The sequence below is a fragment of the Python bivittatus genome, unplaced genomic scaffold (assembly GCF_059951505.1).
Source record: "Python bivittatus isolate LINGU-HERP-01145 unplaced genomic scaffold, Pbiv_v1 ctg000700_np1212, whole genome shotgun sequence".
NCBI classification, from domain to species: domain Eukaryota; kingdom Metazoa; phylum Chordata; class Lepidosauria; order Squamata; family Pythonidae; genus Python; species Python bivittatus.
The window spans coordinates 42,442,414-42,514,502 of NW_028277098.1; the positions used below are offsets into that span (position 1 = coordinate 42,442,414).

General features: G+C 38.6%; 1 long non-coding RNA gene across 1 annotated transcript; it reads right to left on the reverse strand.

Moving 5' to 3' along the window:
* Positions 1–27,784: 27,784 nt before the first annotated feature.
* On the reverse strand, positions 27,785–50,435 carry LOC148214182 (uncharacterized). Its single transcript, XR_015798381.1, has 3 exons — positions 50,338–50,435; positions 34,792–34,866; positions 27,785–28,015 (listed from the first exon to the last, which is right to left on the reverse strand). It is a non-coding gene; the product is annotated as an uncharacterized LOC148214182 (long non-coding RNA).
* Positions 50,436–72,089: the final 21,654 nt, after the last annotated feature.

Consider the following 72,089-nt stretch of genomic DNA (forward strand, 5'->3'; position numbering starts at 1 on the left):
GTACCAGACCACCTTACCTGTCTCCTGAGAAATCTGTATGCGGGCCAAGAAGCAACAGTCAGAACTGGTCATGGAACAACCGATTGGTTCAAAATAGGGAAAGGTGTACGACAAGGCTGTATACTGTCACCCTGCTTATTTAACCTATATGCAGAGTACATCATGAGAAATGCCAGGCTGGAAGAATCACAAGCCGGAATTAAGATTGCAGGGAGAATCATCAACAACCTCAGATATGCGGACGATACCACCCTAATGGCAGAAAGTGAAGAAGAACTAAAGAGCCTCTTGATGAGGGTGAAAGAGGAGAGTGCAAAAGCTGGCTTGAAACTCAACATTAAAAAAACTAAGATCATGGCGTCTGGACCCATCAATTCCTGGCAAATAGAAGGGGTAGAAATGGAAGCAGTAACAGACTTCATTTATTTGGGCTCCAAGATCACCGCAGACGGAGACTGCAGCCATGAAATTAAAAGACGCTTGCTCCTTGGGAGGAAAGCTATGGCAAGCCTAGATAGCATATTAAAAAGCAGAGACGTCACCTTGCCGACAAAGATCCGCATAGTCAAAGCTATGGTTTTTCCAGTAGTAATGTATGGCTGTGAGAGCTGGACCATAAAAAAGGCCGAGCGCCGAAGAATTGATGCCTTTGAACTGTGATGCTGGAGAAGACTCTTGAGAGTCCCCTGGACTGCTAGGTCAAACCAGTCAATCTTAAAGGAAATCAACCCTGATTGCTCATTGGAAGGATCGATAATGAAGCTCAAGCTCAGATATTTTGGTCACCTAATGCGAAGAGAGATCTCTTTGGAGAAGACCCTGATGCTGGGAAAGATTGAAGGCAAAAGGAGAAGAGGACGGCAGAGGATGAGATGGTTAGATAGCATCACTGAAGCAATGAGCATGAAACTGAGCAAACTCAGGGAGGCAGTGAAGGACAGGAAGGCCTGGCGCAATATGGTTCATGGGGTCACGAAGAGTCGGACACGACTTAACGACTAAACAACAACAACATGCAAGAAGTTGTGTTAAAACATGCAATCATTTCCATCAGTCATACCTCAAGAGAGTCTGCATAAAATTGTGAAAGAATCAGTGGAATAACTTCTACCCTTATTCTGCCTCCCCAGAAAATGAAAGTTTCTCCAGCTAGCCACCTCTATTGTCTCTTAGAAGTTTGTATTTCACTACTGTAGTCCAGCAAGATTACTTCTGAACCCATCTTAACTTTGCTTTCACTTAGACAGAGGTCTTATTTTTCTAGATCTAGTAAAAGCTTTTTAAAATACAGTAATACCTCGGTTCACGAACGCTTCTGTTCATGAATAATTCGGTTCACGAACAGCACCATTCGCAAAATTTTGCTTCCGTTCGCGAACTCCGCATCGGGTGACGAACATGACCCGTGGCCATTTTCCCTGCCGTGACACGTGGTCGTGGCTTCCTGTAGGGAGGGGGACTTTCCCTCCAAACAATAACCACCTCCCCACCTGCCTTCCTGTCCTCCACACCAGAAGTCCCCTCAAGCAAGGTTAGTGTTCTCTCTCTTCATGCTGTACTGTACTGTACTTTGTTTCATATTTTTGTGGTTTTTAAAAAAAATACATATGGTTCAGAACGGATTAACCTTATTTACACTGAACCTTATGGGAAAATCTGATTCAGTTCGCGACCAATTCAGTTCACGACCAGAGTCGTGGAACGAATTAAGTTCGTGAACCGAGGTACCACTGTACTAAAATATTACACAGAGAAGCATATGTGAATCAATCATCTTCCTTCTTTTATAGAGTTTGCAGAAATTCTGCAGGTAGAAATATACAAGCATTCTTAGAGAAGCGCATTTCCCAAATTTGCTCAAATTATCCTCCCTAAAGAGTTAATTAACCTTCTTGTTTTATATTTTAGAATCTAGAAAATACATCCAGAAGAGTCAGCTTTCAGATGCAACAGAGAGTACATTCCAATTTCAGCTATGGACAATCCTCCAATTGTTGCTTTAATATATCATAATCAGCCCTAGAATTTCACACTATATGTTTTTCAAGAAAGTTGTTGCTGTCATAAAGGAGGAAAATAAAGTTCTGTGCAGTGAGACCTTGGTTGTCTTGACTTCCATTTCATGGACTTCAGATGTAATGGACAAAAATTTACTTTGGATTTCAACCACAAACAACAGACAAATCTGTTATCTCTGAGGCAAACCTGACAATTAACGTAATTGACATAATGTCCATCAATTTTCATCATTTATGTAATTACCTAATTGGCCTTTTTATATCATTTGCATCCATTTATGTCATTGGCAAAGGATAGACAAAACTGATAAACGTCAGGCTTTTGAATGTCACTTCCACTTCAGAATCTGGGCAAAGATCCAAATCAAGGAGCCCTCCCAACAGTTCAACCTTCTTGACTAAGGTCAGACTTATATCCTTTAATGACATGTTTTTAATTCATCTTTGGGGGTGAGGGAGGTGAGGGAGCATAATCCTACTTGGTAACTTAAAAAGCTCAATAATACTGCTCTATTTTTAGAAGTTTGTTTGAGTTATCAGGAGAAATGGTTGGGCACATTAACCATTTCCATTTTACTAACAGCACATAGGACTTTGCAGGCTCATCTGTGAAAGTGGGACCGACCCTGGGACAGTGAGATGGATGCTATGGACTCTCCTACATTATTTGATTCTCTGGGCAACTAGGAGTTACCGGTGAGGCTATGTGGAATTCATTTTAACTTTTATACCTTTCCAGCCTTAAAGCTTGGATTCTTTTCTAATTGTTAATAAATTGCAATAAGGGCTCAGTTTACTTTATGGTGTACACAAGATTATCTTGGATTGAAGTGGCATTCCCAAACTAGATGCGATCTTGAAAACATATGGAAGCAATTCCATATTTACAGATCTTAGTAGAAATACTTCTATATCATGGAGGTAGAAATTGTATTTTGATAACATAAGTTGCAACAAGTCAGAAAAGCTTCAGCTATTTCTGGAAAATGAAATTAGTCAATTGTGTAGTAGGCAGCTATGACTAGATCCTTATGTGAGGTGATACTGAAAGAATTTTCTTGTTTGCCTTTACAGTGGAGGATGGGGAAGAGTTAAAACAGCAAGGTTATGCCATCGTGACTGTCATTTTATTCCATACAATAATAACTTCATACTCACTTTCTCATTGTGTACTTAAATCTGTTTATTTCCTCTGACATTTAATTCATTCTTATGTGTCCCAGTCAGGTACTCTCAGGGCCAATGAGTAGACATTTAAATTTAGGGCCTTAAGAGCTTTGCTGGATCAGAGCAAAGATCCCTCCAGTCCAGCATCCTGTTTCCAACAGTGGCCAGCCAAGTGCCTCCAGGAAGAGCAAACTTTTAGTCAATTCCTTCTTTTAATGTTGTTTACTTCAACTAGCATTCGTTTTTTTTTTCTATTTTCTACAGAATTACACACACACACACCCTGCCGTCAGCATTTCCTAGATGCCTGAACTTGGTACTTATTTTGTAATGCAAATCCAATTTAATTTGCACAGTTCTGCCTGATTAGGGATGTTTTGTAATGAATTCAAGCTCCATGAAAAATTCTATCCAGGTGATACACTTACAGGCTATGGCTCTTAATACAGCACAGGTTAAAGATCTCCAAAACTTTGTCAAAGAGAAGGCAGGTGGCTGGCTGCTTTTCTGTCTTTAGAATATTGACTTTTAATTAGTGATGATTAAAGTCTGATTTCTATATGATCCATTTTCATCTCAAAAGCCCATTTTGCCCTTGGGCTGTTGACACAGTTGGAAAATAATCTACTGTTACTTTTTTAGCAAACAGATCTTTCATACACTGCTCTAAGTTCATTAAAGGTTAGCTCATTCTTGTTTTTAATCATGTGGGCTCTGCAAAAACCTTCTGTGTCTTGTGCAATATTATGTTTAGAATTATTTAGAGTTTGATGTTGATACTTAGGATTTATTCACAAAATCTCTTACAGGAAATATGAAGAGCTAGATGCGTGGGTCAGACTATGCCAGATGTGAGAGCAATTTGTTTATGATATTGTTCAGTACATGGTTCATCATGCTTGATAAGGCTGATCTAACTGGTTAGATCAATATCCTTTTTCTCCTTAACTCCCTGAGTTCTCCTCATGAAGCTGTATACATGTTGGAAGAACATTATCACAGTTGGGAATGTACCATTCTTCAATCAAGACTTCTCAGATCTGTGTAATCCCATTTAAAAATAAAACCTAAGTCTCCTTCAAGTTGATTTTGATTCCTGACTACCACGTGCACATATTCAGGTGGTTTGCTATTGCCCTCTTCCTGGATGTTTTTTTGATGCCCCAATCTTGGCTGCTGACCCAAGATTTTCTAATGGTCTTCCATCTGAGTAATAACTTGTCTGACTCTGATTAGAGTTTTGAGATCAGACAAGTGTATTTTCAAAAGCAATTGTTCAGAGGGTATCAGGTTTGGAAGTAAATCATGTAGAAACATGAATCCCTTTCCCCATACCAAGGACCTGGAAAAAACTGCGTCCTTAAGGGACCCCACAATCCAGTTGCGCATGGCCTTCATGCATGAAACAGTTTGTTAGAATCCCTCAGATCCATGTTTGTATATCAATCTTTCCATATGGAGTGTATATGAGGGTATAAATTAATTACCATTATATCTGCCCTTCCTTAAAGATCTTTTCAAGATATTCTTTGCCAGTTTACATGTTTCAAGGGAGAAAAGGCCAAAAAGGAACACCTACCACAGAACTGAAGGGTTCTTCTTCTTTTTCTTTTCTTTTTTTCATTTGTCACATTCCAAATAGCATAATACAAGGAAGATCTGATTTCTCCAGTAGTCAGAGTTAAATCAGAGAAATGTTGGTGATTTAAGCTGTAACACAACTTATCCTAACAGTCAGAGCCATCTAGCTAGAAAATTAATGCAATTTATGGGATGAAACAAATATTTATTAAATTTATTTATTTTGTTAAATTTAATCTATATTTTAATTTTTTTTATATAGTGTTTTGGATTTAAATTTTCTTACCTGGTGCACATCAACAGATAGGCATGAAAGACAAATCCTTATTCTGTTGATAGTCACCATATCCCACCCAACCATCCCCAAGTGAATCCAACAGTATTGCAATCATGTTTCCAAGAGACCATCTCTTGGAATTAAATTCTATGTCAATATATATGATTCTTCTTCCACATGTCTGCTGTTTTAGACCTACAGTTTTGCAGGATACAATTAAAGGGGAGTATGTTATTATGCCCTACCTAGTTAGCCTGCTGAATTTGCTACAACTTGGTGGAGTGAACCTGGAATGGTTTAAAAAGAGGTTAGACAAATTCATGGGGCTAAAGCCATGAGGGTTACTAATCAGGATGGATCTCATTATTAAGGATGTGCAGATCTTTGATGGGGTGCTTCAATTTACAAAGGCTCAAGAGAAGTACCCCCTTGAAGCTGCTTCATGAAGGAACATGATCCCTCTGTTGCTAGTAGAAGCTGGGCAAAGAGTAACCTTGCTTCATTCTATTTTCTCAGAGTACTTTCCCTATTGCCTGCATCACCTCTTTGTTTTGATAAAGAGAGTTGCATCACTTTGGTAGCCCAAAGCATCTGCAGAGGTAAATCAAAACCACATCATTTAGATTTATATTTCACTTATCTAAGACAATGCACTGCTCAATATCAGTTTCTGGGAAGCATGGATGGAAGGACGCTGTCTGACACGTTCTCTTATATTATTCCCATAAATAACTATAGAAACAGGATGTTTTGCTAGATAGCACTGTGGTTTGGTCCAGAATGGTATATACTACCAACTGCTCAATTGCAAAATTAAATGTTGTTTAAGGAGATTCAAAATCTAGATATAACAAGCACTCAACAAATTTAACATTAAAATAATATCTAAATGAATTGTTCCAACATGTGTGCAAATAATTTAAGGATTTGAAGATCAACAATACCCAATTCGTACAAAGGCTTTTAAAATAAAAAAGAATTGTGGCCACCATTTCATCCGAATTACGAAGTAATCACAGCCACTTTTGCCCTTTGACCTCCTGAAGAAGTCATGCGCCTTGCTTCCGTTCACTGATTGCTAAAGTAATCCAGATGCTCCCTGCCTGGTGTATTTGTGATGTGACCATTTCATACTTAACCACACTTTAGAGATCCTATTTCTCTACATGTTTTAAAAGAAGGAGTTATGTTTGTCATTATTGACTTTATGAGTTGATGGTTTGTTCCCTTTGTTGAGTATTGAATAAAATATTGTTCAGTAATCAGATCCATCATACATTCATGTTTGCTAGGATGTTAATGCTTTATTAACTTAAGTCTTCAGAATATCCAAGCTGTCTCTAGAAGCATATTGGTTTCTTTTTCAACAGAAAATGTTTGGCCAGAAACATGACTGTATCAGAAACAATGAATTCATAATGTAGTTGCATCTTGTAAGTATTTGGACATATTTCCAACAAATATGTATATACAAAGCAAAATGATCTCCTCTGTTTGCCCTTAAATCCAGCAGTAGCAAACAAAGGCACAATATGACTTACACTTTTTTTTTTTTTAATTTGGCAATGCTACATGAAAAGAAAGATGCTTCCTTTTAAGGCAGGGATGGTGATGCCAGACCAGTGCATGCGAGCTTGATGTATAGTATTCAAATTGGCCTTCATCCCCATACCTCATCCCTCTGTCATTACTGGTGACAGGCTCCATTGCAGTACCTCAACTGGACAAGATTCGGTTTCCCCAATCCTGCTTAATGAGCTTAGTACCATCTTCTCAGAGAATATTGAAGTGTTTATGTAGATCTGTCCTATTTCCAACATTTTTGGCCTTCCTTTTTATGAGACCAAAGCTCACAATGATGTACATCATGGTGATGGTGGACACAAGTGTGGTCTAGCAGTATTTCAATTAATGACATACCCAGAAGTGAGAAGTCTGTGTCTTTTTGAACTAATTTAAATAACACCTGGAAATAATCATTTCAAACTTCTGATAGGGAAGGGAAATGGAAGGCCTATGGATCACCTTTGCCCTCCCCTACCACCCACAACATCCTCATGTCATATAGGTCTTAATAAAGATCCCCTCACCTCTGGTCTACCTGGATGGAATCATTGCTGACAAGTGAAAGCAATCCAGAAAGAAAATAAGTGAAGCCAGTGGAAAATAATGCATGGACATTGTCATGGGAAGTAAAAAAAAAAAAGATGCATTATTGAAACTATTCACAAAAAATGGTTGGTTCTTTCAGTCTTTGATGGTTTTCTGTGCATGCATGTATGCATGCATAGGCAGAGAAGATATTTTCATCAAAGGGCTATCTGGGTGGTGGTCCACATCCGTGCTTTCAAGACAGAAGCTTTCCAACTCACGATGCTGCCTTAAAGCCTTACAGTCAAGCCAGGTCCACAAACCAAAATGGCACCTTTTTGCACATTCATAATTGAACTCTAAGGATAGCTTTTGTGCTGTAAAACAATTGTTTCATATAGATATGAATACATACTTTTCTTGTGGGTTGTCAGCCTCATGGATTCATATTTGGTATATTGACACCTTGGAAGATACAATCCCTATTTCTGATCAAATAGATTGTCATTTTGTGAAATTACCTAGGACAATGCAGTGCAGTCTTAGTCATGTTTATTAAGATGGAAATCTTGCTTAGAAATCAAGAAATGTTCCTAATGCCATTATGTAATTATTCCACGGGCTAATTTTACCCTGTGTTGCATTATTTCATCTATTTCATTCATTCATTCATTCATTCATTCATTCATTCATTCATTCATTCATCAAATATATATGGCCGCCAATCTCACAAAAAAGTGACTCTGGGTGGCCTACAATAAAACTATAATGCAGTTAACATATTTAAAAAAATATTATTCAGAAAAAAATTAAAAATCACAATTAAGGGCTAAGAGAGGGAAGCATACGTCAAGAACAATGGAACCACCTCAAAACCTTGTCAGTCCCCTGGGGCCCCAGCCCTGATGGCATAACCAGGTTTTGAGGGACCTCTGGAAAATCAACAGGGATGGAGCCAGCCTCATTTCAGGGAGGAATATGTTCCATAAGGCAGGCACCATGGTAGAGAAAGCCTACCTCCTGGGTCCTGCCAAGTGTAGCTCTCTAGCGGGGGATCCATAGCATGCCTCTTCTGCTGGATCTGATGGGACAGGCAAATATAATTAGGGAGAGGCGGTCCCTCAACTAACCCAGCCCATGCCATGATGGGCTTTAAAAGTCAAACCAGCACCTTGAATTGGATTTGGAAGCAGACAGGCAACCCATGCAGCCCACGGTGCAGAGATGCAATGTGTGCTATTGTAGAAGTACACATAACTGCCTGCGCCGCTTTGCACCAGTTGAAGCTTCTGGATACTCTTCAAGGGCAGCCTTATGTAGAATGCATTACAGCAGTTCAGTTGGGAGATGACAAGGGCATGAGTGACCGTGAACAGAGCCCCCCAGTCTAGGAACTGGAACACAATATGAAGCTGTATGGGCAACACACAATTTGTATGCAACCCAGAGAGGCCCAGAAGTGAATGTCATTCCGTATGGAGTCAAATGGTATCATCCACAGCCAAGAAAGTAGTAATATACATATGTTTATAAGAGAGGAAGAAACCCTAAAGGTAAGAAAACATTCACAGTATGAATACAGGGCATGCTTACTAGCCATAGAATACCAACTGAGTACTAGAGGTAGGAGAACAGAATGAAATTTCTTGTAGAAGAGTATGATTGAATGAATGAAGCATCTCATCAGAAACATTCTGCCCTCCATCATGTCACTGCAGTTCTTCCTTGTCTGACATATTATTTTTGAAATCTTTATTTTATCAGGACTTACATGCAGGCAAAACATTTTATTGCCTGTCAAAGAGTTCTGAAATTGGGGATCTGCCCACAACAAAAATGACAGTTCAAGAAGCAAATCCTTTACTGTGGGGTTGTGCCAAAATACTGTGAAAGGGAGGGTTGGACAAAATAAATATATTTCTGCTTTGAGAAACACTGTTTGAAATGGGGTGCTATCCTTCTCTGTGCTCCTTTTAAAATAATGGGAATTAGTTCTGAATAGAAACATGGGGGAGAGGGGGTTGGTTTAGTCCTCAGCAAAGAAACATGTTCATATAAGTGTTTTATGTGACAAGGCCAGGGAAATAGATTGAAAACTATATTCATGGGTGGGATCAGAAATTCCATCTCCAAATAGTTTATCTAATCTGCCTACCTAAATCAAGTCAAAATCATGAAAAACATATTGTTCCTATTCTGCAATATGGGGATCCAAAAAATGTTATTATATTGTCTCTTTACATATACAGTGAGAGCAGTTACTGAGTTCTGCAGTGTGAAATGCTGAACTTCTAAAAGTTCTTACCAGAACTCCCTATATTCTATCACTTGAAACATAGTCTGGATCTAACCGGGCTTTTCCTTTGATCTTGCGAAGCATTCATGAAGAAGCACGGAGAGACACTTTATGGCTTTGATGTGCCAGCATAGAGCATCAGTTAGTAAATGTACATCATGTGATGGATTGAGGTCTGCACAGATGCCCATGTAATTGTGCATTAACTCTAGCTGAGCAGAAAAAGGCTGAGCAAGGTCTCCCCTTCTTCCTTGGCGATCCTATTACAGATGTTACTTTTCCTTTCTAGTAGCACTCTGCACAACAATGCATGGGGTGGCATGAGTATTAGCAATAGAACTGATACAGGAGGGCTCTCTGGGTTGCATACAAGTTATGCATTGCCCATCTATGAAGTAAACTATATTAAACCAGATAATTAATAACCCATAAGGGAACTTCCTGGGATGATAAGTTTTTACTGTGCAATTGTACTTTATCATTCTATTCCTATAGAAAATGTTTGATGATATGATTTCATCAAATACCTCTGCCCATTCTTGATAGAAGAGGCTGTTTTAAAAGCTAGTTCAAGCAGATTCTGATCTCCCTACAATCATAATCACAATCCAGAAAATTAGTATGTCATATAATACTATTATCTATCCAAATATAACTCCACTTTTACTTTGTCTTGAACCCCATAGTGTCAAATGTTAACAGCAAGAAGTTGGAAGCATCTGTAACATAGAAATAAATCAAGCAAAGTTGTATTAATTCCAAGGCCAACACCTAACTAGGCTAATTATTCTCATAAGACTTTAAAGCTTTACTGCCCTCATTTTGACACACCCATATAAAAATAACTACATCATCACCATCATCATCATCTGAAATGTTTTTTCCTGTTGTGATTTTTGCAAATATTTGGCTCAGTGAAAAGGACACAAAATTATTCTTGTTAGCAAGGGAAATATCAAAATGTTGTGCTATTTGAAGTCATTCTTAACTGTGAGTAACAACTCTCTGTTGGTCATTAAGCAGAGAATCACTTTTAAAAAATCATATAATCCATTGACCTAATATGATTGATGGCAGTAGATGAAATCAGCTCTTAATCTGACATATGGTTATAAACTATTTGTTTATACATTATGTAAGAATATGTCAAACTTGTAGGCAGTAGGGTGTTTTTTACTTTAACAAGCCAATATAACAAACTGGGAACTTCTCACGCTATTCCAAAGTCTTTTAATTTATGCTGTGTGAAGTGCTTACTTGTCTCCCATTTTCTTCTCACAAAGCCTCTCTTTTCTGTTCCCATTTTGTACTCTCTGAGATTCCCCTTTCTTTTTTTTCCTAAACATTATCCTTTTAATAAGACAGACAAAAAATTAATGGGACTTTGGCGACAAAATGTAGGGCTAACCTGAGACATTTTGCTGCTGAGGTGAAGAGTAAAATGGCTGCCCCTTCCATTCCCCATACAAAATGGATGACAATAATTCCTGCATCATCCTTGCAGGTGGCACTGTTTTCTATCATACTGAGGACAACTAGCTAATTTACGGGGTGCAGTGCAGGCTGTGTAGCACCCAAAGCTCATTCCTGCCCCTTAACTTCCATTGTCTACATCATAGCAGACAGCCCTTATAAATGAGGCTGAATGTTGGAGCCATTTCAAAAAGAACACAGGAGAAGTATGCCCATCATCTGACCATATCATGCCAAATGCTGTCCTCTAGATATTGGGCTGAGTATCCTCAGTGGGTATAGATGACCACAGATGAGGGGAGGAGGCAGCGCCTGCAACTTTGGCTGGAATTTGATACATTTTGAACTGCTTTTATTAATTAATTTACTTGTAATTCACTAACAGTCCTAAGAGGTCAATATTTTTTAATGTGTCATTTTGATCAGTAGACTTTAGACATTCTGAAAAAATGTACACTTGAAATATCAGCAGTTTAAGTCACTTACTGCTAAATAATTGCTTCTTAATCTTCTGTTTCGAAGGAAAGTCTTATGTGTTAACATCTCATCTGATCATTTACCTACTTCAAGTATTCAAATAACAAGTCAGTAAAAGCTAAAGGACTTTGACCATGGCAGAACATTGACCCCACCAAAAATGTCCTTTGGTAAAATTCAGTCACTTGCTAAATCTGACCTCAAGAATACAATAATATTTAGATCTATTGCATGAAGTATCTAGATGGAAGTGTAAGCACATTAAAAATCACTATATTATTTTGGGTTTCCAGTATGGTTCCTGGATGACAAATGAATCTCATTTTGGTATTCTAGAAACCACTTAGTCATAATACCAGCATACAGAATGCCTTTAGTTCATAATGCCCACAATAATTAAGGGAAAGTAATGGAAGAACCTAGAGTGATAAACTATTCTGGTTTGCATTTTTGTTTCAGGCAAAATGCATCAAAAGAGGTAAGAGGAATGACTGAAGCAATTATTGACTCTTCTAGAATTTTCCTTCCTGAAAAAGCAAGACCCTCCCTTCCCTTACATGTAACAAAACATAAATCTTAGAATCAAGTTTCTCCTTACACTGTCCATCATTTATGCTGAACAAGACTAATTCCCACTTGTACTGTATATCTGAATAACCAAATCAGTCTCTCTTAATGATTGCAATGGGAATTTCTTCAAGACCAGCATCTCTTCCGCACAGCAGCACTAAACACAAGAAGTGAGGGGGCAGAAGAGAGGTGGGGGGATGCCTGCTTTGGTGCCAGTTACTGGCAGCAGCAGAGCCACAGGTCTTCTGCTGGTAGTTCTCCAAACTCTGGAATGATGATTCTATGGGATGGGAGCACTGTCAAACAAACTCTGCTTTTTCTTTTGTCCCCCACTTCTGCTAACCATGGCAAAAGAGATAGTAGAAGACAAGAGACCCATTTCCCTTCTGGTCGCCACCTTTGTTCTGCCACCCATGGAAATATTCTCTAGCTGTGTTTTCCTTCCACCCAGTGTCAGCTGCCAATGGGGAGAAAACACCAAATTTATCCTTAGAGAGCAGTAGGCTGGGATTGGGCAAATGTGGACGGGTGTCTGACATGGAAGCTTTAGACATCTTTCAAGTCACCCAAGTGACAGATCACCAGTAGAGAGGTGCTTGGGCTGTTTCTGGTCACAGATCTACCAGTTTTTGGAAAGCCAAAGTGACAGGAAGATGGGTAAATCTATCTAAAAGTCATCTGTGAATTTAATCCAAAAATACCTCAGTTAACAGGTTGAGGAAAAGGAGGGATATGTTCTACAAACCTGGTAAGCTGGAGGACAGCCAATAGCTTCATCCCTCTATTGGCTGTCCTCCAGCTTACCAGGTTTGTAGAACCTATTCATTCAATCATTTCAGCTAGAAGGGAAATTGGCTAGAAGGGGGTGTGAAGAGAGGCATTGTCTTCAATGAAATGAAGCACTTCAGGCAGACCACATGACACCTTTTGTGCTGGAGGAAGTTAGAAAATACCACTGTGGATGAGGAGCAAGAAAAGACAGTTGGAGGCTGCCCTCATGGTGGGCCAGAAGCAGGTGGATGATGATATCATACATTCACATCTTCCACAAATGGTTAGTGGGGTATCTTCATGCCAGAGCAAGCAGAACCTGCAGATGAACCCTATGGATGACATCTGGTCCAGGGCCAAATTGAGCAGGACACTAAACATGTCTAGAGAAGCTTGCCCTCTAAGTTGAACAGCTAAGACAGAAACTCATTTTCATTGGGATTACAGCTGGGAAAGTCAGGGTTAATATCTTTCCCATGCAACACAGTCGTAATTATGTTCTTTCATCTCCACAAGCAGTATAAAAACATCTGCAAAGCGGCAGGTGATATGTTTTATATGCCCCGTAGCATATTTGGTGTTTCGTATTAGGTATAAGCCTTCACAAACCTTCACTTCAAATAAGCATGCAAGGTTCTGACCATGAAACATGTAGCAGTAGTAGTAGTAGTAGTAGTAGTAGTAGTAGTAGTAGTAAATCATCCTTAATTAGCAACTGAGTGCAAAAGAAGGAACTCATTTTCATCCACCAGGCCATTCTCCCCTCCTGTTTCCTTTAATAGTTCTTCAGTTTTAGTTCTAGAAGTTATACTTGAAAGCCATCAGTAAGTAATCATAACTGTCCAGTTGCAATTTATTGGTACATGAGTCTTTGTATAGTGCTAACTATGAATCTGGTTAATTCTCAGGTGGCACACAAGCCCCAGTGTTCTGTGAGATACCCTGGCATTGCTTCTCCATTCTTTACTCTTTGCATGTGTTTCTTGTAATTGATTACACATGTTAACTATTTTCCCCTTACATTTATATGTTTAATGGAGGCCTGCCATTGGTTTGCAAAAACTACACTCAGGATGTACAAGTCATTTTATTAGGCTGTTTTATTGTCCTTGAGTCCCAAGGACCACTGACCTTCCAGATCTCTATAACTTCCCATCAGTGGCTGTTTTGTGAACCTTACCTGCAAAAAGTTTGCTGGCATCTCCAAATCTTCAGGGGCTTAGTTAAAGCAAGACATAGCACTTAAAAAAAAAAAAAAAAGCCTGGTTGTGCATCACTGTGAACTGCTTCTAATACTTTGAAGATTGTCTTAAACTGCAGTCTCCTTCTCTAGCTCAGTTAGCACACCTCTGGCCTAAAGCTCAGAGCAGTTTTGTTTCGGGCATTGACTAGTCTAGTGATATACAATACATCTGCCAAACCAGCTTATGCTTTAGGCTCAGGATCTAAACAAGGATGTACAACGTCTTGTGGACTGAAGGCTACTGCAGGTTTTCTAGAACATGCTGAGGGCCACAGTCCAAACGTAGGAGGAATCAGGATCCAAAGAGTCACATTCTGAAGGGCTGGGGCTGTTTTAAGGCATGAAATGAGTATCACCTCTGCAAAGCTTAACTTACCCTTTTCTCTGCCTTAAAACCCCTCAAACTACAAAAGGAGCCAAATTTAGCTCTTTTTTTTTTTTTTTCCTGTTTTTCTCAGGGTTTTGTGAACTGCAAAAGGAGTGCTGTCAGGCCCTTTAGCCCTGATCTAAACTGCAAAGATTCCTATCAGATCTGCATGACATCTACCTTCAGCTCTTAAATTAATGCCACCATTTAGAAAAGAGTGAAGAAATATATTTCATCGTGTTGTTTCTGATTATTGGGGATGCTATTTAGGCTTCCTCTATACTAGGAGTGTGCAGTAAGCTTCAGGCTGCATTGGGACAGTCTATATCAATGTTTCTCGATCTTGGCAACTTTCAAATATGTGGACTTCAACTCCCAGAATTCCACAGCAGGCAGAATTCTGGGAGTTGAAGTTCACACATCTTAATGTTACTGAGTTGAGGAAAACAGATCTATATCCACAAGATTTTCAGGCTTGATTACTTCAAGCCTAGTTCTGAAAAAAATGTATAGGGCTGGGTCAGGCCAAGCCAGAATTCCAAATGAAAAGTCATTAAATGAGGCTTTTATCCAGAACTGCCTGAGATAGGAGTGCTATGTAATCATAAAATGTTGTTCCCCCCACCCCTTTTTTTTAAACTCAGGTTGTTACTGATGGCCCATATCATGTGCAGCTCTACAGCCAATTCCATTTCTGGATCCTCAGTTCTACTCACTTTCCTCACAGCAGAGTACACTTCGCTAAAACTGTAGTCAGTGCCAAAACTTTCCAACAGAAAAACCCTTTTGGGCCACAGTCCAGCACTTTGAACAAAGCCTGGAACATCTGGAAGTGGTGGCAGAACAACATCTGCAAAACCTTCAGAAACATAGGAGGGAAATAGAAGTACCTACGTAATAATTGATGTGGCTAATTAAATTTCAAAAAGCATAACATTTGATACACGTGCCTCACCTTATCTCACAGAAACTATACTCTGCTACACTGTGCATTGCTTTGGGCTTGCGGCTGATTACAGCCAAAGCAAATGTGATGCAAAGATTTTGCATTCAAGCATTTTAATGGATTTCCACAGTGTGTAGCCAAGTAGTATCCTCTTCGGATTTATGACACATAAAATGTTGCATAGCAATGCAATGTAGCCCTTGTTCAAAAAAACAAAAACAAAAAAACAGAAGGCTCAAAACTGCTAGAATTTGAATAAATAAAGGCTTATTTTAATGAGCAAACAGTGTCAAAAAGTACTTTAAAAAGATGTTATGATCTATCAAGAAAAACAATCTCTGACTCAGGACAGAAAATTCAGATTTTGTAATCTTTTAAAATATTTCCAGTTTTGGCACACCCCGAGAGAACGCAATACATCCAATTTCCAAGTAAATGTGGATCTATGCTTGAATTTTATGCTAATGGGTCTGAATCATGAGCATCCATAGGATGAGCAAGGAGGAGCAAAGGATGACATCTGCACAATGTTGTCATAATGCAAATATCACCACAAACTTTTGTCAGATGTCAGGATGGAAGCACAAATGGCAGCAAATTTGTCATCATTGATCGTGTCTCATCATTAGGGCATAATCACGGTTTCCTGCAGGCATCAATATTTACCTATCTAAAATAGTTTAAAAGCCTATTAAAGCTGCAGAGGTTTGTATAAGAAAGTATACATCTGAAAACAAAGGCCACTAAAAACCAGATTTGGACATTCCTACATGGAGGACTAAGTCATAATGGGATATTTCAAGTCAACTGGAGAAGTACAGTTATCAGCAACAAGTGTATGTAACAGGAAGAGACAGAAGACATGGGCACAGATAAAAAGCTAGGAAATCAGTCCACAAAACAATGTGGATGCAAGCCTTTGAGTATTTCAGCTTGGGAGCAACAAACAGAGTTAACATTTGATACAAATTGTATCTGTAGCAAACTACCTGAAGCTTGCCAGAAGGTTGCAACTGTTGTGAAAATCAAGGAGACTAAGATAAGACTTCCTTGATAAGACTTCTGGGGATAAGAGACTAGAAGAAAAAATAGGTTGCCTCCTGCAAATAGAGAGAAGGCAAACAAGTTAAAGAACCCAAATGCTAGTTAGACTGGGTGTAGGGGAATAAAAATACAGTCCAAGTCAGGCCAAAGAAATGAGATCTAAGGGAGTAAGGGGAGATAATATAAAACCAATTTAAAGAGTAGAACTGAGCAATCTATATAGGGAAGTGTTTTTCAAACGTGGCAACTTTAAAATGTGTGGACTTCAACTCCCAGAATTCCCCAGCCAACATAGGGTATGGGATACAAAGCAGAGGTTTAGCTTAACAGGCAAACAGATGTCATGGCAAGGAAGAAAGTGAAAAAAAGGAAGTTTATGGGAAACAGTTAAAGAGAAACATTTCAGTGCATCACTACTATTTACCATTCAGCCCCAGGTGATCTTCAAACCAGGTAAGAAAACAGAACACTTGACAAGGCTATGTGACTGCTGGAGTTGCAACAAAAGCTTCACAATTGACATATATACCCAAATTTTTTAAAAAGCAAGATGCGAATGCAATGGTTTGAATGGAAGGTTACATTAATCCTCAAGAACAAAAGGGAACATATTTAAGGTTTAAGGCAAAATGTCATGTGGAACCTTCTCTCAAGACAATACATCAAGAAAACTTCAGTTGCTGCAGTCTTTTGCAACTAGGTGATTACTGAATAAGTTAAGTGTGTAATTCATAAAATTATATATACAAGGATTAATTGTCAAGTATATCCATGAGAAACATAATTCTCACAGGTAAAAATATGAACAAATAAACAGTAATTAGACAAGAATTTGTAATAACAATAAAGAATCCCATAGTTTCCCATTATTGGGCTTTTCAAAAACAACTCTTAAGTGTAGAATTTATTGAATGTTAAGTATGAAAGTTCAGGTTAGTTGGTGCCTACTATATGATAGTCTGAATTCAACTTCTTCAGGTACCACCTCCAACAGAGTTTGCTGCAGGTTCCTTATTTTCAGCAGCACCAGCATCAACTCCTCCCAGCTCATCCTGTCACCAGCAAGAACTTTGTATTGATTTATATCCCACCTTTCATTCATTCGCCATTCATTCTCCACAAGAAGCTAGTGAGATAGTTGGTCTGAGAGAGTGAATGCCTGGCCCAAAGTCACCCAGTGAACTTCCATGGTTGAGAGTGGATGAGAACTTGGGTCTCGGTAGTGCTAGTTCAGTGCCTTAACCATTATGGTGTGCTGGCTTTCAAGAAATGGCCCTTGGTGCAGCAGGGCTTACAATGGTCATGATGGGAGACTTCTGGCAATGTTTTTCTCTATCACCAGAGGAACATCTGTGTCTCATTCAAGCCATTCCCCCTCAGCATACATGGATGTCTATGCAAGGGAGGTTTACATTGCTCTGTAAATCTGGATCTACTCCAGTGAATTTTAAAACTGTTTTAATCTTAAAATTCTATCCATAAAAATTGTTTATATAAAAATATGAGGATAATAATTACAGTGGTTGCATGTGGGTGTTTTTCATTCTTCCCCAGATTGTAGTTAATAACACACAACAGCAGTTTCAGTCATGTCTAAATAAGAAATGTTTGAACTTCCTTCATATTCCAAAAACAAATGTCCTACCACCTTCAAAGGCCCATGCCAGAAGTGGGCAAGGGTTTTTCATCACTGTTTTTTTTTTTTATTACCAAGTTGAAGAATATCTTTCACCACCATTTTGTAATGTGAAAAGGGAGGATGGTTCTGCTTTGCTTTTCACAACAGCTGTCATTTTAAAAGAAGAAAATATACTTTTGAAGCCAATGGAAGCTGATTATTTAAGTAAGGGTGATACTTCCTTTCCTGAGTCCTAGGAAATCAGTCCCTATGCTATTGGATCATCTTTCCCCACCTGGCATCTTCCAAGGGTACTGGACTATATAACCTCTTATTCTCTTCAGTCTTATATGAGCGGGCAGATTAGGCATCTGCCTAGCTTCCTGGGAACTAGGAAATATGCCTCTGTCACAGCACCTGCCCTCTGGAACAACATTCTCCCTAATATCTGCCTGAGCCCCCACCTGACTGGTGTTTAAAACAGCCCTGAAATCTTGATTCTTCACCAGGCCTTGAGCTAGACCATGTGATGAGTCCCAAGTACTGTATTCTTTTTAGAATGGGTGGGTTTTCCTCTTCCAGATATGTTTTTTAACTTCCTTTCCTTTCCTATTTATTTATCTATGTAATGATTGCATTATTGTACATGACTCAGAGCCTTTAGAGCAGTGTTTGTCAACCTTGGCAACTTTAAGATGTGTGTACCTCAACATGGCTGGCTGGGGAATTCTGAGAGTTGAAGTCCACACTTCTTAAAGTTGTCAAGGCTGACAAACACTGATTTAGAGAGTTGGGCAGCCTTATACATTTAATAAATAAATAAATTCTCACTCAGCCTGGCCATTGCTCTCACTTGCTGGGATTCTGTGAACTGTAACGCTACATGCGTGAAAGGGACCCAACTGAGAAAGTTGTCTGAATAATAGTTCATGAATCTCAGCTGTTCCTATTTGGCTAGAGAAGAAGAAAATATGTTGTTGGGGTTTTTTTGTTTTGTTTTGTTTTTGGGTGTTTTTTTTTTTTTTTCGTTGGGTTAATTCTGCAGCTTTTATTTCTTTGAAAATTCTGCTACACTGGACTTCTACGACTAGCTTTTTCAAAGCCTTTTCATGGTATTTTGAGATATTGTTTGATGTGTATCAGACAAAGTTGTAGATGGTGATAGTTCTGCCTAGTGGGACTCTTGCTTTCACAATCAGTTTCTTCCGCCTCTTTCCACATTCTTTCTGCTGCTTGAGGTAGAAGAGCAAATTCCCACCCAAAATCATAGCTGTTCCCTGAAAAGAAAGTCACATACGTTTTTCTCTCTTGTCATATCAGTAAAACTACGATAATAAATTAAGTCATTAAGAGTTTGTTCCATTTTGTAACATGAAACCGTTTGCTTGAGACAGCCACTTAATTCTGTCTAAAATGAATTAGTCTAGCTACTAATTTCTATCTCAGAGGACATGATCCAGTTGATCGAGAAATTACATGGTCAAAGGTTTGAATCTGTAAAAAGAACTGGTATATGCTCTGTAACAGGCCCCTCTAGAAATTGCCATGACATCAGTAATGTAGTCACAACTGATCTAGAGTCTAATTCCTTCTACCTCTAATCAAATAATGATCTCCCCTTGAGGTTAAACAGCTAAGGAGGAATTTTCTGAAGACGTTCATCCTTTGAGTTTGCTTGGGGAGGAGCAGCCATTTGTGGGGAAGAATCTAACCCCATCTTGGGTTGTGGGGCAAAATCTTCCAGGTCCCAAGAAGGACTATAACCTAACCCAGGCTTCTAAGTACAGTGAGTATTTCAACAGAGTAAAGTTAAAGGTTAAGTTTTATTTTGCCTGTGCTCAAGGCAAATGGGCAGTGTCCTTCAAAGCTATTTTCCTCTGAGAACTAATCTCCATTTTGGACAAATCTAAACCTATTCCCATTGTTTCTTTGTTTCCACTTCCTCTTTTGAACTTTAATTCTTAATATCTTTCATTAATCCTTAATATCCATCCATGTTTGACTTTGCTGTTATGTTACTTGAATTTTTTTAAAACTTTAATATAACTACAACAAAAAGGAACAGAACATATAAGTAGGAAAGAAAGAGGGGGGGAACTAACCAAGGTACAACAATATTTATACATATATAAAAAGTAATATCATCCAGGTTTTAAACAACACATTAAACCCTGGCCACATGGAATCATATTGTCCAAGTCTTTTCATTGCACCAATGAAGAGCCAATTTAAAGGCTGAGAATGAACACATTTAATCAAGCCAACCTTTGATATCAGGAATAAAAATGTCCTTCCAAGAATACTCTCTCTCTCTCTCTCTCTCTCTCTCTCTCTCTCTCTCTCTCTCTCTCTCTCTCTCTCTCTATATATATATATATATATATATATATATATTCTTTTTGCAAGAGTCCAGGCCACAATATGCAATCTAAGTACTATTTTACATAGAGATTTTGGATGCTATCATGTGCCTTGAGGGGTTGTAATCTGGTAATGTGCCTCAGAAGGCCGAGGTTTTGGTTGTTTTTGTTTCCAGATTGACTACCAGGGACTGGTTTAAGATGCTTTTATATTTCTCAAGTAGCAGAAAATGAAAGGCATTTTCCTTCTTTTAACTTTGCTCCAATAACACTGGTTATGGGGAAGATACAAAAGGGGTGGCAGTGAATATCAGTTGAAGACTATAACTGTTGCTGTCCTGCTTGAATGAGGAAGACCCAGAGGTCAGAGAGAGCCTTACAAATACATAATTTGAGGACCATGATTGTTAACACCATCTGTACTGAGCCAAATAGTAGCAAAAGAAATAAGTTTGAATGAGTTTTCCTTAACCAGGAATCCACGAGAAATATGAGGGGGGACCCAAAAAAACCTGGAATTATCTTCACACGCACGTTTATTACAGCCCTAAGGCCAGATACAATCAAAGTATACAATAACAATATATATATAACAAAATAATATTATTTAATCTAGTAATTAAAACAACAGTGCTAAAATATATCAAAGTAAGTTACTATGTTGTGAAATTTTAACTCTAGATAATGGTGGAGCGTATTGTACAGATGGTAGCACAAAACTGGGGGAATTATCTTCTGGAGGGCGGGCCCCTTGTAGTACAGGCTTCCCCTGCTAGGTGAGTGTTCTAGGAATCCATCTGCATCAGTGTACCAGCTGGGTTGTTGTGAGAGGCTGTATTCGGCTTCAGTGGGTTTTTGTTTTAGAGACTCTTTCAACGCATTTGCCTATTTCGTGATGGGTGATTCATGCCTCGCTTGCTCACGCCTGAACAAAAAGACAATCGCTTGAGTGCATGCCGTGCTTTCAAGGAGCAGTTGGAGGCTGGCCCTGATTTTTTTTCGGAAGTCATGACCGGAGATGAATCTTGGTGCTACGCCTACGACCCCAAAACGAAACAGCAATCCAGCCAATGGAAAACTGCCACATCCCCACGACCCAAAAAAGCATAAGTGAAGTTGAACATGAAAACAATGATCATCTGTTTCTTTGATGTGAGAGGGATTGTGCACTTGGAATTTGTTCTTCCGGGTGAAACGGTCAACCAACGTTTTTATCTGGAAGTTTTGAGAAGGTTGCATCACGATTTGTGGAAGAAACGTCCCGAGTTGTGGCACACAGGTGACTGGTTCTTCCACCATGACAACGCACCTGCACACACCACTCTGCATGTTCAGCCGTTTTTGACCAAAAACGGCATGACCCTTGTGCCCCACCCTCCCTATTCACCCGAACTCACCCCGTGCAACTTTTTCTTGTTTCCCCACATGAAAAAAGTCCTCAAAAGGAAACGTTTTGCCGATGTGGAGGAGCTGAAACAAAAAACGGCAGAAGCACTAAAAGGCATCAAAATCAACGAGTTCAAAACCTGTTTTGAGCAGTGGAAAAAAGTCTCGATAGGTATATTGCATCAAATGGAGAGTACCTTGAAGGTGACTGAAGTTTGAACATGTGAAACTAAATGAACAATTTTCTATAAATAAATTCCGGGGTTTTTTTGGGTCCCCCCTCGTATAAGGACTACAATACCCAGAATTCCTGACCAATTTGAACAGTTTTCTGGGAATTCTGGGGGTTGTAATCCCAAGGCATCTGTAAGCTACTGGGGGAGATGATTGGACTAATTAATCCTTTGTTTTCCTATTTCCATCAATATTTTCTCTAAATAACTGATTCCTAGGGTTGGTTCATCTAAAGGGGCATTCCCTTGATAGAAATCCATTGCAAACAGGCTTCCAACTGCAAAGAGCTATATGCAACTATCTGAACACAGGGCTTTCCTTTCAAACATTTTTTAACATTTTAGGATGTGTAATGAGCATCTTCTTACAAATCTAAAATACAGGTTCAAAATAGCCCTTAACATTAGAGAATGCAGTTCACTTTCTGTGGCATTTGATATTTTCTCCGAGAGAACCCTCTCTTTACTAACAGAGAAACAAATGACAAATCTAAGTTCAAAGTTATGAAAAATCCTATTTATGACTTGGAAAACAGCTGATATTCCTTTAGCTTCTATTTCATTGATAATTCTGGGGCCGTACTTGAAACTTTGCAACTTAATGAGCTGTTATTACTCATACCGTGTGACCATCTGGAATCAGTTTGGCCTGTGAGCCCGAAGCAGCCAAAACCACCTGTAATGCATTAAGCTGCAGCCCAATACCAGCTACACAGATTTGAAAAGCTGGGTCTGCATAAATAGCAACCTGTGAGAATGTAATTGGAGAAGTGATATTTAAGAACTGATAGTTTTCCAGGAACTCTTATACCCAAGGGAATGGACACACAGGCTTAAAGCTTAAAGCCAAGAGGTTTTCAGTTTCAGAATTGTGAATCAAGAAAATCATTACATATGGATATTGTTTAGCTTTCCATACAACTAGTTCTGTCCAAGTAGTTCAAACTTTTCTGCAGTGCCTTTCAGACCCATTATTCTCCTGTAGAAATTGAAGATTATCTTTATGGTGGTTAAACATGGCAGGTCACCATGTTCTCAATAATCTTTGAAGTTAATCAGAGCAGCAGTGGAGAATGGGCCCATGGCACACTTATAAGCATTTAACATAACAACATAAGGACAATTTGCCAGAGTAACATGGTTCCATATTTCCTTGATTCAAATAGTAATAAGGAGGAGATAGAGAAGCTGGGAAGATAAATGTGAAAGTGTCACATGGTTTTTTAATACCTCCTTCATGGGATGGAAAAGAATCTTGCAAAAAAATTTACAGACAGAAAATAGCAAGAAGGGGAGATCATCTTACCATTTAGTTAGTTAATTAGTTTGAAAAACGTGTACATGCTCACTCAAAATTCAATTATAGGACATAAATATTTTATGTGGCAGTGTGATTCAAACTGATTTATGTGAAGTACATTTGGAAGATGGCAGAAACTATGTGTTAATGTTGAAAAAAAATCTGCATTGTTGCAGGTAAGGATTAGAGCTAAAGTATTTCAAATCAACCAACAATATACTGTAGAAATGTAGGAGCCAAATTTAAATGCACTGAATATCTCCTGCTTCACTCAGATGTATGATGTTCTGAAATATGTATATTTTATGACATTCCATTCATTATATCCAGAAAATGGCAACTTATATACTTAAGGGAAATATGCCATTATTCCATCAAAATGATCTCACAAGGTGAATGATCAAACTCAAATTTTATTTTATATACAGTTTAGATTTATTACTGGGAATAAAATTTGGCTGCCTGGAATGGTTACCTATCACTTTCCCTACATATACATCTTTCTGAATTATCAGGAGAAATATCAGCGGACATACAATATTAATTCTTCAGAACTCATTTCTCAGCATTCAGTCATAGCAGCTCTTGAAGTTTTGGGCTGAATGTCAAAACTGAGTTGAGGCTAAGAGGAAAGAGAAGAAAGAAAAATAAGGAAATCCTTGTATTAATTCTTGATTAAGCAGCTAAGTACACTGCCTTGCCTTTTTGAGATCTGAATTGAATTGTTTGCCTCCAGAGTTGTAACCAGTACACAATGACACATCCCAGTGTTTTACTTCTACGTTCCTATTTAATATCAATATTCTTTTTAATGCTTCAGGATGGCATAATGCCAAAGTGAAACATTCAGATATTCCCAGGAAAGGACACTGAAGTTTGAGTCTTTGACTTGAAATCATGAGAGTTTGACTTCAGATTTGCCAGAAAACACCCATCTGTAGATCACACATTTCTTCTTTTTAAGAACAAGTTTTGATATTATGTATCCTTTGAACTTCTGTGCCATCCTCTACCTTTCATGTGCCAAGTTAAACTTATCTACCACACACACACACACACATTTTAAAAAATCTTCAGTACTTAAAGCAGATAAGAGGAGGAGTTTTCTCAATAATTCATCTTGGTCTACTCAGAAATCCAGTCTTTCAAATATATGCAGTCTTTGGTAACACAATCAGAATTATCTTACAGTGTGCGAGTTTAAGCTGCCATCACCATTTTTTCTCTTCCATTTTCTAAACTCTGACAAATATTAGTTTCCTCATGTTTCCTACATGAGAAGCATATAGTATGTCAAGATGATACCATTTACTGGTCCCACTATATAATAGGCAAGTGTGAATTCACTGTTTTGATTTGAATTAGAGATTTGAGAGGAGAACAAGTTATGATTGAATTCAAATCTGAGTCAGCAATCAGAGGGCAAACCAATCTGAGATTCAGTTTGAGAAAACGTTCATCTTAGGGGCATGTATGAAATGAAAAATGTGTTTTGTTCCATGCAAAACAAACACTTTGTGGCTCAGAGGTTCAACCAGATTGTTTTGAGAATCTTGGCTAAACTGAAATATGGAACATCTTGTTTCTTCCAGGTTTTGGATGAGACAAATCCAGGGGGATCTTAAGAGGTAACTAGGGGAAGGCTGATAAACCTTGCCCCTCTCTCCCTTTCTCAGTACAGTCTGTGGGCCTGTTTCTCCCTTGATTTCTTACTCCTTCCTTTTCCTTATCTCCCCTTTGCTATGCACCATTGTGACCCTACTGTATTTATATTCAGGTGTAGCATATCCAACTGGCCATTCATTCATGCCTTCTTCCCATGCCTTCATTCCCCTTACCTCCCTCTGTCTGCCATCATGCACTGCACCATCATGCCACACCTCCAACAACCTGTCTTTTTTCCCACTCTCTCTCCACCAGAACACCTTTGTCTGTAATGTACATGTTCCAGGTCTGTGTCCAAATCAAACATGTACTTTGGGTTCAGAGTTGGCAGAGCTTTTTGGTTAGCTTGCCCTCTCTTAGGAAGGAGCCTGACAGCAGTGGTAAAACACAGTTGCGTCAAAACTGTGAGTTTTACTGGCAATGCTTTATGTTAGTTAATTAGAAGAGGCAAGAGGAGCTGATTGACCAATGAGCTACAATACCATGGAGAAAGATGCTTGCCCAGAAAAAGTGACATTTGTAGTCTGCCAACTTATATACTTAAAAACAGTAAATGTTTACGGGCACATCTTAAGTGTTAGTCAGGCACTCATTGCTCATTACATTTTACAGAATGTAAAAGCAAACTTTGACCTCATTTATATTCGCTACTACTTCCTAGTTAAAACTGAGATAGCATCTTGAAGACTAACTCATGTGGAGCCACTAGATCTGGGTTGCAAAACTCTGAATGATTATTAGATGGCAGCAAAGAAGTATAGAAAACTATAGTTCTCTGCTGCAAAGGTTCTGAATGTCCCAAACAGTAGTGATTTTCCCTCTGAGCCAGACCTTTCTTTCATCAAAACATGACTGTGAATGCTGAGGAAACCAATAAAGGTCAAAATGTTCCTCTCTCTGAAAAGACTTTTTAGTCTGTTTTTCCCTGAGAACCAAGGTTTGAGAAATCTTGGGAGATCACTATCACTAAGTTAAGTACAGTGATGGCAAATAGTTATCAGTGGCCAAGGACAATAGGCTGTGAGTGTATGGGTGGTCTTCAAACAGCCTAAAACACCTTTTGTTCTTGGGATCTTCTACAGGAGGCAAGCATATATGGTTCTGCATCACCTTGTCTTTTGAGAAGGGTGTTGGAAGAGGAAGGACATTCTTATAAATGTATTATGGTTCCTTACATATCTCTGTTTGTGTCATATTAATCACAAACATGTTCTCTTTGGAGGAAATTGTTTGCTGAATGTGATTAATTGCCTATCTAGATAACTCACTAAGAGATCCTTGAGTGTACTATCATCTATTCATTCATAGGTTACCATTCTTGAATGTTGAAAGGATGTCCTCTGACTCTTTGCTTACCCAGATCTATTTCAATTCTCAGCTTTCCAAAGGAACAATTGTATTCCAAGCACATCTAAATGTGGCAGCTATGTTTAGCAGCAAGAGACCCATTGCTTCCTACTTCCTGAAAAACAAAGCCTTATTTTAAGTGTACTAGGACAGCTGAAAAGTTTGAAGCTGAAGCAAGGACTTCTTATCACTTAATGGGACAGGAAACAAAGGTTACAATGGTCACAGAAAAAAAAAAGTCTGATTTCTCTCCACCATAATTTTGGAAACAAGCTATGAAATACGGTTTCTTTTTTAATCCAAGTCCAGCATGTTTTATCATGGAGATTCTAACGCTGAACTCTAAGTCATTCCTTCTTCCAGATGCTTTAACTATCACATCACATACCATCTTCTGTCCTTGTGTAATTTACAGCCTATTTGGTTCCACCATTCAATCTCAGCTGAGAAGAGCACCAGTGGCAAGTAGTTGTTATCCAACAGCTGGAACACCAGTCACCGATTGTGCTCCAAGCTATAGGTATGATTCGTACCATATGAGAATCAGAATACAAGGTTGGCAACGTGCAAAAAATGATTGGCAGTTGCCTGGAATTGATTGCTGCAAAATAACAAAAGACGCTGTTGTTTCACATATCTTGTCATTCCTTTGCAATCTACCTGACTGTCTGTACTTCTTATTTTGAAAAGGAAAAAAATCGTTATGGAAGAATTGTTTTATAGCCTGCGTAGCCAGCACATCTTCAGCTCACTAATTAAACAGTAAAAGACAAGCTATACTGTTTGGCTACCACACAACTAAGGTAAATGCTAGAATTAGAATTATTAGAATTAGAATTAGAATTGCCCCTTTGGTCTAGTGGTGAAGGCACCAGGCTAGAGAGCAGTTGACTGTGAGTCCCGCCTTAGGCATGAAAGCCAGCTGGGTGACATTGGGCCAGTCACTCTCTCTCAGCCCAAATCACCTCACAGGGTTGCTGTTGTGGGGAAAATAGGAGAAGGAAGGAGTATTAGGTATGTTAGTCACCTTGAGTTATTTTTAAAAATAATAAAGGCAGAATTGAAAAATCTAAAAAAAATTACTAACCACTTCTATAAGAATTGTTCTGAAATGTACTTAAAAAAAAAAAAAAAAACTTCCTTCCCATCAATTTGAATGGTAATGGTTAAAAAAATGCAGAAGCGATTTTCAGCACAAAAGAGTTCTCAGTGAGTGTGTATCAAGTAACTAAGCTTAACTGTTACTGTAGAAGTACCAGCAGACATCCAAAGAACTCTACACAAAATAAATCAGGCAAGTACAAGAGAAAATAGATTGAATGTAATATGTATGCTCAGAGACAGCTGGAGCACTTTTAACTGTAAAATGGGATTTGTTGCATAAACAAAATGAAGGGCCATAGCCCATAATAAAATTAGGTGAAACATACAGTGTCTATTCAGGCAACAGTTACATAACCTAAAAACATATCACCCGTCTATCAGTCATGACCTGAGAATAAAGCAGAGAGACATATCTCTTTTGAGGGAAGAAATTAGAGAGCAGATCTGGGCACAGTATCACCCAAAAGTATCACCTCATTTTCACTGAGGCTGACTTCTGAGTAAATATAAATAAGACTGAATTGCACTTACCTTATAGGGTTGTGTAGTACTTCAGATATGAGTGCAAAAAGGTGATTCAGAGCACAAGGAGTACTCTCACCACGCCTGCCTGCAGACTTTTAAAACTGCCATTTTTTTCCCAAGATTGCGTGGCAGGGGCAGACATGATTCCAGGAAAAGCTGCAGGTGAGAGCAAGTTCTCAGATGGTCACAAGCCAACAGGCTCATACCACATCAGTCCATTACCAAACAAGTGACAGGCACCTACCCCAAAGAGAGTAGCTTTCACCCCAATAGATCAGAGTGTGAAAAGATGTTTGTGTGATATCCACAATGCCCACAACTCTCCTTCTCCCATTAAGATCTCCATCCTTATGAATCAACTGAACCTGACCTTTAAAAGGGGCTTGGAAGGGCAGGAATTGTGGTGTTGAAGGAAAAGAATTGGAAAGAAGCAAAGGAAGAGTGAGAAAACTGAAAACTGAAGCCCTTAACATGTGGGGGAAGAACAAAAAAAGTCAACAAAAGAGGGAGCCCATGGTCAACTTTGCAGGGCTTAGAGCATTGTTTCTCAACCTCACCCACCTTAAAATGGGTGACAGCTCCTAGAATTTCCCAGCCAGACGTAACAAAAGTTAAAGCTAATCTAGACTATAAAATGTGTGTGTGTGTGTGTGTGTGTGCATGTGCACATGCACACACACACACACACACACACACACACCTTTGTGTCAGTCTTGACTCCAGGCTGGACAAATCCATGCATTTTTCTTGACAACATTTTCAGAAGTGGATTGCTGTTGCTGCCTTTCTATGACTGAGCAAAATGGACTTGGTCACAGTGACCCAGCTGGCTTTGTGCCTAAGGCAGGACTAGCACTCAGGGTCTCCTAGTTTCTAGCCTTAGGCCTTTAGCTACTATACCAAACTGGTTCTCAGACTGTAGAACAGCAGATAGCTTATACAATAAGATGGTGTAACTATTAAAATCTTAAGGTAGAAAATAAAATGAGAGGAGATAAGATGAAAATTGCCCAAGAACAAATTAATCTGGTTTCAATTTCAATTCAACTTCAGTTTAAAATCTTTATTTTTTTTACTATTATGTAATAAAAATAACCCTGGTTATAGCAATTATGTCACTTCTCCACCTGAGTCTGCCACCATCCTAAAATGAATGGCATGCAGGTGAGAGAAAGCAACACAGAAAGTTGATTCTCAGTTTCAGTATAAATAGGGCTTGCACTTGATCCACAGTTGCTGGAATGGTTTCATCATCGCTTCAACCACTTGGCAACACAATCTACTTATCCAAGCTTTTGTGTCCTTGGAAGTTTAGCCTGGAAGATTCTTGCTTAGGAGGCTGAGAGAAATCTGAAGATGCAGATTCTTTACAGAATTTTGCAGGTACATTTTAAGGAAGTGCTTCCTTGCATTCCTTTTTGTGCTCAAATACAAAGCATTGCTCAGCCCTAATGTGTTGTCTAGTTATTTATTTTCAACATCAATCATTTTTTATGATTTGGAATACTTTGATAGGAATATGAGTAGCTCTTGGGTCCATGGAATGCCAAAATACACCAAGATGAAAGGGTATCATGCACAAACCAAGGTTTGTTTATTTGTCTCTCAGTCTCATCTAGGATCGTCCATTTCACATGTATTAAATGTGACACACTATTTCTCAACAGGTCTAAACTGGGAGGCTTGGCCCAGGGAAGATGAGCTCTCTATTCTCTACCTTTAAAAAGAAGAGGACCAGTTGATATTGTAAAAAGACATTATTGTTCATTTTAAATCTATGCAATTTAATTTTAAAAAGTAAATGTATCCACATGTCTTAATGCATGTAATGTAACTACAGTCTGAAGGAACTGCAATAAAAATATTTCCAGATTGGTTGATAGGACACAGATGTTTACTTCATTGTGCTGTGGCTACAATTGCTACCTTGCTAGCAATCAGAGTAAAACTTGAATGATCTGGAGAATTTATTACTTCTGATGTTTAAAAATGTATTCATATTCAATTGTGAAATACATTTCAGCCCTTCAGATCATCCACTTAGCTGAGGGTATCTACATTTCCAGGACATTTACATGTATGATCTGTGATATGATTAGCAGTTGACGGGTAGCTAAAGCCAAGAAATTTGGAAATTATATTTGTGACTGAAATATCCTAGCCAATTAAAAAAATGTGTTTCTTGAAAGAGACAAGTTATTTACAGCATCTCTCTGGCAACACATCTGCCTAAGTCTGCTATTCTGGTAATGCTACTCTCATTTAGGTTTTCTCCCCAGACTAAGGAAATATCTTTAATATGGGCTCCTACAATCTACATTGTTCTGAGCCTCTCCATGAAAGCAAATATGGCTCCTGGAATATGGCAGTGTAATGCCATTATCCAATTTCCTTTAATGTTCTCTGTTGGTTTGTTTCTTACATTTCTAAGCTGTCCAATAGTTTAGGTTGCAGGGGCAGCATATAAATCTGATAACGTAGATTATAAAGCATGATTATAAAGCAATGAAAGCAGCAGTATTGTACAGAGAAAAAGAACAGTAGCAAGAATAATAATATTTATGAAAGAATAAAATCATGGTAAAACCACTAACCCTCTTCTCCTGTGAAATGCAGCTAAACTCATCAAAGTCCTTTGAATCTCTCTCAGAATTTCACCTTTCTTTTCTTTTCTTTTTTCTGTGCAAGTGTGTGAGAATGCTAAATAGAGAATGGCTGATCCCTGCTGCCATTACCCAGAAAACAGTCTGGGGCCACAAAATGTATTTTTCCAACAAATCCTGTCATGGAAGATTAGTTGTCAAAGCAACAATAAAACCACCTATGCAATATACACACTTACCCTTATGTTTGAATTTGGACCTGAAAATTTGTCTTTTCTCTATAAAGGAAAACATGGACAAATGTTTTTCAATAACAATTTATGGAGCTGCTAATGACTTAATAATGTAGTCTTTGGGCCATATCTAGACCAAGCAGTGGCCCTCAAAGCCCAAATCTTGCTAAGCAAAGAATGCTTCTGGAACTTTCCCTACCTTATGATGTAACATGCTTAACCAGGAGTGGCTAGCCATGCCAACAAGCCTGCCAGGCCAGAAAAACTGCAGATCAGAGGTTGGTAGATTCCTTGATTTTTAGTAAGAACTTCCTTTTAAAACAGTACTCTATTTTTTTAAGTTGCAGTAGGACACTTTATTTATTCAGCACAACCTCTTTATGAAGTGGTTACTGAAAGTTTGGAGGCTGCTATGCTGTCCTTTCCTCATTTTTATCTCAGCCTTAAAAGAGGAGGGTAAAGAAAATATTTCAAAACTGAATTGGAGTTAAACCCTTGAAACTCTCGAACTGATACTCTTGAACTGTTCCAAAGTTAATTTCCTCTAAAAGATCTATAATTCCTCCTTGTTTCATTGCTTTCTGTCAAAATGTGAAGAAGAAGCAGTTGGTTCGATGGTTCCTATTATTGCTATTCATCAGATATTTTATTGAATTTGGAATCAGATCATATGGCCTTCAAGTCTTGAACCACAAATTCAAGTCAAATCATGGTACCTTCAAATTTCGAATTTGAATCAGATCATGGCTAATTTATATATCCATAATATATATTCTTTATATTCTTTAATTCAATAAACAGTCACCTATAGATAATGACATACCTAATTTTATATGTATATTTATACATGCTTTTAGCAAATTTAGGACATGTGTTATTAAACAGAAATGCAGCCAAAGAAGGATGTCTGGTTCAAATCAATATCACTTTCCTCTATTCTAATCCCTTGCTTTTACTTTTCTTACAAAATATGCACTACTTCTGTTAATAGTCCATGGCAAAGAGCATGTTCCAAGACAACAGTCAGTCAACATACCAGGAACAGCCTATTTTTAAAGCTGTGAGTCCTATTAATCATTGATGAACTAAACATATCTTCAAATAAGTTAAAACATTAACAACATATTTTGAAATATTGTGGATCTACTTCCATGATATAAATATAACTCAAACTACGAATCTGGTATAAACCCCTACATCACATCTACTACACCACCACTAAGGATATGGATATCTCATGTAGAACCATTTATCACTTATTTAGAATGTTAACACCCATGCAGTTAACATTATGTCAAGAATATAATAGCATGCTAAAAAAAAAAAAAGGGAGCAATTTATGTAACAGCTCTATATTCCTGGATGGGTGGACAGACAGACAGACAGGTTACACTGTTGGATCAGAATTGAGGTGATCCAGGTTCAAGTCCACTTTCAGCCATAGATAGCTTTTGTCTCTGCTCAGTGCATCACATAGACCTGTTGTTGGGAGAATAAGTGGAAGAGGGAATTCCTTGTATATTATCTTGAACTCCTAGAGGAAAGGTGGGATTTGAGTTTGATCAGTCTATCAGTATGAAAACCTTTTCCACAGTGATTTTAATTTAGCTTTCTGTGGAATTATTTTAGCAGGATGTCTTGCTCATTTTTATACCAGAACATAATTCAACAAATGTTGGGCAGAATCTGTTTGTGGAAAACAAATTAGCTGATATTTCACATATATGCTACTCTAGTGACATAAAACAGGAAATTTCTAAGAATGAGAATGTAATGTTCTTTCATCTACTGACTGTCCATATCTGTATGTGGGGCAGTCAGACAGCCCAAGGTAGTCTCATTCAGTAGAGATAAGCAAGGATGAGGAAGTTGAGGCCCAAAAACCTGACAAGCTGTCACAACGGGAACAAGGAAGTGGTGGGGGCAATATAGCCTATTCTCATCCCTGCAGAAATCTATTTTTATTTCTTATATTTTAAACATGCAGTATTGCAGGAAGCTGGATGCTATTTTCACTTCTAATTAAAATTGGCTCTTCCACACAAAGGTCTTTGGTTCCAACTTTCCACTGAGACCAAGGTTTTCACAGCTGTGAAATATGTGATTTTGAAAACAGAGAGGCAAAAAGATCTTCCTAAACACTGTATCTGCAAATATTTGGGGTATACTTTCAGACACATCATCTCAGACTTCTATGCAATGTATGAACGCTAGTGGCCATTAACAAGCATAGTATAACCCTAACCTCCTACCTACCCTCAGTTCTCCATTATAATTTTACTTTCCTTCAGTTGTTATCTAAGGCTTTAAACTTTTTTTTTTCCTTTTTAATATAAACATACCCTTTTGCTTTGGGAAAGCCTTAAGAATGGCTTTGGACCATTCTACTTATTGCTAGGCTTTTGCAAACAAGCCATCTTATTTTTGGCTGGTGTGGGTCTTCCAGGCTGTGTGGCCGTGTTCTGGAAGTTTTGTTTCCTAATGTTTCGCCAGCACCTGTGACCGGCATCTTCAGAGTGCAGGAGCACAGACAGGACGAACTCAGCTCAACCACCAGGACATGTGAACAGTTCACACAATGAACTTGCTAATCACCCCCAGCAGCCCCTCATTAACAATTCAATAGAAGAAAAAACCCTGCCTAATCCCCAGGAAGATACACACGTATTCTGACACCAAAACAAGCAGCCACTCGTTAACCCAAACCCCCCCTCCCCCCACACACCCCCTAACCCCACCACCACACACCCCCAATCCCCCCCCCTCAGATCTCTATAAATACCCACAAAAGGGTCACCTCATCCTGGGCACAGAGAGAACTGCTCCTGTCTGTGCTCCTGCTCTCTGAAGATGCCAGTCACAGGTGCTGGCGAAACGTTAGGAAACAAAACTTCAAGACCACGGCCACACAGCCCGGAAGACCCACACCAGCCATCGTATGCCGGCCATGAAATCCTTCGACAATACATCTTATTTTTATTTGATTTTTTCCTGTCTGGCAGAAAAGCCACAAATACTATTTTACAGACAGATCTTTCCTATTCCCGAAGTACTGAGGAGAGCTGTAAGGAGGAAGGAGTGAAACTGCTCATTAATTTAGGAAAGGAAAGTGAAAAGCATGTTGGAAGAGAATAAAACTCACTGCAAGGTGACCACAAGTTGTGGCTAGAAAGTAATCTTGCGTGGAGCGCTGAGAGAAGTGTTTTCCTCTCAGTTAGCTATTGGAAAAGGCACAACATGAGCAAAAGTTCTGTTGCTGAGGTTTGCTTAGATGTGTTACCTGGGTTGGTGGAAACACAGGGTGTTTTAACTGCCATCCTTACATTAAGTAAAGAACAGGCCAGTCTAATCTTCTTATGGAGTACAATCAATAAATAAAGCCTCGCTTTCTGTTTCCACCAGTCTAGTCTCTGAATATGTCTGAAGCAGAAATAGCTTTTCAGATCTTCATCTATGCTTTGCTGTTTCAAGAGGAAATTTGGATTGGAGTATAAAAGAAGAGCAGCCATTTCCAGGAAAAATATTCTTTCATTATGAATGGATTCAACAAGAACCCAAAAGTTCACCATGTGGGAAATATTATGTTGTACATATGTTGAGCAAATCCCACCAGTTAGTACAGGGGCTTAAGAAATGGTTTCATTCTTTAACAGCTGTATGCATCTGCATTATTTGCTTTAACCAAAGTGAGGGGGGGGGAGAAACAAATGCAAAATTAAAAACTGGTCCATCAGTTCCTGTGTATTATCTTAAAGAAAAAACTGCTTTCATTATTGTCACAATAAAAATTACCTGGTGAGAGTACACTGTCCACTCAATCTATCCTCCTGCCTAATGTTTGTTTCAGAGAGTTCTTATGTAATCACATTTCAAATTAGGTTTATGGAAACATTGTTTTGAAACTGACATTCAATCAACAAAATCTTCTCACAGTGCTGCTTATACACTTCTTTTTTGTAGCCTCATCAGGGAATTTTACCAGCAAAAGTAGGAAAACCCCACTGAAGTTCTGTGAAATCCAAAACTATGTTAATCACCCACTGTCAAAGCAAAAGAATGGCAATGGGAAGAAAATTATGGTAGCCCCATGTCTTACATAAAGATTGAAAGGCTTCGAAAATTCACAGGGCCAAGGATCCCTGGATCTGCTTCTTCAACGGAGGGCTGTGGGCTAGGAGAAAGGGGAGAAATGATCAGTCTATTTTATGGTCTCTGGGATTCCAATCCCCCAGAGGGCCAATAAGATTTCAGTTTTAAGGTATTCATCTTCCTTTCCCCCCCCCCCCCAAATAAACATCTAGAAAATATCTCTTTTTCAAAAAGAAAATGATATTTCAACAATTGTTAGTATAGGTAGTCCCCAGTTTAAGAATGAGTTCCGTTCTCAAGTTCTGTGCTTGTCAAATTTGTATGTAAGCTGGAACAATATTATTGTAGAATACTGTATAAGTAGTATTGTGTATTTAACTTGAACCATTGTGTATTTAACACAAATTTTGCTACAATAAGCTCCATTCTTAACTATGGATCATGTGTAACCCCGGGCATTCCTAACTTGGGGACTACCTGTACTGTTCATTTGACCTGAAGCATATAAAGGCCCAGATAACCTAGGAAGAAAATGACATGGCTACAGATCAGGTGTAGTAATCACATGAAAGGTACTTTCTCCATCCCACCCTCAAAGAAAATGAACTGACTCAAACCTGAATCATAAAATGAATGAATATGAGCAAATGATGCAGTGAAATTAATCTCAAAATGATACCAAATTTCACCAATGTGTGCAAGGTGGCCAGAACTTGATAAGGAGCTATGGCCAATGACGATGATGCGAGTTATCTCATCATGGTATTTCACCTCATTACCAGGTGTGAAACCGTATTACCATATTCATCATTACCTAGAAGATGCTTCTGCACATCCATTGCACATGTATTGAATGTGACTGGAAGTACCAGAAGAAAACACTTCATTTGCATGATGTCTTTCTTTTTGGGGGGATGTCTCATTCTCATGTTCTCATTCTCTCTTCCCCTGCTGCCTATAACCTATCGGAAAACATTGAGCTGATTGTTTGCAAAAGGCTTTTTGAAATTAGATAGAAATTACATGAAATCAAAATGTTTTCTATGCCTCTTTGCTTCCATTTAGTGTCTGTCTGTATTTCTGCAGTCCATATCTAGTAGCCCTACCATCAGACACATGTCGCTTAAAACTCAGTTGAAGTATGGCTTTAATAGCAGATGTTCTAGACCCTCTATTTCTAGTCAAGTGGCTACTTACTTTTGCTTCCCCTTGAAGTCCCCCCCCCCAAAAAATATGTATGCTTAAAACCAAGCCATCTTGCTGCAAGACCTGTAGTACAAGCCCATGCTTACTTACTCATAAGCAAATTCCACTGTATCTGATATGGCTTGTATGCTTAAAGTTGTAGCGAAGTATCCATTACATTTGGAAGTTAAGCTACAACCTTTACCAACTTTAATTTATTTTCTTATCTTTATTTCATTTGCTCCTGATGACATCTGCTATTTGCAAGACGTCTAGTTTTAGATGATCTCACATTTACATAATCTCAGCTATTCCTTGGAAGCCAGTCAAATGTGTGGAGTTGGATAGAGACAGTGGGCTACCATCACAACGTGCCTGGTGGGACAGGGAGGCAGGATGGGGTGGAGGAGAAGGGAGAGACCCAAATGTCTAGCCTATTATTTTACCAGTACACACATTCCACAAAGCTAAGAGTACATCATCAGATTTTTGCATTAGAAATTGAAGTTTGTTTTCTCTCTTTATTCCAGGAACAGGAATCATCACCACCTTCCAAAATAAACTCATTTCTTCTTCTGAGTCCTTTCTGCACAAGTTATTTTAATCTTCCCCAAAGGAGAATTATCAAATTATGGCAATGAATTCATTTATTTGGGTATATTTCTTTAAGAAGAACAACAAACTGACATTCACCAATAGGAAACTCAGTCTCCTTCTGAAAGCATCTATTAAATTCATGAATAACATTAGGGAGAAAGGAGAGAGAATCCAAAAGAAGAGACTTGATTAAAAAAACATTTAAAAAAAAAAGTAGAGTAATTCAATCCCTTGTCAAAAATACCCTTCATACCGTGCTCAGCAAGAAAACAGCAAATTACAAAAGTTTTCCTTTTTTGCTTCAAATCATGTGGAGGACATACTACAAAAATCCAGTAGTTCAGACCATGATATTTATTTGCAACAACTAAGTCTTGTAAAGCAGTAGACAGATTGCAATACATGACAAATTATATAGAGCTGCCCCTTTTGCAGGAAAGCAATATTTTGGAAATAGAAGGGAATAGAAGAGTGTTACACTCTTATGACAATTTTCATGCCATTCTGTGTAAAGAGAGTAGCTTGAACCAAGCTGGTCAACCAACACAATGGTTTCTCCCTCAGAAAGTTACTGCCCTAGAAATGAATCATTCACTGCCCCTAATGTGTAGGAGCTAATAGCTGTTGTGTCTGTAGGAGTCCTGTTTTTCTGCTGGCATCGCATTTTGAAGGCCTTAACCATGTGTGAATTCCAAGTTGGCCAGTGACCTTTGCACGTCCAGTAATTTGGGCCACGTATTTTTATGTATCCTCCTGGGTAGGCTCTCAAGTATAAAAAGTACGGCCACTCGAGGTTTCCTTCTGTTCACTGATTAATCCCCATCCCTTTATATTACCCTCCTTCCCCATTCCAGGGGTGCCTTCAACAACCCCTACAAACAGATCCCCAGGAGAATTTCAGCAGGGAAAGTGAGCTAAAAGGGAAAACAACAAAAACAACACTGTGACACAGCTGGACTTTGCTTTGTAAGTGGAGAGATCAGTTCTGGTGACGTAATTTCCCTGAGGAAAAGACAGAGTGACTTTTCAAAGAAAAGTGAAAGAATTTAACTTGCTAATCAATGAGTTGTTTCTTTACCCTTTCATCCAAAGAATGTCTGGATAGCTGCAAGCTTTTTTAAACTTATGCTTCTATTTAACTTGTGTGATTTCTGGGTCATCCATTAAGTGGAAGTGTAATATTTCCTTCAGTAATACAGGATCAGGAACAGAAAAAGATTGTAATATGACTAAACCAGAGACCTGCCTTGTACTGGGCTAAGTGATTGCCAGGCTGGCGAACTTTGTGACATTGAAAGGTCAAAGACTCTGAATCAGATTGGTTGGTTTCTGAAATGGAAAGGGAGTCTCGATGTCAGTGTTTCTCAGCCTGGGCAACTTTAAAAAGTGTGGACTTTAACTCCCAGAATTAAATTAATGCTGGCTGGGGAATTCTGGGAGTTGAAGTCCACACATCTTAAAGTTGCCAACATTGAGAAACACTGCTGAAGGTCCATAAAATATCAGGATCAGCCAGAATGCTTGTTTTGGTGAGGAGAAAGTGAATGTTTAGGCTGCCACACAGCATAAATTCTCAGGCAGCTTATAATACTATTTCTGCAAATTTTTGGGATTATGGTCTTTAGTAAATAAAGGAGGTTAAGGAACAAATTGTTCTTGGATCCCCTCTGACAATACCCACTGGTGAGTCAGTTCCATTGAACTTTGGCACTATTTATTTATTAGGAGAAAAAAAAAGGCAAAGTAGTAGATCTTGCATAATGTAACATTATGGCTCTTTTAAGATGACAACATCCCACAATCTCTCATAGACATAAAAAAGGGGAGGGGGTAGCTAAATTTAGACAATTGTCTAAAACAATTGTCCATCTACTTAAGGGAAAATGTAAACAAAACTCATCTGTGGATTTGTGAATGAGCCCTTTGAATTTTGGCACTAGCATATCGACCTCCCACTTTGGAACATCCCCTCCCATGCTATCCACAAACATTTTCAGCAATACCTGAGGGAATGAATGCAGGTTCTCTGGAGCAAGTTTTCCCTGAATACTTCTCAAGGGTTTAAAAAAGCTCATTCCAAAAGATCTCCTTTCTCAGTTTTGTTTGCTTATTGTGACATTAAGTTATGAGGAACTATGTTTGGCTAGTTAATGTGCATTGTTTATAAATGTTTGTAAGGAGATAAGGAGATAATAAATAATACTGTCAAGTCATCCTGTTCTTGTTCCACAGCAGAAGAGGCAATATGTGCCCCTTCAGAAAATGTTGAACGGCAATTGCCATCAATCTAGCCAACATGACAAATAGTGAGGGCTAATGGCAATTGCAGTCCATTTTTATCATTATGACACACGTTGCCAGTTGTGCTCTACATGATTCCAGATCAACTGAGATCACCCTGTGATTGTTTACGAAGACACTAGCAGACCCATGGAAGGAGAAAGAAGATAAATCATGCTAAAGTAGTAGCAGAAAGTTCAAGCAATGTCAGTGAGCAGGATTTGTTTTTAATAAAGGACTGAAGAGATTTTTCAGGGGGGGAAAAACACCTTTCCCCTAAAGTCCTAGTTTCAATCTCAAAAAGAAAGCAAGAGAGCATCTTAACCTATTTAAATATCCAAAATAAGCAAGGCTGTAGTGTCACTCAATATTGAATAACCCTATGAAAATGGAAGATGAACATCAGAACTAATTCTCTATTGCAAAACTGCAAGAACTGGATCTTGTACATACCTGGGTAAATGACTTGCAGCCTACACACCATATAGGTTCCTAACCCCCATTCTGTGGTCTACCAAACACTCCAGAACAAGAGCAAACCTGTTTTTCAGCACACATGTTGAAAATGTAAGGTACTAATGTGTTAAGCCAATAGAAGACTGAATAAGCCTTAGTTTACATTTAAACTACCTTCCACCAAATCATCCAAAAGCAGAAAAGGGTGTGATATTTTTCAGTTCCCTCCATGAGGGATATTACTCATCATCAGATAGGCACTCTGAAGGCCATGAAGAGAATTTTTTTAAATAAAAAATCACGGTCCCCTGGCCAAAAAGGTCACATAGTGCACCATGGAAGATGCTCAAGAAGAGAAAGTAATGCTTAAGTCCTTTACTTTCTTATTCCGATTCCTTCTGATATCCCTAATTATGCTATTAATCCTTTAAATGCATACATAACCATGCTCTAATTTTCACTGTTATTTCCAAATGACATCAAGAGAGAAATCCAGGAAGCTCCATGCACATCAACTAACCAATGCAGATGGAGGGGCAAGTCCAAATGTACATGTACGAAAATTCATCCATTTTCTTTCCTAGGCCAGGATGTCTGCCTACAATGTTTGAAACTACAGTGTTTGAAATGCCATGAAGCTGAATTTTGTAAAAATTGAACTTCATCCTTTACCCACTTACATATTTAAAAATACCCTACATTCATTATCAAATCTAAAGAGGGTTTGCAAAGGAAGATAAAAAGCACAATTTACATTCTGTGTGTGTGAAAGAGAGAAAGAGACAGAGAAATTAAAAATAAAAATCTGCAGAACAGGATTCTTTTGGGCAAATGTTTTTTTTCCCCTTGAATTCTATCAGTATGCATCTAGATTTTTTTAACATCTACTTGTAAGGCTGGCTTTTCTCTCCAATAGCTCTATAGATGTATATAGATGTACATTTTGTTGCTTTCTCCAAGTGATTTTTTTCCATGAGGGGGAAAAGAAAAAAGAAAAAATGGAAGTTACAACTGAAGAACAACTAGGGGATTTTGAAAGCAACCAATCCTATTTCAGACTCTACATTCACTGGAATGACTTTTGTGTGTGAATATATATATATACATATATGTATGTATTTGCTGACTTGTCTTATATATGCTTGGTGTTTACATTTTATCATTTGTGGTCGTGTTTCTTAAGTACTAAGGCCTGCTTCTGCTGGTTTTCCCAGATCAAAATGCAAATGAAATATTAGTTCCATGGATAATCCTTCTGGCTGGAAAAAATGGAACAGATAAAGCCAGCAGTAAATTTGCCAAACAGAGAGAAATTGCTTTTTTTTTTAAACCTGCATAGATTTTAGAAAAAAATTAAAAATTATGGAAATAAAAATACCCCACAAATCTTCCATCCCGTACATCAAACCTTACATATGTTGCAAGAAGGGTCACCACACTTCCTCAAGAGTAGGATAACAATGTGCAAAGTATGGCTGTTTATAATGAAAATGCACCTAAAGAATAAGTATGTCCCAACTCACAATCCTATGAGAAGACCTCATGGAAAGATTCATGGAAGGCAGTAAAGACTGTATGTGAAAGTGCTCTTCAGAAGAGGGTAAGATGATTTTGCTTTCCAAATTAGGAATACCTCTCAGACATTCTAACTGAAATTTTGCTCCTTGTTTTATGAGATCACCACATCTCCCCTGCCAAAGTTTTTATTTGGGATACTAAATAGAAGGTGAATGGAGTATAGTGGTTTAGCTCCATCATTTGCAGTTAGGGATCACTGGCCCTGAATTACATTATGTTCCATACAATTTACAGGAAACTGCCCTTCCCCATCTCCTTGGTTGTATAGAACACCACTTCTGTTACAGGTGGAAGTCTATGATTTGGGGAGAACACCCACGCTCATTGACTGCAAATTCTGTCCTCCACATTGAACAGAAGCTCCATGGTCCTTTCTTGTACAGAATTTCCATTAGCAACTGGAGCTTGGGGGGCTTGAGAATAAGCGCAGGGATTCATACTTGCAAATTCTACTTCCTGGCTTGTTTCATTTCCAGTTATAGATGATAGAGCTTATATTATCTCAGTTTCATCAGCTCCAAGGAGTGAGACTCAATTGCCAGTAACAGACTTAAGATAAAGTTATGGAACTGGAGAAGAATTTAAAGGTTCGCTTGACTAAAATTGCCTTGACTCAGCTTTAAGTCCCTGTTCCTGGGATACTCTTCACAATCATATTCCAAATTACTTGAAAAAAGTTTGTAAAAGCATGACAGTATTCAAGGAGGAGATTTTGAAACTTGAATAACTTAAACAAGTGCATGGCTTTTATTTATTTTATTTCTTTTTCCTCTCTTTGTTGCATATACTCTGTACTTAATTACAGTCTTTCAGCTTGCTTCTTGATACAGTAGGTATGTAGTATCTAGCCACAAACTCTTGAAAGTGTCTACCTGCCACCTCAGCAGTGAGCTTGCGAGTAATAATGCTTCTCAAAATAAAAATGAGAAATATTGTGTGTAAACATTATTGTCAGAAAACTTGAATGTACATCCTGATTGGGAATACTATCCAGGATGATGTGTTGTGCACCAACCTGGTTGTCTTGAGTTGTCCTGGGACATATTCCAGGAAAAGCAGCTTGGGCATACATCTTTTGATGTACCTCAGCTGAAAGAGAAACGTTTTGAAGACTTAAATCTATACAACTTGTTCATGGTAAAAGAATCTACTTGATTTGCACATGGTAATTTTTTTATATGGTAATTTTTGGGGGAGGGTCATCTAATGCATGGAAGCTGAATTTTGGGATTGTGTCTGAAATGAGTAATTTTAGTAAAATGATTCTATGAAGGCAAATGTTCAGCTGAACTATGGGATGTTAAACTCAGAAAATATGCCCTGTTTCTCATATATGTTCCAAATTTTTCTAATAGTTCTACAGATATAAATTTAACAAGGCCATAAATAAATCGTATCATGTTTTAAAAAATCTGCCCAAAATGCTTATATACTATATTTAAAATCAGTCTTTATAAAAACCCAAGATTCTGCTCTGTAGATAATGAACACACCTTAAGCTGTTGTTCAGTGAGGATACCACTGTGTAGCAATCCATGAAGAGCTGTAAGGAATCCTTATATTTAAGCAGTAGGACCTAAGAATAAACATAGCCCTTGAATCCTGCTTTATACTCAAATGCATTATTCCTGTGACTAGACTATTTTTCTGATATTTAGAGTTTTTTGTAAGGTTAGATATATTAATATATGCCTGCTGAATTCCCCATTGAAGCACTGTTCATTCAGCTAAACTGAAATAATGTTACCATAATAAGGTCCTTTCAAAATCTTAAACTTTTGGAGTTCAGCTCTCTTTTATATTGACATTATTCCCTCCTATATTGTGCTTCATTAGATTCTGAATGGATAAAACTTTACTGACTTTAGAAGAAACTTCAAGAAAAATAAAATTGAAAAGAACATCTTGGTCACGTGAGCTTCTGTGCAAGGAAAACAGCAAAATATACAGTACAGGTTTAAAATCTTATGCTGTTCTCTTATATGTTTGAAGCAAGTTGGTCAAAATAGGAACATTTATCACTGAGGTAAATTCATTGGCATGGGAAAGATAACTGTTTTCAAATATTTAGCATATGCTGTTAAGAATGTGTAAAATAACTGTTCTCTATAGACTCAGATGGCAGATAAGCAACAGTGGGCTTTACTTGTGCATTTTAAGCTGAATAATATTAGTAATATTCCTGTGTCTAATAACAGCTGGCAACTAAAAAGTTGCTTAGAGAATTTGTGGAATCTCCTTCTCTGGGGAAACTAGACAACCATCTGCTTGAATAATTTACATCTGGTGTGTAGTTTATATCCAAGGAACTGGATTTTGAGGAGCATGGTTTCTCCTAGCTTCATAGTTGTATTATTCCATGATTATATTATTCTAAGTTCACTAAGCATTTTTGAGCCAGTTCTCTCATCTATCATAGATATTTATAAGTCAGGAAGATAGAAATTCTCCCTGTTCTACAAAAATACTTGGCTCATTATCTTGAATAGGAAATGTTGTCATTACTTCCAATCAGGACTCTCTCAGGATTGGATGCATAGTTGGTATGCAGGAAGTCAATGGACCAATCACCATTAACAAAGCCAAGTAGCAGGTGATGGTAAGAAATATGCTGGAGATGCAAGACAGCACCACTGTGATCTAATTTATGATAAAGCACCTTTCTGTGTTCTTAAGCCATTCACAGACAAAACAACATACAGGAAAACCTTGATTTAACGGATTCCCATTAAATGGACTTTGGATGCACTGACCAAGTTATGTCTAAAACCTTGAGTGCTAATTTAACTAGCTTCCTAAAAGCAAAGAGGGTTAGGGCTGCCTGTACTTCTGGGGATAAGTATTCCGTAAGATTCAGGTACCATCAAAAAGGCCTTTCACCTGGTCCAATTCAATATTTTGAAGAATCACTGTAGAGATTCATTGCAGAAATTCAAACTGAATGACTAAACCACTCAACTTGCCTTTCTTTTAAAACTCTGAAGGAAGAGCTAATAGCATATTACCTGCAAAATATGAAAGACAATCTGAAATCCTAAGGTTGAAATACTGAAATATGAAAATATGGGATATCAGAATTACACTAAGTCTAACATACCAGAAAAGAGGAAGAACTGGGGCAGTTCTTAATTGGATACAATTTCTTTATAAAAGTACATCTTTTATTTCTAAACAGAGTAATTTTTATTGATGTGCTATAGTTTTCCACCATATATAACAACTGCATAGTGTATATTGGCTGCAACCCTACAGCTTTAGATTTCTGAAATCTCTAGCTCTAAGATGCACTCCAAGGGGCTATTGAAGTGGTTTTCCTTTTCTGAAATCAAAGAAAGACTTCTGATCTCTGAAGACAAATCAGACATTGGTTCCTCCTTTCTCAGTTTCAGGAGAACAAACACCTGGAGTTCTTCCTTCTTATTTGAGCTCCAGTATTAGAAGGGGGGAAAAGAACAGAAATTCATAGTTGTGACATGGAGAGAATTAGGGGTTATATGACTTTGGTGTGCGGTGGAGGACTTTCAAGCCCTCCACTGCACACCAAACTGGTGAAAAGGCTAAAGAAGTTCTTGATTGATTCTAAACTAAATTGCATCCATGACATGCAGTAAAAGGAGAATTGGGAAGAACAACTAGAAGTGGTATTTTGCACATCTTTTCCATATGCCTGCAACTGTGGATAAAATTATCGAGCAATATGTCACACAGCTAAGACTCTTAACAGGACTTCGTTGATGAGGACTTAGCAGAGTTACTCATCAGGGATAGGATTATTTGTGATATCAGAGATCTAGAAATCTAGAAAAAGGTATTGATCTTATCTTGGAAGTAGCTCTTAAATTACATAAAGCTGCAGAAGTAATAGAAGCCCAGACAAAGAAGATCCCTGATGAGTTGTACCTAAAGGATGGGAGATAGCAAAACAACCTCAAGGGATGAAACAGCCAATTAAGAATCAAAAAATAAGGGAATACTTTGATGGTTATGCAGAAATCTGATGACAAATTGCAGACAAAGAAATCTTTACAATATAAGGCTATCAAGAAGAAGCATTTAATTTGCTGAATAGAAAAGAAATCGTAGCACTTTTTTTATCAGTTGAATGCCTCTTCCACTTTTGACAAGTTTAAGCTCTTCAAAAAGTGTTCTAAACTCTGCACTTTTTGTGCTGTTATAGATTTCTGTGGCTTCCATTTGGCATTGAATTTGTGCTGAATGTTCCATAAACGATTCACATAATACATGAATGCACTGATGGTGTTGTTACCTTCATGAATAACATTATTATTTGAGGTTCCAACAGGCAAGAACATGATTTAAGGCTATGGGATTCTTAGAGTCAACAAAAGCTTCTGCCTTGAATCATATAATGACAAAGGTTATGTTTCAGGTGACAAAACCTATTTCGTAGGCAGCTTTCTCTCCAGCAAGAAAAGAAAATTGCAGTTATTCACATGATACCTAAGCCTCAAAGTAAGATGTGCAAAAATGGTCAGTTACTTGAGACAATTTCTAAGCAATTTGTCCCCTCCTCTTTGAGCCTTTTTGAAAGCCAAAATGAATGATGCTGAGGGCACAGCAGGAACTATAGTCTACTTGGAAGGAGGAGCTGAAGATAATCCCCATGTTAAAATAAAGTCTATAAAGACCTCAGCAGATGCTGCAATCTAGGCTTGGTTCAATTCTTCTACATAACCATGATGATTTTTGGCTTACACATCTGAGACAATGGCAGAGGCTGAAACCAATTATGCACAAATTGTAAAGAAATTGTTGAGAATGCTGTTAGCTTATGAAAGCTTTTACCAGTTTATTTATAGACACTCGTGCATGTAAAGCAGACCATAAACCACTGATCATATTTTTTGACAATCTTCTGAAGGAACAGTCAGGCTGTAAAAATATTGAACCTGTATGTGTTTTCAAGACATTCTTATGAACCATACTTCACTGTGCACATGGTGAGGCAATCTCAATAGCATAAGTGTGAGCCTATATTGATATGATTGTACAGATCTTCCCTACTGCAAATAGGAGACTGTAATAAATCAAGCATGAGACAGAACTTAACGAGTCTTTGAAATAACTACAAGAACACATTGTCAAGGATGTCTTAAGGCCCATGTAAGTATCCTTTTGCCACTTGAGAATACTGGCAATGCAGTACTGCAGGCATGAGATACCAGTGGGGAGAGGGTTGTTTTCAAGGGCAGCATAATAAAGATGCCATAGAGCCTTTGATACACCATGCTGTTCAAGATAAACAAAGGTTATTTAGGGATCAAAAGTGTAAGATGCCATCATGAGATATCATGTTCTGGCCATCCAAGACACTATTAAACAGACAGCTTTAATATTCCTTACTCACTTTAGACAGAACAAGGGCAGCTGGGATCTTCAATGGATACCTAATTGTCTTCTGAAAGTTTCAGAACATCTAAGATTGCTCTCAGATTTCACTCTCAGCCTTCACTGCAGCACCAGAAGAAATAGAATAATAGTGACATCTTCAAAGGAACAGGGCAGGCAGCTGCTTCTTAAACCCTGTGAAGATGAAGGCCTCAGAGATATCATAGAAAGCTGTTAAGACGTTTGATGTGGTATAAGGACAGGAGTGGTAAAGGCTAGCAGTGTAATGTGCTAATAAACTCACCTCTACTAATTAAAAATATGTTTTATGTTCACTTTTCATTTAACAAGTGAAAAAATATAATTTAGGAAGTCTTCAAGCAAGAAACTGGGGAACTGAACCCGAGACAACCTCCAGTTAATTCTGCATGGAACTAGTTTGATTATATGCATTCTCAGTTGAGTGATATTCACCCTATAATAAAGAAATCTCTCTGCAGTTGGCAAAAAGAAAAGGAAGAGATACAAAAACAGCTCTCTATCCTGATTTCTGGTCTGCCAATCTAAAGAGATTTCATGAATATACCTATATATGCATGCCCTTATATATGCATGCACCAGAATACACAACTATATAGGTATATCCCAGGAGCATCTGTGGGGAGGGGTAGATGGTAAGTGAAACCAGGTGATTGAACCCCCGTACCTTTTTTAACATGTGTTGCATGCATCACATACATGTTAAGGGGTCGGGTTTTGATAGTTTTCACAGTTTTGGTTCTGCTGAACCTCCCATGCAGATGTTCCTGGTCTATCTTGTAAAGAAAATAACAAAAATAACAAAAATAAAGACTTCATAGATAAATATATTGTCAGGGAAATACATCATGTTTTGTTCTTTTTCTATTGGTGTGTGTGTGTGTGTGTAATAGATCTAGCAATATGTTTTTGTTTCTTAACATGTGAGATACTTCAAATAATTTGACATTATGACTTACTGAGATGCTGTGGGGAAAATATACTTATTTATAACTAGTTGATCAATTTTATGGAAATCATAATGTCTTTATTAGGCAAAATATTGGATTTCTGCAGTTTGAGCCAAAGGGTTTTCAGATTATTTCAGCAGTTCAATATCCAGAAAGCATAAATCTGACATGAAAACCTTATAAACAAAGATTGCTTTAAGAGACTATTTTTCCTCATTTTTCTTTTTGTTGGCAATTTGCATTCTGAAATCTTAACATTGCTATAATTAGCAGATGAAGAATCAAACAAATATTTTACATTACTGCCACATTGTTCAGTTGCTGATTTTGAGTTATATTGCCAAATTGTATTAAACATCCTCACATATTTGATTCAACTGTTATTTTACCAGGCCAAACATTCCGACAAATATTTGGGAAAAAATGAATAGAAAAATGAGGCAAACCCCCCAAAGGTTTCCACTCAGGGAGACGCATTTTGATTTCCTTAGCTAGTGATTTGTTTTGAACTCATTAAAACCACAGTGATAGTTTCAGTTAAAGTGACCTGCTTAGATTTCAAGGTTGCATTGCTATGTATCTGATTTTTTTAAAACTCTGATTTTTAATCATTGTAAGCCTGTGAAACAATTTTTTAAAATGTTTTGAACTGCTAACATTATCCTAATTGTTGCAATGGCTTGCCAGGGAACTATATCAACTAAAGGAACTTGTGAAAGTTATACCATATTATGCAGAGGTGGACTGCCTGATGTCCCAAGTCACACGCAAGTCATCATAAGGCACTAGCGCAGCTCCAAAAGTTTTTCCTGAATTGTAATTGCTAATATTATAAAAGAAGTAAATATTGGAGACTAGTCACATTAATTCAGTACACTTCCTCATTGCCATCCTATTCACTTCTCAACCCTATGAAGCATTTTGATGCTCCCTGTGACTAATTCTGCCAACTTAAAATTCTGTAAAGGAGATGAGAAGGAGAAGATATGAAGATGGAAGAGGAGGAATAATCATTGATTCATCCTGAACTGCTGCAGATCTTCTAGCAACAAAAATCTCTGCACCCCCACTCCTCACAAAAAGAAAAGAAAACAATTCTTAGAACCTAGTTTTTTGCACACTGGTTCATCCCAAGGCTGAAGAGAAAGACAAGGATGCTTCTTAGTTTCGCCTCTGTTCCTTTCTGCTAGGCTACCAAAGGAAAGCAGCAAAATTATTAGACTAAAATTTCCCTTCCTGCATCTGAAGACCAGGAGCTAGAATGAGGAATGAAGCAAGAATACCCTCCAATGGGGAAACAGTGACAGGATCCTCTTCTTTTCAAGTAATAACTAGTTTTGTAATATTTTCAACTACACAAAAGCTGAGCTGGAACAAATCTCCCATCTCTAACACAACTGTTGTGGTAGGAAGATGATGGTCCAGATATGGGTACAGGATTCTTGACTGAAACACCCTGAATTTACTGAGTGTCAGTTAAAGCAAACTTTGTTCTTATCTTGGCCACATTCATCTTTTAGAGCATGCCTTCCTGCCACACTCCACAGGTAGCTTCCACTTGAAAAAGATTGTGCAACTTGTGGTTTCTCTTCAGCAGTATTAAGACACCACCACCTAGATAAGGCAGTCACAGCATCATCATGAGAGTCATTAGCACCAGCAATGAAACCAGAAATTACAGCTAACAGATTTAGAGCACTTCAATTGCATCATCCAATATTGGCTCCCAAAACCATTTTAAGTTATTATACACAAGGATGGATGGATGGATGGATGGATGGATGGATGGATGGATGGATGGATGGATTGGGGGGGGGGGGGATGGATAGATGGATGGCTCCAATTCTATAATAATAATAAAAAATATGCCTATGACTAATGGTCTGATTTCCTTCTACAAATAAATTCTAATAGGAAACTTCTTCCACTACACTGGTCAGACCCCACTTGGAATACTGTGTCCAAATCTGTGCACCACAGTTCAAAATAGACAATGACAAATTGGAGTGAATCCAGAGGATAGTAAGGGATCTAGGAGGAATTTGTTGACTGTACAAGCTGACAACCAGTGGAATAGGGAGTCACACAAAGTGTTCAGCTCTTCTTTTCTGGAGCTCTTCAACCAGAGGTTGGATGGTCATCTGTTAGGGATGCTCAACTGGGTCCTACAGTGACAGGGAATTAAACTAGATGACATCTAAGATCCCTTTCAACTTTATCACTCTGTGCCAAACCATTTTAAAAAATGCTAGGAAATGAGTGGTTTATACTGTTTTGCTTCTTCCTCCAAAGCCCATTCTATGGTAAACTGAGATCATACCTTGCCTGGTTCAGTTGATAGTAAGAAAACACAGAGAAAGTGATACTGATGAAGTCTGTCTCATTGAATTAATGCTTGGGTGGAAAGGGAGCAGTCAGTTGATTCAATTTCTGAGGAAATCATAAAACATAATATGTCCTTTTGAAATGTATGCATTATTTCAATTTAACCAACTGGATTTGAAGTTAGCAATCCTGGAGATAAATGACCAAATTTTGCATCTAAAAGAAAATAATTGTCAGTCAGACAGGGTAGTTTTCTGAATACTGTAACACAAATATGCAAAGTCAGTGAAATGTTCTGTCAGCGGTTTTCCTGGCTGTTATGTTTCTTGATTTTGATCCCAAATGGAAAGATTTATGCAAGGGTTTTTCAATTATTTTTAACAATAATCATTCACCTTTTCTGAATTAGAGATGTGTTTTTATTTTATTTTGAAAGGTGAGGCAAATAATATTTATCTTTTTCAAATCATGCCATGTAATATTTTTCCAGTGATTGCTGCAAGCAAAAGAGGATGTTCTTTTCAGAGTATTAAAATGGTACTAAACAAATCCTTCATCCAAACATCTGGGCTCAAACATCTGAGCACAGAGCTGGGGTCACAAACCCATTTTTCATCAAGAAACAGATCAACTGAGCAAGAACAAAAGAGAGGTCCATGTGAGCCCCACCCAATGATCCACTGGGGCATAACTGAAAGCTGAGGCACCATCAAGATTGGTCATTCCAGCTAATATCTGGAATCTCACTCAGCAGAATGAATAGAAGAACCTCTAACACAGTAGGGTCAGCTTACCCAGTTTTGAAGTCAAGGAAATAATGTGGTTTACCATCTATAGTAGAAATACACGGGTGTTCTCTTCATCACTCAATCCCTGCAGCAATAGGCATTTCTCTACATGTAATTATATTCAGACTGACAATGAAATCCAAGTTCCTCTGATAATGTGCAAATCCTACCAAATTGTAGGACTGTTCACTAAGCTTTTTCAGCATTGTAAAAGGAACAGTTTGCTTTGTTTGTTTTGCTAAGTGTTTGCTACACTCAGTGGAGGAGGATATGATATTTATTCTGCCAATCAAAATCATCCAAAATACAATGTTATCCAGTTAGGAAGTCTACACCAGGACAGAAATGTGTTTATCACCTGGGCTCAAAATAGACTCCTAAATCAATAACAAGAAACTCATGACAAATTTCCCACAAAACAACTTGGTTTTCTAAATATGAATGAGAAGATTGTAGGATGCTTGGAAGGGATTGGGTGGAGGCTCAAGATCAAAAAGTTGATGACAAACCAATTTTCTATAAATGTCGCAACACAACAGCTCTCTCTGTGTATGCATTCTGTTTTTCCTTTGCTTGCCACATCTGAATTTTCCTACCAACTTCCTGAAAGCACTTCCTGATTTCTCACCATAAACATCCTCTGTTTGACTAACTGTTCCAAAGATGTGATGCCTTCCTCTGGCCCCTGAGAGAGCTGCTGTACATATGCTTCCCTATCTTTGATGATTTCTTCTTGCTGGTATCAGCAAGCTGGAAATGGATCCTTTTTTAATCCATGCCAGTCAGTAAATGCTACTGAGCCTATGAGACCTCCATTGACTGGGGGAGGCAGGCAAGAATTTGCTGGTCCATTAAAAGCACAAATAACTTTTCCCACTGATATTGAGCTATTTCAGCCTCTGTGATAAATGCTATTTGTGTTTCTACAATATCAGTGAAGCCATTATATGAAAGATGAGAAACCGCTCTGAACCTCTGCCAAAGAAGTTACCTTAGAAAGGAGAAGGGGGTCAGAGGTTTCCCTTTTCCCCCTTGAGCAAGTCCACTCTGTTTGCATGGAGACTTCTTTGTGTGAATCTTGGGGTCTTTCTAAAGCATCCATCATTCCATGCTCGTTTGGGAATGGGTCATATGTCTTGGTGGCAATGTTTTTCCCACGAAGCTGCCTGCAAGAGATCCCCCTCCTCAATAGCATCTTACAGAACTGTTGACACAGCTGCTAGTGGGGGCCAGGGTCATTTTTAGGGATGGCAAAGGGGCAATAGTCCAGGTTTTCTTGATGTTCAGCATTAGACAAAAGACCAAGTGGGGATAGAATAAAAACACAAGATCTACTTCAAGCCTTAGTTTAACGTATTGGATGAAATGATTGCCACAATGGATGGTGAAAGCTCAGTTGCAATTCACCAGAACAAAAGTGGCTTGCCTTGTTCTTATCTCTTTGATTTTTAAAGCTTGCAGAAATTAGCTGATCAGCTTTACAACGACACAGCAATAAGTTTTATCTCTGCTAATGTTCACATGTTGAGCTGCTGACAAAAGCATGCAGTGTCTAGGCAGAAGAGGACTCTGCAAGAAGGCAGCCATTTTGTGCTCCTTATAACCCTTTGGTGGAGTTTCAGCAATCTGGAATCAAAGCTAATGAAAAGGTTTTGCCTGTAGGTGCTGTAGGCTAGACTGGAAAGTAAAATAACAACAACAACAACAAAGATAATTGCAAATCACTGTTATATGGTGGATAAGTAACCTACATGGATCTGTTCTAGTGGCTAGTGGCAGCGACCTTCCCCACCACAACTGGCTGAGGATCTAGAGTTATTTATTTACTGCTGTCATATCTCACCTTTTGCTGAGAACTAAAGACAGCTTCATGAAGGCCTCACCTAATTTATCCCTGCATCCATAACCCTGTGAGATAGGTTTTGCTGAGTGAATAAAAGACCCAAATCATCCAATGAACTGTGGTCTCCCCCATCACCGTAGCTAAGGCACTGTCTCTTGGTATAATGCAGACATTTATGAAGAGCACTGAGTTGAGGAAGGCTGAAGCCCTAACTGCATTTGGGAACAACTGTCTCCCAAAAGTTTGTGAGACACTGCTCCCTATTGCTAGAGAGGAAAAATGTTAGAGCCTTACAGTTATAATATCATATGTTATAAAAAGGATGTTGGGAGAGCAGGTAGCAGTAGTTGCTCCTTTCCTTTGACTTGCTGGCATCCCAGCTATTGGAACAAGGAAAGGGGGGGCTGTTTGAATTCAGAATCTCAGAGTAAGGGACCAGTAGGTGACTAGTGCTAGAAAAGTACTCCGACTCCTAGAAACATTTGATTGTTCATTCAGAATGTTCCCTTGGTGGGTAAATCCTCATTATCCATATTTCCCTACCCTAGATTGTTGTAATCATGTTTCTTTTCAGTGGAGTTTTGATCTCTCTGTCTTTCTGCACTAATGCTCAGTTACACATATCCTCCACCACACTGATATGGGTGGGGTGATTTCTGGAGTAAGGGTGATTAATTGTTCATTGTTTACCATGCAACTAAAATCATTGGGAGGGAAATTCCTTGGGCAGGTCCAGGATGGTGTAAGACTCCAGTGTCAACAAGGATGTGACTGGAGTCTGCAGAAGTTTAGGATACAATAAAAGGCTTTTTCAAACGCTAACCTCAAGGACCCATTTTAACTGCTCTGCTGACATTTCGTTACTGATGGAACAGTTGCATTGTCCAAGCACTGCATCATTGTATCTGGGGTTCTGCTGGTATATCTGTCATGGCAACATAGCAGGGTTCATATCTCCTCCTCTCCTCAGAAAATGAATATTTTAATTCCTGCGAAGGGCCCTGCAAGCTGAAGAAGCTCCATTCTCTTTGATATTATAGAAAGCTATATACCCATATATATACCTCATAGATATTTGTTTCCCCATCTCTATATTATACCCCCAAGTTTGTTCAATGGTTGCACGACTTCAATATCCTGGTCAGTGTCATGAAGTCAAAAATGCTGTTTGCACCAAGATGCTTGCCTTATAGTGAAAATTGACACCTTAATGGACTAGCTGGAGGTTAAGAAATGTAAACCCTCATTTGCTCAGCAAAGTTCTGACAACAATAAGAAATAAAAATTACACTAAAAGTAATCTTAGCAGTAATTGTCTCGCAGTCTTGCAAAGACCTAGTGATCCTTCTGTAAAATCATTTGAAAAAATGAATAGAAAGGAGTCTAGAACATTCCATCAACTTCTATCAGATCTATCAGAACTTTGTTCTGGCATGAAAGCCATTAAGCAAATTAAGCCCTAGCTTATTATATGTGTATATATAATACATATCCTTCATTTCATTAACTGCTGTTTTCCCTAGTAGTTTCATAGTTTTCCCAATACGCTTCCTTTCCTGATTCTGCACCCGGTCTTTTCCATTATTCTTACAATCAATCTAATGTGACGGCTGCTGTGTTACATGGCATCTTTTACTAAATACCAGTTGGCCAATGCAACACAGACCTCTATATCTGATGTTTCTTGAATTTGCTCTATCTCTGCCTTTTAAAATCTTCCTTATATCCTTTTTGGTGAAAAATGCTTCTTGACTGGCGCCTACGTTTCTGTTGTACTTCATCTCATTGTGGTAATTTTGGCCATGCAACTGACTATTGGAGAAGGTAGAAGAGCTGGTAGCCATGCTGCAGATATTATCACAGAATCCTATGCCCCCAAGAACAGCAGAATTCCTAGGAAGGTTATGAAATGTTGTTGAAGTTAGTCTGCAGCTGAACACAGAGGCTCCGTTCCAGCATGGCAAAGGCGTAAGAAAAATCCTTTACTATCGAAACTCAGGCAAAACTTGTCCCATGTGATACACTGATGGAAGCTATTAAAGTTTCCACTCCTCTGTTTAACATGGTCTTCTCAATCTTTCTTTTCCTTTCTCTCACATTTGTTTTTATTTAAATCAGTGTTTCTCAACCTTAACAACTTTCAGATATGTGGACTTCAATTCCCCAACATGCTGGCTGGGGAATTCTGGGAGTTGAAGTCCACATATCTTAAAATTGCCAAGGTCGAGAAACACTAATTTAAAGGAATGTTAAAGTTCCTTGCAATCCTCTGTCTTTTCTCCTTCTTACTCTCTTCCTTTTTCTGTCCCCTTTTCTTTATCTAAAAGAAGCTAAGGCCAGTTTCCATTGCACCGAAGCCAGTAGGAAAAGACAAATAATTACTTCTTTCCTCCCAGACTGACCCTAAGTATATCATCTTTTAAAAGTTTTTCAATTTTTGCAAAACTTCCCCATTTTTTAATCTGATAACTTACTTTATCCATTTGTCTACCTGTTTTCCTATAGTTAAGCTAGGGCATTGATCATTATAGCCGTAGATATCTGGGTCAACCTATAGTTGGTTATCTTCTTTAAACCCATTGCCTTATTTGTTTGCCAAGTATCCTCATGCTAACTCACTTTTCATTTTTCTCTCATTGAACACAAAGTTATTATATTATTGCTCTATATGCCATTAGACCCAAATATTATCTAATAAATTCTATCTATTGGTTATTAATTATAGTCTTACTTATAGTTTTGGACTTCTAGAACACATACACCTGCTAAATAATCTGTAGTGTTTTCCCTGACAGACTTGGATCTGTGAGAGGCACCTGTTTGTTATAAATAGACTGTGGCAATCCATATTCAAGTGAAATTCTGGGCTTGCCTAGAGATCCAGTATGTCTCTTAGAACTATTGTTAGAATTGAGATCTGGAACATTAACATTTTTAAAAAGTAAAGTCAATTTCAAATCAAGCTAGATTACCAGTGATACACCCATATAATTTTCTTGGCATGGTATAGCCAAGGTTTCCCACTGCCTGTTTCCAAGATGTTTTTAACTTTCCTAGTCTTGCCTGCAGCTGTAAACTTTCTTGATAGTCCTTCATCCAAGCACTAACTTATCTGCTTACCTTTCTAGATCAGCCAAGGTCAGCTAGGTGCTGCTACCACCAGCTGGCAATCAAGACTTATACAACTGTCTTATTTTGTCATCTAATCATTAATAGTTTTAACCTATGGGGAAATACGCTGGTAAAATGTGAGTTTGTGTAGAAGTATTCATGGAGGGAAAGGAAATCTAGATTTTTAAAGGTCTTAATTGAGAATGTTGGGGATCATCTTTAGATTTTATGAAGTCATAACTGAAAGTTGGCTCAGAATGCAACACTGAACTCAGAAAATGTGGAAGTGTAGAGAAGACTGAAGATTTTCATTCTTTCTCACCCCGTTGACATTTTCATTAAATTCTCTCTAAAATGTTCATTAATAAAGCATGGTTCAGGAACATTATTAAACTGTAGTGAAATAATCTGTCCTTTCACTAATTAAATTACTCTACTGTTGATGTGAGTTGCTTTGTTTAGGCTACCATAAGATAAAGGTTTATGAAAGAGCAATATTATCATATTTTCCCCAACGGGAAAAAAAGCTTCAGTGCCTACCACATTTGCCTCATTCACGAAATATGACATTTTCACTATGAGGGTATTAAATAAATAGTATGTCTCTATTAAACAAATTCCATTAACAGTCTTGAAGAACCTCAACCCATGCCCTCTAATTCAGAGCTGTTCACAGCTAGCCATGATGATGCCAAAGCATGTATTGTGACATCAGGATTCAAGCTCTGCCTTTTCAGACTCACATCACAATGTTGCATGTAAGAGCATAAGGGGAGGCTACATTGCAATATCATGACACACATTTTGCCCGTCGTCATAAAAACCCATGCACTGATCTCACTGGCTTGAAGTAGCTCATCCTTATCACCCAAACATGGCAATAGTAGCAGTATTTATTGTGGTACTTTTCACTGACTGAAAATTTGCTCCCTCCAGGCTTTCTCCAATTTATTTTCTGCCATGAGATCTAACAGACTACCTTGGGGGAAATAGTATACAATCACAATTTATTCAAACAATTAAAAGGAAGCTCTAAATCAAAAGGGAACAATTAAATGATTAAACAGTAGTTTAAATTAATTGTTTTCAATTAATTAAATTTAAGTCTAATTTTTAATTATTCGATTAAAGGAATTAAAGGAGAAAGTCAATATCTTTCCAGAACAGAGGATTTTTATTTCCAGAAATGCATAGAATAGCAATGTCTCATCACAGAATTCCAAAGAGCAAGAACTCACAAACAATAATTTTCTGCACATCAGGTTTATCCCCATTTGGGGTAGAAAAATTAGACTTTTTCTGGTGATTCATTTTATTTATTTATTAGATTTTTATCCTGCCTTTATTTTTGGTCAACTCAAGGCAATATACAGTGGTACCTCTAGTTACGAATCCCCCTCCTTACGAATTTTTCGAGATGCGACCAGCTCTGGCCCCAAAAATTTACCTCAACTTGCAAACTCGCCTCGACTTACGAACCGGATCCGCGGCCATTTTCCGCCCGTTCCACGTGGTCCGCGGCCATTTTTCCGCCCCTGACACATGGTCCGCGGCCATTTTCCCGGCCCTGACACATGGTCCACGGCCATTTTTCCGGCCCTGACACGTGGTCCACGGCCATTTTTCCGCCCTGCCGCGTGGTCCGCGGCCGTTTTTCCGCCCCTGATGCATGGTCCGCGGACGCCGGAACGGATTAATGGTAATTACATTGAACCTTATGGGAAAATTTGCCTCGTGTTGCGACCAATTCGAGTTGCAACCAGAGTCACGGAACGGATTAAATTCGTAACTTGAGGTTCCACTGTATACATAACTAATGCTCCTGCCTCCTATTTTTCCTGCAACAACAACCCTGCCAGTCAGGCTTTTATGCCTAAGGGAGGACTAGACCTCACAGTTTTCTGGTTTCTAGCTTAGCACCTTCCATTATACCAAACTGGCTCCCTGCTTTAGTTTGTCACATGTTAATAAATCATTTGTATCCCACTTCTATGTAATCTATGTGTTTTTTAAATTGCAATAGATTTGAAATTTGATTTTTTCCCCAAACACATGTTGCAAATAATATTTGAAATATTATTAGAGCACATTTTTGACTGCATTCTGTCCTACATCATGCAATATATATGAATGTATATTTAAGTATGTACTTTGAGGCAAAAGAAACCTCACAAATTCTGGCCAACAACAAAGCCTAGAAGATCTGACATTAGTCATATCAGGTCAGTTTGTATCAGAATTCACAGATGAATTGTTTAAGCTAAGCTACTTATGAGAACCTGGCTAATTCAGCATCCCCAAAATTAAGTATCTGTGGATCAATTTATATCTAGAGTCACATATTACTTCATTCCATTAGAATTCTAAGCAGAGTAAAATTATAAACAGCCTGATAATCCATATAATCCAGTTTGGGGCAAAAGCCAAAACTGAGATGAATTGGCAAGTAAAGTCTTTTTTTTTACTTACCTGAAGTAAAAGAATTAAGAGCAACAACAAAAACAGCTTTGCCCTTAGGTGAAAGGGTAGGAAGATGAAAGATGTTTAAATGTTTGTTTGTTTGTTTGTTTGTTTGTTTGTTTGTTTGTTGGGATGGGATGGGATGGGATGGGATGGGATGGGATGGGAAGAGAAGAGAAGAGAAGAGAAGAGAAGAGAAGAGAAGAGAAGAGAAGAGAAGAGAAGAGAAGAGAAGAGAAGAGAAGAGAAGAGAAGTATTGAATTCAGGATGTGGTAGGTCTATTCTCAGATCAGAAAGACTTCTGTGTCAGATCATAATTTTCCCCCAAAATAGTATTCTTGGGGAAGATACCGACTGAACAACTCAAGAGGCTGACCAGAAAGGCCAAGGAAAGGCAGGACCTTGCCAAATTCAATCATATTGTACTCATAGAAGTGTTGGGAAGTTTGCAAAAGTAGTCTGAGTTACAGACAAAAGTCCAAAATAGAACATCAAATCAAATCTTTATTACAGTCAAAGACCAGCATAGACATCAAAAACCAAAGTTATACTATAAGAGGTCTATGTTCTTTGTATATGTTTTATGCAACTCTATGAAATATATACTAATTGTTATGCAATAGGGCAGAAGGCTGGCATCAAAGGGAAAAATATGATTCAGAACGTTTATAGGTATGCAAGTAGCTCTTGTCAGGAACACCTTAAAGCAAGGGTCCCCAAACTCTTCAGCTCATTGTCCCTTTCATGAAGGTTCAGATTTGTTCATTGAGCCCCATACTACTTTAACCAATAGTACTACAAATAATAATAATAACAACTACATCAACCTTGGATAGACCCATCCACACTTGGGTCAATATCAACCACTTTGGGGAACCCTGCCTGAAAGCATAGACTCGTTTTTCTAGGATCGTGTGACACTGCTGCCTTAAATTATTCCCAACAAGTGCTATGTGCACATCCACATGCACTCTAAATCACATTTTTTCCCTGCATATCTGTATCTTTGGACAGCCCAATATGCAACATTCCCAAATATACTTTAACCTCTATTAACTTTTGTATCCAAGATCAATGGATGATAGCAGAGTTCATTTATTACAGTTATCTATATGACAGTTGAGTCAGATTTGGTAGTTCATGGCACTTCATTATGCAAAATAAATCCACATTGGATTTATCTCCCTACCAAAGACTTTGAAAAACTGACTTTGAACATACATGAGAGAGGTAATCTATAAACCAGGCAAGTAATGCTTTCATAGACAGCAGAAACATAATAGTTCTCACCAAATGATTTTTTAAGATCTATCCTACTCACCTGTGTGTACTTGCTGATATCTGTAGGCATATGAAGGGAATATATTAATGTTTGCTAGGTTTTACTGTTTTGCTAACCACCTGGAGACTTAAGAACAGAAAAACTCAAAATCTAGATGAATGAATGAATAAATAAATAATATTGGGGCATCTAGTGAGTAATGGCCTCTTAACAACCCCTGTTGTGAAGGTCTGCTTCATAAAGGCACCATCTAGAATCAAAATACATCTGCAATTAAAATCATATGCTGACAAAGTTTGAATTGTGTCTAAATATTTTCATAAGATAGGATCAGCAACCAGAGCAGCAATATTTCAAAGAACTGAGCTTGGCCAAGAAACAAATTATGTCAAATGCTTAAGAAAACAAGTGGGAAATATCCTAGCCATCCATATAGAAAGGTGCTTATTTAGGGCAAAAAATAATCACGTGAAGTGTATCAGTGTCGCCAGATATTCTTCACAGAGAATGCTGAAGAGGCAGTCTTTGTGAATTATAATTTAATGCTGTCTTCTGGAGAGAAGTCAAAGGTAGCTAAGAAGGTATTTTTAAAAAGCACAGCATTCATCCAGACAATTCAAATTCAACATGATGTCTAGCCACTAAATAGACCATAAACATCAACAAGTTGGTAAACAAAATGGGCCTGTCTGAAACAGGTTAGCACCACATGTGTTCTGTTATTTAGTGTGGGGAAAGAGAAGATAAGAGGCAGTTTCTGCATTTACTACCACCCAACCAGTTCAGCAGGAAAGAACATTTATTTATGCCATTATAAAATCTGAAGATGATCAGATGAAAAACAACTATTAGTTCAGCACTCTGTTCCTCAGTAGGAATTGGGAAATGCACAAGTAAGACACTGGTAAAAGTTTTGTAGCAACTGCTGGAAAAATTATAACAAGCTAAATGTGGACACTATGACAAAGACAGTTATATCATATCATAGCAGTCTTCCCTAACCAAGCACACTCCAGATACAGTGGGTTATAAATCCCAATATCCATGCAAGTCTTCATTGTGCTGGTATGCTGGGAACTGTGGTCCAATATACACAAAGAACACCAGGTTAATGGGCCAGTTGGTCACCATCTTGTCTGTACTGGCCCCTCTGTGGACACTATTGGTTCTGTATTCAAACTAGGACCCAGGACCAAGATCCACATTAGCCCTCACCAATGTAGCACACTCCATAGTAACTCACCAAGTTGCTTTTGTGGGCAAAAATAGGAGGTGAGTGTTATGTATGTTGCTTTGAGTTCCTGGTGGAAAGGTAGGATATAAATCTAACAATTTTTTTTTTTTTAAATGTATGTGTTGGGAATGCAATTCCCAGAACTAACAATAGTGTTGGGAGTTGCCATCTCAAAGCATCTGTTTCAGAGCATATCAGAGGGAAATTGTTCTAGATTTATTTATTTATTTATTTATTTATTTATTTATTTATTTATTTGAATCTTTATAGCCGTCCATCTTAACCAAGTGACTCTGGATGGCGAACAATCATAAAAACAATTAGAACAATTGCAGTACAGTACAAAATAAATATATATGGCAGATTACTTTGTTGTTGTTGTTATTGTTTGCTAATCCTTTAGCTCTTTTAGCTTTGGCTAGGACTACAGTTGTCAAGTCTTTCTTATAAACAGGAATTCTGAACGTTAGGTTCAAAATGATGGCATCTAGCTTTGTCCAAGTAAGTGCCTTCCAGATATGTTGTGCTTCCGGCCTTAACTTTCTTAACTAGAAATGATGGAACTTGAAGTTCTGTACATCAGGAAGGTGCTAGATTGAGGAAAGCTGATGTAAGTTCTAGATTCATACCATCCAGGGATGAGGAGTTCAGCTGATTGTGAGAATATAAGTATCAGCCAGGAGGTAAGCCCAGACAATTCTCCTTTGTTACAAACCACTCTTCCTTCACTTCCAGCTGTTTTGCACATCTCTTTTCCTGTCAGCTGGTTTTGCACATCTATGAAAGTGGGAATAGTATTAGGATACAGATGAGGTTCCTGATGCCAAAAGTATTATTGGATTTGCTAGTGTTTTATGATCTTCTCATAGCTCTACAAATTATTAGGAAACAAATGACCAATGGTTTTAAACAACAAAAAGATTCATTTGCTTTGCCAAAATGACCATATAATAGATATTTTATGTGCTGAGCATAATATATGAGTCATAGTCCATATGGTGATTTTGGAAACAACTTATACATTGCTCTTAAAGCCTCTGGGGTGAGCTTTCCAAGTTTTTCACATATATTCGATGATTAGAAGAGGATATGAATCATTATAGCACATAGGACTGCCTAATCTCATGCTTTTTAGTGAGGGATTCACATTTCTTTCCCCTAAATGTGCAAGAATCTCCAACTTATGAGCAGAGATTAGAATGGAAAAATGATTGCTTTATTTCTTTTTTAAGTATTAAAAATGGACATTTAGTGCTTATTAATATAATTTGACTGGATATGACAAAGGCTGTTGACCAGGTGTGCTTGAAAGCACTTTCTATCCAAAATAAAGGACAAGATGTTTCCTACCATACAATCTTAGCTGGTGATTTCAATCCTAGCTGGTGATTGTGTTTCCTACCATACAGTCCTAGCCTCTTCCAGCACACTGGAACATGGTATGGCATACCATCTTTCAACATCTTACTAGCATTTCTGTTCCTCCAGGTTATGTCCTGCTGCTGACATCTCTCTGACAAAGAGCCAAGAAGAGTCTATATGATCCAATAGTAAGAACAATGGACCTAGAATTTGGTCCAATTTCCCAGGCTCAGCCCTGCATTTCAGCACTCTCAGGGGTGCTTCTCATGTTACTTTTGAAAGATACAGATGTGCACACTTTTTCTCAAAGAAGTGAGCGCTGTAATGTGGAAATCATAAACTACCTCCTTTTTTTTCCTCCCAGCAAGTTCTTTGCATAGATTTTGAAGGTTTTCCAGATGTGCTGAATCTAGGGGATGCTTACACATGTATATAGGGCATGCTCCAACTGCAACTTCCATTGGATTAGATCAGAAGCAAAACAATATGCAAGAAAGTTGTGTTAGTAAAAGTAGAGTTAACTTCCAAACAAAAATCACTAACCTTACTCTCCTATATTCCAAAACTGGTGTGTTGTGATAGGAATGGTGCTTGAGAGGGCCAGAATTCTATATTTTTAATGTTGTAAAAAAACAAACAACCTTGGGTGTTGGAATAAATAGAAAGGTAGGACATTAATTCAAAAAGCAATCAATCAATATCTCATTAAGAAGAAAGCAAGAGCTGGAATTGAGATCCTGAAGAATCAAACTAGTCAGAGTAGGAAATATTAGGTGAACTCAGGGATCCAAGGCTGTTTTGGAGCAATTAAAATGCAACATTTTGCATTTTAAAAGCATGCCATGGGCTCTCAAAGAAAATGGCTGCTATAAAGAAACTTATCCCCACATATCAAATGTCTGCCACAGTGTTTGCAGATCCAGTCTTAAAAGACCAGTTGGGCAGGGAGCAAATTGCTACAATTTTTACCTGACCCTCTGTCTGGCATACCCCTGCTACATACTCAGAATGACCACTAACTGATTTTAAATTGGGGGAGGGACCAGTAGGCACATGTACGAAGAAAGAATGCCAGTGCAATTTATGTGAGATCTCAGGCGTTTTTGTGAATAAAAATTGTACAGGGAGATGATCCTTGGCTTTGCTGGAAAACAGATTCCTGTTTTATGTTTGCATTTGTAAAGTATTTAAAAAACAAAAACAGTAGGATGGGGGACTGGGAGGTGTTTACAAGTGCATTGATGCCTCCAGATTCCACTTTGGAGACCCAGGGCAAGATGAACAATGGCTTAGATTACCTATGTCTCACACATCCACCTTCCACGAATGATAGCCATGAGATAAGGCTGCACTGTTGATCTAAGTGGACAGGATAATATATAGGAAAGGAGGAAACATTTCTTCTTGATTGTCCCAATCCTTTAGGTTTCTTGTTACTGCAATTCCTAGTGAGCAGACCAGAAACCCTGAAAGTTACAATTCCCAACATATTTGTAGGACACAAATTGGGAAAGATCTTGTTTTGGGATTCATCTCTGGTACAAAAGAGAAATTATGGGAATTGGCTTCTTTAAAATCTGAAGAACTAATTAATGGAGCCCTAATGATGCTAAAAAAAACCCTAAAGGATTAGCCAAAAAAGGGTTTGTTTTTTGTTTTTATTAGAGAAATGTGTCACAGAACAAGATGAGAGTAAAATATTAACTTAATTATTGGAGAAAGAAAACCCATTTAAATCTCAACTTCATATACATTAATTGGGCCAATATCAGTTTCCTAAGGCATATCATTTAGATATCACATTCTATACAGAGCTACTCAAGTAATCTATATACTACCAAAACTCTCCTGTCTATAACATTCAACTGGGCAAAATGGTGTGTCATAGGGCAATAATTTTTGAACCAAGGTACCTCAAATGGGCTAACTTACAGAATGTGCCCAAAATCCAGGACCCATTACTCCCGTGGGATTGAAATTTGGGAAATTTGTGGCTGCTTCAGCACTGCATTGCAGAAGTCAGCCTAAGTCACATGATCATCATGGGCGTATTCCTGACCTCTTTCCCACCTCCTTCTGTCCCCTGTGCCCAATTGGCTGGTGGCAAGGCCTGAGGGGCGAGCAGTGATTGGCTGCTTTGGAACCAAGGCAGAAATCTGAAATCTCTTAATGGCAGTTGGCATTGAGGGAAGGACAAGGAAGTGACTCAGATGCCTGCTGGCAAGGTAGGGCTGGCTAAGGGGTGACACTGGTCAATGGGTAAGCCCTCTTCCTCCCTTGAGGGAGGGGCCCTTGGGGACATTCCGAAATGGGGAGCAGGGATGTAGTTATGATGGAATGGAATTATGAAGGCCAGGCTCAGGGAGATAAGCATTTTGGGAAGATTGATGTCAGGCCTAGCCCAAGGAACTCCAAGAGACAATGCAAAATCAGTTCAGCTATGTTTATTAGCTACAACCTCTAGCAAGAATCTTCCCAGACTGAAACCCCAGGTCCCAAGTCAGCCAGCCATAACAATGTGAATTCCTCAAGTCAGCCAGTCTCATCCTCTTGTAGTTCCCACGCTCCTGTGGCAAGCTAAAAAAATGCTTATCTCCCTGAGCCTGGCCTTCATAATTCCATTCCATCACAGTAGTTTTCCTCACAGATCACAGCTCCCTTGGTTCCACCTCCCCCCAGCAAAGTGGCAGGCCGAGGAGGAGGAGGAGGAGGAGGTGGCAGTAGCTTCACCTGAGGGTCATGAGGGGAGGGCAAAATGGCACAAGCCTATATTATATGTGGAAATGGAGGGAGGGAGGGAGGGATAAGGAGGAAGGGAGGGAAGGAAGGAAGGAAGAGAGAGGGAGGGAGGGAGAAAGTGGGAGTGAGTGAGTGAGGAAGAAAGGAAGAGGGGGAAGGGGAGGGAAGGGGAGGGGAGGGGGTGGGGTGGGGAAGGCAGGAAGGCAGGAAGGCAGGAAGGCAGGAAGGCAGGAAGGCAGGAAGGCAGGAAGGCAGGAAGGAAGGAAGGAAGGAAGGAAGGAAGAAAGACTTCTGCCAGCTTCTCACTAGCAAAGTCAGTGGGGAAGCCAGCAACAAGTTACAAGTCACTCATACTCCCCCTGCTTTTTTGCCCTTGGTCATTCTGTTTCTCCATTTAGGTAAGCAAATATCTCTGAAACAACCCAACAGGTCACAGTTGTCTAGTATAATATATAAGTTCTTCCCCCCATCCCCCAAAGACAGAGTTTGAAAGCTACTTTTGTTTTCTTTGCATATGCACTAGGGATCTACATCCTACATCTGAGGAAATATAGTTTCTTGTACAACCATATTCATTCTGAGAGTTTAAAGGCATTACAGTAAATGGATTGACTGATTATGTACCATCAAGTCAGGGTTGATTTTTAGTGACCACCAAGATAGACTTTCTCCAGCATGATCTGTCCCCAACCTGACCCTTCAGATCTTCCAACAGTACACGCATTGTCACTATATTCTAGTCCGTCCACCTTGCTGCTGGTCATCCTGTGCTTCAGTTTCCTTCCACCTTTCTTAGCATTATGGACTTCTCAATGGAACTAGGTCCAAATATGATAATTTGAGCCTGGTCATTTGTGCCTCTAGTGAGAATTCTGAATTCAGTTGTTCTATGATTCATTATTTGTTTTCTTGGCTATCCATGGTATTTTCCCGAGTCTTCTCCGACACAAAGTTCAAAAGCACCAATACTCTGTCTATCCTACTTCTTCAAAGTCCAAGCTTTGCTTCCATAGAATGTCATGGGGAAAACCATTGTCTACATGTCACAGCATCTGAGCATCTTTTCCAAGGCTTTCATTGCAGCTAATTTAGGGATAGTCAGAGACCATTTCACTTTTTTCCCCACATTATATACCACCTTTTGTCTATAGAATGTTATCTAAAGGTTTTCTAAAATATGGTGTCCTGATTAATTTTTCCTTGATCTGTTGGTTTTCTACAGAGATTTTGACACTGAAGACATGAATTCTCTTATATGCGATTGGATGTTGTCCCTACCATGGAGAATTTGGCCAAGAATTTGGGGTTTCATTTTCCTAGGAATGAGGATGCCTTTAGTTTTTATAATGATACAAGTAGAACTCACTTATTGACTGTCTCATTCAGCAACCATTTGAAGTTACAATGGTGCTGAAAAAATAACTTCATGACCAATGCCCGCATTTATGATTTTCACAGTGTCCCTCAGTCACGTGATCACCATTATAGTCAGTATGTGTGTCCTGTGCCTGACCTGTTGTTTTTCTTTTCCCCACCCCCCTTACAGAGTGGAGATATTGAAGAGGAAGGGATTACAAGGGAGTAAGCAGGCATCCAATGGGGAATGCACATAGAAAGGAATGCAGTGGCACCAGCAGCCCTGAGCGTGCTACGCAGCCTGGTGTATTCCCCATTGGGTGCCTGCTTACTCTCTTGTAATCCCTTCCTCTCCAATATCTCCACTCTGGGGACAGGGGGAGGAGAGAAAAACAGGTCAGGCAAGGAGAAATTGCCTAGAGGTCGCTTGTTCTTTGTTTCCCCCCTCGCTTTTTTAAGCAATCTCTCCACTCCACTCCTACTCTCCTGGTGCCACTGCATTCCTTTTGATGTGTATTCCTCATTGTGTGCCTGCTTACTCCCTTGTAATCCCTTCCTCTCCAATGAATGTAAATACAAATTTTAATTCCCTTCTTGCTAATTATCCCAGCATTGGGGCCAGCGCACCAAAGGGGAGGGAATGGTCGGGAGGCAAACAAAAGCCAAGGTGTGAAACTGTTTAGTCGTGTCAGTTATGAGCTGGCTATCCCAGGGCCACTGGTGTGTGTGTGTGTGGGGGGGGAGAGAATTCTAAAGGGCGGGGGAGTGAGGAAAAGGAAAGCAAAGTCACCGGTCATGTGATTTCTCACTTAGTGACCACTTCATTTAGTGATGGAGTTGCTGCTCCCAGTTGTGGTCACTAAACAAGGACTACCTGTAATCAATTGTATTTTTCAAACATAACTTAAACAAATAAATAAATAGTTGTTTCAGTGAGATTTTTTTTTTTTTTAATCTGCGCTCAGTCGTTACCGACTCTGCAGTGACTGCTTGGACGAGTCCTTGCAGTTTTCAAGGCAATTGTTTCAGAAGTGGTTTGCCAGAGCCTCCTTCCTAGAGCAGAGGCCAGCTGGTGAGCTCAGGAGGCGGGGTTTCCGTTGCTTCGCACCCTTTTCGGGCGCACGCGGTTTTTCGCACTTACCAGCAACTGCTCCCGACTCCTTTTTTGCAAGGTGCCGCCAGCATTTTTCCTCCCACCGGAGTGAGAGTACCCATTTATCTACTCACATGAGTTTTCGAACTGTTGGGTTTACAGGAACTGGGGAGGAAACAGGAGCTCACCCTGCTAATGCGAAGACTGGACTCGAACCGCTGAAGCGTCGACCAGTTCTATAAATAAATAACACTATTTTGTGATAAGAAACACATGAAAACTCTAGGATAAGCTCTGCTGTAGAGGTAATATAGCTAAAGTCCAAAGGAGATCCCCAAACCCTGGACGGAAAACCCCCAGGTAATGCTAGATCTGTCCCATATATGTAATTGTCCATCATGGCCCTCAGTCCCCCCACATTAATAGCAAACCTGACACCAAAAACATTCCCTGTGCCTAGAATAAAATCATGAAACAGAAACTTATATCTTATCCCCAAGAGCCAAGAATCTCACTGTTGCCCTTTGTTACTTTCCAATATCCTGCCAATTTCTTGACTTATTCCCTTATTAAGAAATCAGCCCATTTAAACATTATGGTTTATTTCCAGGTAAATAAGTGTAGGGATTTCACTGGAGATTACAAAAGGAATTCATTTAAAGTTTTTGCTTTCTTCTGTTTTGTTGACACAGCAAGGGATAGTTACAGTATAAGGTTTAAAAAGTCTCCTTTATTACTATTATAAATGCCTTGGGGGTGAAAAATTACTTTGTATGTGCATTTAATAGTTTGTTACAATAGAAAGTCTGTGTAAAGCCAAATTGATTGGCTTTATCAAAATATCAATCCCTGTAGTGGGAAAGAGAAAATCTAATGGTTAGAGCTAGCATATCTGAGCTGCAAATGTCTAGACAGCCATTGAATGGCAGCAAATAATTTGACCGTCCTGCAGTCTAGTGATAGCTTGGACTTTCAGCCCAGATATGGTAGCCCAGCCAAATAGTACCCCACAAAAAGGGGTGATAATGCTGAACAGATTTCATTTGGGGGGAGGAACATTAAAGGTTTTATTATAACTACAGATTTATGTTGTGATTATGGAACCATTGTATCCAAAATGTCCTTCCAAAGAGTTTGCTCATGTGAAAGCCTCATGATTCGATGATTCTTCTTTGAGGAACAGCATTAAGCATCTGTTTGTTAACTCAGCCCCTTTGTTGATGTAACTGGAAATCAGCTTAGGAAGGAAAGTGGAGCAAGGCAGGCCCTTTGCTTGCATGGCCTGTCAGGCACCCCATGCTCCAAAGGAAGAATCATCAGCTGTGCTGGAGAGTTGCTAACAGAGCAGCCAAACAGGCTGCAGGCTTGTGAGAGACCCCCATGCCAAGAACAGCAATAAATAACCTGTTCCAAGCTGATCTCCAAGTAGCAAGATGATTTCCAAGCTCAGCAGGGGCCTTTTCCTTCTTTGTCTGAAATAGTCAAATGGCCCTGGGATACCTTACGAAAGAAAAAAATCACGTTACACTGAGCCCAGCTGCATGAAAGGGATATTTAAAGCTGGCTCACTAATGACCTCAGTGTAAAAAAAAAAAACATTTTAATCAAAACAATTCAGTGCAGTAGATGTCAGATTCTTTCTATAGTATAAAATATCTGGTAATGTTGATTATCCTTGATCAGAGCTGTTACACTTCAGAATGCTTATTATGATTCAAAAGTGTGTGTGTATGTGCACGTACACGCGCATGTCTTTATTGTGGGATTTTCTAAATCCTACAGGACACATTTGAACTCACAGCAACTTCTTAATTCTGATTCTAAACTCTGAGTACCAAATTATTTTCATGTAGACAAAATCATTTCTATCATATTAATTCTATTTGCTGTCACTATATGCTACTCACTAATCGCATCCTTGTACTCTGCCCAGATGATATGGGAGGGAGATAGCCACATAAAGACAGAGTCTCATTACTGATCACATACATGTGGGTTCTCTTTTGTGATCTTTCACAATCTAAGCACAGGGATTGGTCCCCTGCAAAGATGCAGGGTACACAGGGTACAAATAGGCTAAACACTTGTGAAATGTCTGACAAATGTGCAAAGGATGACGCATATATATTCTTTGTCTCTGTAAAGCCGTCTTCACAGGAAATTAGAGAATGGGAATGCCTTCAGCCATCTATTCATCAGCCTTTCTTATATGGTGGCCAAACTAACTGAAAATAATGGGACTCACAAGCCAGACACCTATAGAGCGTCCCACTGAAGGATGCTCCTCTGCTATACGAGACCTGTTTCAAGATAGGGTAGGGCTGGACTTTTCAAAGGTCCTCGTTGGTTGAAATAAAATGCTTCACTTTTTCAATTATCTAGGGGGAAAAAAAGAATAATTTACAAAAGCTAGTGAAATTATCAATAATGTTCACATCACCATCTTGCACACAGGGTGAAACTAAAACCAAATTGAAACAAATGAGTTATTGGCTCAAGTGAAATCAAGCCAAGATTAAATCCATTCCAGGTGATCAGAGTCCCAATGAACAGTTCAGCCAGCAGTTAGCACTTAATACTTGGGAAGGAGTTTCCACACAAGTATACCTCGTTTTCAAAATCTGTATTTCTAGCTAAATCCTAAAATGAAATATGAGTCTTATACTGACATTGCCTAGAAAATAACACTTCTGTGATGCTTCTAAATTAAGCAAGGCCTTTAAGCAGAATTAGGGAAGAAAAATTAGATCTCAATTTCATTCATTTAGTCATGATAGCCTTTTAACATAAGAATGCATGTTATATGTTGGATGCCATCAGGTAGATCTTGCTTTTTATCTTATGGAACAGAATGGACTACCAACAGGTTTGTTAAAATGACTGAATGCAACCTAGTGTATACTATAGCAAAATTATTTATTTATGATTATAGGTAGTCCTCATTTAGCAATCACAGCTGGAACTAGCAACTGGATTAAGTGAAGCGGTCACTAAATGAAACCATGATTCTGCTTATGATCTTACTTCAGCTTTTCTTTGCTTTACAGACCTGCAAAGTTCATAAATGCAAGGATTGGTCACAAAGTTATTTTATCAATCACCGTTGTAACTGTGTCCAGTCATTATACAAGGCAGTCAGTAATTGAGGGTTTCCTGTGTATGTTCTTCTTCTATCCCTTTCTATTAGCACTATAATGTGTACAGTATATATTCTCCTTCCAAAAGATGTAAGAATGTACCCTTAGCAGTTTATCAAATCAGTATTATATGGTTAAGTATCTCAGTGCATTAATGAAATGCTCTGCTTATTTAGTCATTTAATAATTTTGTATTGGATTGTTTTATTTACTAATTAATTTTATAACTTAGGGACTTAATTTAAAATATTTAAACATGTTTAGTATTCTATGGCTGGTGTTATTTTAGCAATTTAGGTTTAAGTCTAGGCTTGTATTTTTACTTGTAGTGAGTTTTAGTTTGCCTAATTTTTTTCCCCTCTTTTCATTTATTCAGAAATGTTTAATGTGCTTTTGTCTGGACTCTGTAAATCCTGTTATAACATTGTATACAGTTTTGGTCAGTGACCATTATAATAAAGGTGATTTTCATTCCTATAATATATGTGTTCCAGTTATGTCCGTTTCTATAGAAATGCAACAGCTTCCTCTGCCCTTGCCCCATTTCAAAGTAGACTTTCAGCTGTGCTATGCTAAGCAATCACTGAGGTGGACAATCTGCCATCCAGATATTTTGGACAACTTCCATAAGACCCCCCTACCATAGCTAATAGTGAGGAGCCATAGGAACTCTATCCATGTCCAAACTCATTGGTGAATAATTGATGCCTTACCATTAATGGTGGTTGGCTAACAATGTTTGCTCACATATATAATAAAATAATGAATGCAAAACATAATGAAATCTTCCTTTCTAATAATGAGACCATATTTGGGTAAAACAGGGATAGAAAACATTTTTATCCTCCAAGGATAAAGCAGTGCAAGTCAGGTTCCTCAGTAGGTCAGTAGCTGGCATGATAGGAATTATATTCCAACAACACCTGGAGGACCATAATAGTTGTCTGCAATGGAAAGGACATGTCCTTACATTCATGTTCCTGCAGAGGTTCCTATAATAGCTGCTTTAAAACCCATTGTGTGGTAACTGCAACTACTCAGGAAGCTAATCTTCTATAACATTCAGCTGATATTTTCAAATAGCACACTTGTCATCTATGTAGAAAAGTGATCAGATTCATAACAGTCCTTTCAATTTGCCCAGAATGTGAAGTCTTCAGCTTGGTTGGGGAATGGGAGAAGATCACTGTCTCCCTCCCCCCATCTCCGTTATTCACCTGGGAAGTATGAAGGGGAGATGTATTTATGTTTGCCTAAATATGAGTACATTGTCTGTGCAACCTGGGGCCTGTTTCATCAAATATTCATTCATGCCAGTGTGGGTCCCTGTCCCTTTCAGATCACCCAGTTCAATGGATAGAGGTTTGGAAGGGAAGGGGAGAAGGTTGCACATGGGTGCCATTTCTCTGCTCAGTACTAAATAGGCAAACATTTGAAGATGGCTAACAGAGCAAGACAATACAGGTGATCCACTTTCCTTGACTCTTCAGGACCCACACGTTCATGTATATCTGTCACCCCCATCAGTAGACTAGACCAGGAATCAACTCCACAGAAAGGCTTGTTGTTGTTTAGTCGTTAAGTCGTGTCCGACTCTTCGTGACCCCATGAACCATATCGCGCCAGGCCTTCCTGTCCTTCACTGCCTCCCTGAGTTTGCTCAGTTTGCAATGCTCATTGCTTCAGTGATGCTATCTAACCATCTCATCCTCTGCCGTCCTCTTTTCCTTTTGCCTTCAATCTTTCCCAGCATCAGGGTCTTCTCCAAAGAGATCTCTCTTCGCATTAGGTGACCAAAGTATCTGAGCTTGAGCTTCATTATCGATCCTTCCAATGAGCAATCAGGGTTGATTTCCTTTAAGATTGACTGGTTTGACCTCCTAGCAGTCCAGGGGACTCTCAAGAGTCTTCTCCAGCACCACAGTTCAAAGGCATCAAACAGAAAGGCTAAAACTACTTTTATTGAGATTGGTTGTAATAACAGAATCTTGAAAGTTGAATTATGCTGCACCTCCTCCCTTTCTTATACCCATGTCAATTAGGGAGCTCTCAGTCTTTTCTCCTCACATTTCCAGGGCCACCTCATTCCAAAGATAAAGGCAAGCTTCCCTTTTGGTCTTTGCATCTATTCTATTTGAGA